The 71,746-nt window shown below is 40.0% G+C and overlaps 1 protein-coding gene across 2 annotated transcripts; it reads right to left on the reverse strand.

Annotated features, from left to right (window-relative positions):
* Positions 1-1,198: 1,198 nt before the first annotated feature.
* On the reverse strand, positions 1,199-44,722 carry UBN2 (ubinuclein 2). 2 transcript variants are annotated; one of them, XM_040062871.2, is made up of 17 exons: positions 44,134-44,722; positions 39,940-40,032; positions 34,579-34,680; positions 25,194-25,331; positions 23,914-24,026; positions 22,413-22,911; positions 18,868-18,938; positions 18,050-18,179; positions 16,597-16,715; positions 15,833-15,946; positions 14,385-14,528; positions 11,013-11,063; positions 9,616-9,658; positions 7,413-8,951; positions 3,209-3,455; positions 2,394-2,483; positions 1,199-1,432 (listed from the first exon to the last, which is right to left on the reverse strand). In XM_040062871.2, exons 1-17 carry the CDS (start codon positions 44,551-44,553, stop codon positions 1,383-1,385), a joined length of 3,963 nt encoding a protein of 1,320 aa, XP_039918805.1. In that variant the 5' UTR covers positions 44,554-44,722; the 3' UTR covers positions 1,199-1,382. The 2 variants fall into 2 exon arrangements, with proteins under 2 accessions (XP_039918805.1, XP_039918806.1); XM_040062872.2 differs by lacking the exon at positions 44,134-44,722 and adding an exon at positions 43,653-43,930.
* Between the last annotated feature and the right edge of the window lie 27,024 nt (positions 44,723-71,746).

Raw genomic sequence — 71,746 nt, forward strand, 5'->3', positions numbered from 1 at the left:
CACCAACAAGAAAAACAACAACCAACCCCCCCCCAAAACCACCCCCCCCAAAAAAAAAACAAGAAAAAAAAAAACAAACCCAACAAAAAACCAAACACACAAAAAAACCCCACCCCCAAACCACACAACCCCCCAAACAAACAAATAAAACACAAGCAAACAAACAAAACCCAAACAAAAAACCAAAACCAAAGCCAGCTCTGCAGTCTTGTGCTACCTTGCAAGAAAGTGTTCAGGTCAAAACTCCCCAAGCCAGCAGGGGCTGCAAATGCTGGAGACAACTCATTCAGCCCCAGAAGAGAAGGCACCTCTGGTCGCTTTTGAACGACTCCTCTTTGGCTAATGCCTGAAGCAGTATTAATCTGACTCTGGTCACAATCAGCTTTCTTTAACTAGCAAATCAATGTAATGCATGGCTTCTGGGAAGAATGAGATAAAAGATGAAGCCTGAGAATGAGAAAAGAACTGGTTGTGGTTTATGAAAGACATGAACAGAGTATCTTTTCAGTAGCAAATAAACACAAGGTAAAAGAAAGTTTAGCAAATGGGAATACTGAAATATTAGCATGATTTTAAAAAATGTGGGAAAGAAATGTTAGTCTGGCCAATAAAATGTGGGGTTCTTTTTATGTAAATGAATTTCCATCCCCTTCCTCCCTTAAATAAGAACTTTTGTACTAAAAAAAAAACAACCCTGAAAATAAATCAAACAAATAGTCTGTCTTGCATATTGATGTACCAGATCTGTTTTTGAAGACAATTCTCTATCAAGACTGCATACATCTGTAGGCTCCCTAAAGCCAAACAGCCTTCTAAAGCTGGCTAAATGCCCATTATTAGAAACTGTTTTTGTCTAAAGGTTTAATTATAATGCAAAGTATCCCAGCACCATCTCTATTCTACATAACCTTTGGTCCACAACTGTATAGTACACTCAGGACCTCCACATAATCTTACAACGGGAACTTTGGGCACTAAGGAAGCGGATGATTCCACCTTACGCAATGAATGGAGAAACCTATTGTAGCTCCTTCCACCATTTCCACTCTTACTGGACTTCACCCAGAAACAAAATGTTGGTGCTGCTGTGGGTTTGACGATCAATTTCTTTTAAGAGCCAATCAGAGCAGATAAACAATATTGTTTCTTTAGGCAATATCAAACTATGACCAGTCTGCATGACCAGGAGGACCAGTCCTCCTTTTCCTTCTCTCTTTGATCAAGTATTGTTTTATTTTTCTTCTTCCTCTCACCACAGTGCTTAGGATCAGAATATGTAAACATTGACAGAAACAGCAGCCCTGTGACAATAAGCACTTTCCCAACTGGGCAGATTCTGTCAGCCAACCAGAACTGCTTCAGCTCCCTTGCTTGTCCAGAAGTCACTGGTTTTTCCGCTGTAACTTAGTGTCCCCTTTACTTTGGCCTCCATCTATAATTGAGACAGAAACAAAAGGGAAGAATAAACGCATGAGTGATCTTTTGTTTTTTGTAACTTACAGTAGGAGAGACAGGAATTTGTCAGGTTCAGCTTTAGCATCAACAAAAAGTACATTGTCTTTACCGAGTGGAAGACTTTGCATATTTTCTGTAGTTCATTTATTAGCAATAGCACTGTTGAAACCTGATACATCAAACTTCATACCAAAACACTGCCTGATTTTTTTGGTACTGAGAACTCTCAAATGAAGGATGTCCACCAAGCTGCTGCCACCCTTCACATTCCTTCTCCTGACCCCCAGAAAACATACTATGGGTGACAAAGAAAGGTGTACACTCTAAACTGCACCACCTAAAGTGTTCCAAAAACTTTCCCGCTCTAAATCCTACAAACAGAAAAATAAAATGTTCTGCTTCAAGTTTCTCTTCTCAATCAAAATATGCAATTCCTATCAAGAATAAAATTCCTAAGGGAAGCAGGTATTCCGTTAAGAAACCATCCCACCATTCACATGGGAATATATTCTTGTAAGAAACACGAAAAGAGCTTTTAGCTGGAAGGTCAGTTTCCCCTTCAAAGGGGAAATGAAAATTTTTAGTAGAAAAAAACTATAAACAATCATGTTAGTGTTCTAAGTACTATTGCTTTTTTCCCCACTAGTTGAATCTGTACACTTCAGTTTCTAGAATTGCTGCAGTAAAGCATTGAAATTTTTGAAATTTTTTTGTTCTTGACATTGAAGACAAGTAGGGGAAAAAAAAAAAATCATTCAGGTTCCAAAAATACTGCTACAATAGAGTAAGTTCTGCCAGCTGCTCCCAGAGTTTGTCCCTGCGTTGTGTCTTCTCTAAACTAAATACTGGTGTACATTATATTTCAGTCTAAGGCAGAAATTTGCTCTTTAAGTTAAACTAACTTAAAAATAAGTAATAAGAAATTATCATGTCTTTACCTGTGTAAGCTTGCTGCAAGTGAGCAGGCAGAGGTGAGTGAGACAGTGTTGCTGCATGCTGAGCACCTGGCTGTAAACCCTTCAGTAAGTCTAAAGGAAAAAAAAGAAGAGCAAAGATAAGAAATAAATCTTGTGGAGACAGGCAGTCTCTGTGAAAGAAGTTTTTGCTTTTATAGTGTAGCAGTAGTAGCAGGCTTATCTCCACAACAAATAATAAATACCTGACAGCATTCTGATGGCTGGAATAAGTCAACAGAGACAATCCTATTCAAACATAGTTAGTCAAAAGTCAGAATAAGGATCATGCCTCACTATGGGGATGCAACTCTTCATATAATTTTGTTTGGCAGAAAGACCTATTATTTTATATGGCTTAAGAACATAAATAGCTTTTTTATGAGCAATCAGAGAAAGTAAATGCCATCTTGGTTGACAGTTCTTCATAAGAGAGCTGTTTTAAGGCTACTTTGAGGAATCACCATATTAAGTCTCTTATTTGAACTGTGACATTTGAAGACTTTTAAGCTATACTCCTTTCTAAAAATAAGGTTTTAGAAGTTAACCCAAAAAAAGTACGTTCAAAACTAGACATATCTAAAGAATATGACAAGGAAGATAAGCTTACCAAAGGTGATTTATAACACTTAGGAAATTATATAAAGAAAATTTTTACCAGTGAAGGACTCCCATTTACTCTCCTGTAGGGATTTTCATGAACCACAGCTGAGTGTCTCGGGACTTTATTGCTTCCCTATTCAATTGCCATTGTAAGGATGCATCTTTCCTTATAGTGTAGTGTCATTAATTCCACTCACTCTGAGTTAGGCTGTGGTGGAAAGCCGCTGAGGTAGATCCCGAGGTGGTTGTCGCTCCAGCTGCATCTGTCCCAAAGCCAAGCAGCTCCAAGGGAAACTGGAAGGGCACAGTCACAGGAACAAGGCCACCCAGCATCCCAAAAGGAGTTAATGGAGCAGATGTCACATTCTGACTGGTTACAGACAGGGGTGATGCCATGAGAGTCAGAGGTGAGGCATTAGCCAGTAACGATGCTCCTGCTGTTGACTGTGGAAAAAAAAAAAAAAAAAAAAAAAAAAAAAAAAAAAAAAAAAAAAAGGCAGTAGTTTAAGATTTTTAAAAATTGGAATTGTATTCTTTAAGGGTATAAAAATCGACTGTTCCCTGTTAAGTGTTGCTCTGTTGAGAAGTGTGTTAAACTATTAATGAATATCAACTTATCCACCTAGGAAGTCTTCCCAGTGTTCATTGGCTAAGCAAGCACAATTATATTGCAGATTCAGACATAAGAGTACAAATAAACATTTATTATGTTTTTCTCATCAGCCTTACAGGTAATTTCCTTGATATCCGTTCTAATTATGCAATGGGTCTATAATCACAATATAATGCAGTATCTTCTATTAGATTAATAATATGAAACTATCCAATGTAGATCTGAAGTTCTTCAGAAGTACAGTATTATACCTCTCCCCTTTCCAAATCTGGGTCTTAACATTATTTTCAAAAAGATCACAGAGAAAAAATGAATTCTTAAAATTAAGATTTATATGTAAGAATCCCCAAACTTACAAAGTCATGTTAGTAAAATGCATACATACATATGTATGTAGAACTGTGTATGTACATGTCAGAGGAAAAGGCAAAGGAAAATAATCTCTCCACTCTGAATGTCAAAATGAAGTTAAATTCACTGCAATTTTAGAATAAAAATGCAAGATTAGCCAGAACATTTTAATTACAACAGCTCCCAAATCGCATTAATTCCTCTAACATTAGATCAGCTCATTCTTGTTTAATAATCTTTTTTTCACTACATATACAGTAATTTCATATGCTAATGTTCAGTTCTCTAATTATCTACTACAAAACAGTTAGTATAGAAAGCACTTTGAATCAGACTCCAACTCATATATTGTAGTTATTTGAATTAAGACTCAGAATGGAACAGGATTTCAAACCTGTGCATTCTCACAAGCCACAACTAAACCCAAAACTTAGAACCATTTTAATGAACACATGAGCTTAAAATGAAAATGACATTTCACGAAGTTCTGTAGTAACAACTGAAAGAAAAAGCAAAGTGATGAAATCTCCTAGCATGGATAAAGTTTTTATTACCAGTTTTTAAGACGTTCTGATGCAGGCAGCTAAAGAAAGGGCAGTTGCTTTCTATGAGAAGACACAGTATTTTAAAACAGCAGCCCTGGGCCCTGTAAAGGGCATTTACCTACATGTGATGTTCCTAGCAAGTATTTATATTGGTCATCTTAAAGGTACCAACTTCTGCAACGTACTCTATCCCACAAGTAGAAAAAAAAGAATGAAAAATATCAACACACTATTATTCTCTTCTGCCTTTAAAGTACTAATTTCACAGTAAGCTTATGTACAAAAAAACCGACAACTTTTCATTGTCTATGCAATCTAGTAAAGGGCAACAAAATAAAAGCCATGCAGTAATGTTTTACAACTGTGAATCTGTAAAATGCCCGAAAACAGAAACTTTACAAAGTGCTCTGCTAAGATCTTGCTTACTCACTCAAAAAGGTGGGAAGAGAAGTACAGTGAAGAAAAGAGCTACAAGAGCATGTCCGAAAGGAACTGCAGTTCAGATATTTCTATTTAACTCGTGTACAATAGTTCTAAAAAGGGTTCATCCTGGTCATACGGATCTGAGTCATTAAGATCCTTAGAAGTCTAAGCCAGATTCTGCTCAAGAGAACTAATGGTAGGTAGAGCTTTTTAAGGAAATCACACATGTACTCTTTGGCTTTGTGTCCTTAAGATGTAACTTTCCGTGAGGCTTCAGCAGATATAAACTTGTATTCTGGTAAATAATTGTGTCAATCAGAAGTGGAAAGGAGGGAAACTTCTTGGAAGCTTCGCAGTTAAGAACACCTTTATTGTCACATGAAATCATCTAGTTTCATCTTTAATGCAAGCAGACCAGAATATTATAATGAGCAATGCAGGTCTCATTCTCATCTTCTAATAGCATCTCAAATAGGAATTAAAGCCCTAAAGATTTAAAGGAAAGGAGATTCACTTTCAGTCTTATGTAAAGAGGAGTAGCTAAGTTCTTAGTACATTGTACCTAACAGCTAGTCTGGAACTGATGTCAGTTCAGCAGCCAGCTATTAACCCTTATAGCTAAATAAAAACCACTGTGATCACAAATCTCTTAGTGTACTTGAACTGGGAGGCAATTTCATTCTAATCTTTCCTTGAATTAAGCTTCACAGTGCACAGCAGCAACAGCCTTATTCCATGGTAGTATCTTCTTTGCTTTCATACTGTTCCTCTGAAACATTTTTAGGTTATCAAAATAATTTCTGAAGTGTCAGAAAAACCCACATGGAAGGTCTCAAAATTATTTTAGTGGTACTATATGCTGCTCAGTACCTCTAGCTGATTTACCCCTTTCTATATACCAACATACCTTATTTTGCCGTATTATAGTACAGACTCATGTTACTTGATTATTCAGCACCCCCCCACCCCCCCCCCCCCCACCTCAGTGCTCTTCAGTAGGACTGCGGCCAAAATGCATTTTATTACTCAGGTGATCAGTGTTTCTAACAAAAAAATTACTTGCCTTCAACTACAGGAGGGTTTGCCAGAATTCATCTCATCATCCAACACAACACTGCTTACTTCCCTTCTCCATCACCTTTAAGCACTACCACACGCATTTCACATTTGTTTCTACATCGCAGCCATCATATCCACTGGATTCTGCTGACTGCACCAGGAAGAAACAATTCTCTTCCCAGTTCATTCCCAGCAGCCTTTTTTGTCTCCTCCAGGCACCTTCCAGAGTACTCAAACTGCACTGTACTTGGTTCAGCTCTTCTCCAGACCCTGTGTGGTACCTCAGTGGCCTGTACACAGCATACAGGCTGTGGATTTTTTTCCATTCAAAGCATCCAGAGTAAGTGAATGCTGTGTCAGAGCCTGCCCAACTTTTACTGCTGACTGTTTCAGTACAGTAGGATGAAAGAACATAGAAGTGTCCTGTAAAAATCATCTTCCTCCTGTTATTCAGCTGCCTTAAGAAGAATTTGATGGCAAACGAAAAGATTATAAAATATTGCCGCAAGTCAAGTTTACATCGCTCCCGTGCAACAGCAATGCACACTGTTCAGAATAATACAAAGTTTTTCATTTGCTGTACACCAAGAATATAATTTACAACTTTTCTTTAGTATTGATGACTTCACCATAGAGAGCACTAGAGAGAGGAAAACATCAAATCATCTCAGTAATTATAGCATTGCCAGTAAGAAGAACACAGCTTGGGAAAGCAGGTTGTCTTCTGGGTAAATAATAGGTTTATGTTTCAGAACAACAGTATTTTCAAAATATTTGTTTTGTTTGATTTGTCTTATCTCTAGTGATAGTATAAGCTTTCAGTTTCTAGGGTATTTATATATTAATGGGATGCCCTCATTCAATTTGACTAGATCTTATGAAATAAAATACATAGTCACAAATACAAAAGAAAAGCCTTTGCAAGTGTTAATTACAATGACAAGTCTTGAATTACACTAAACCACAAGCAACTGAACTTTATTTCTGAGGTTAATCACAAAACCTGACAACAAATGTATGAAGACACCTTTACATGACCACCATTACAAGTAGGTAAATATGAGAGAACACACAAATCAAATAATGCAAATAAATACCACATCCCTTGAAAATATGGTCACACAAAGCTTACCTTTTCTAGTGCTGTTGAAAGAAAAAAGTGAATTCTTTTCCACTGTATAGACCAACAAACAGTTTACAGTGAGCACTTGCTCCACACATTTCACAACAGCAGGAAATATATATTCTTGAGTGTGAAATTGTTTAATCAGTATCAGCATTATGCTTTAAAAAGGTAAAAAATTAATTAATGACATTTACAGATCAAGATAAAATATTCTAAGAACATTTACAAAATAAATGCGATAAACATTAATGTTAGGCTCAAATGTAAACTCATTAGATGCGTACCTGCACGCTGGTTGCTACAACTGGAGACCCTGAGGCAGAAGATGGTCTGTGTGGAGTTGACAATTGTTTGGTAGCACCCTGTGTTCCACTTCCTGCTCCCCCAGAGAGACTAGTCCTAGTAGCTCCACTTGAGTTAAGGTTACTGCCTCTGCTGGCAGGTACATTCATTCCAACTCCACCCATATTATTTTTACCAACAGTTCCAGAAGGAGAAGAGTTGGGCAATTTTGAAGAAGCCTGCGGGTTTTTTGCAGGCTGAAGGCCTGAGGTGCGATTAGAAGACAGCAAATTCACTGTAGGAGACTGCCTGCTGATATTTACGCCACTGGTCTGTTTATGAAGAGGGTTGTTGCTGGAGTGACTACTCTGGGAAACTAGTGCACTTGAACTGGAAGAACTGGGTGTTGTTGCAGGCCTGGGGGATGAGACGGACTTGGATGAAAATTTAGATGATGCATTGGGCTTGGATGTCACAGAGGACTTAGATGAAGTGGGCTTGGGAGAGGCAGCAGGTTTGGGAGAGGCAGTCATGGAGAAGGGAGGCTTGAAACCCTGGGAAGAAACTTGTGACACCATAGCCTTGGCTAAATAATTACTAGAGGTAGAGGTGCTGGATGTTGTCCGAGAAACCAGTGGGTGAGATACTTGAGAGCCACTTCCGGATGAGGGATTAGACAAAGGCAGGCGATATACTACAGACTTGTCTTGAGCCTTGATGACTGGTGATGAGCAAGAGAGTTTGGGATTGCTACTCAATTTCACCACAGGATTGGTCTGTGATTTACTAATAGTTGCTTGTAAGGGAGATACATATTTCTGTTGTACAGCTGAATGCTGGTGCACCTTTGGCACTTGTGATGTTGAGGAAGTACCACCTTGAGCCTCAGCAGATGATACCAAGATATTAGCATCCTTGGGTCTTTGAGAGGAGGTGGAAATAGCTGCTTGAGTTTTAGAGGAAGAAACATGAGTCTGAGAAGAGGAGGAAGCAGTTTGGATCTGACTCGACCTCTGTAGTCCTTGTTGAAGTAGTTTAGCTGGCAAAGGCTCTAAAGAAACCTTGGGATTTTGAATTGAAGATCCAGCAATAAGGCCTGAAGAGATACCAGTGTGAACTAAGTCCTGGGGTTTCTTTGGTACTGGCCCTGTGTGGCCAGCAATAAGACTTGATGAATGGGATGTTTGAGTGGGCTCTACTTTCTTGGAAGTTGCCAGAGGCAACTTACTCATAATGCTTGCTAGTTTCTCTTCCCTCAGCCCAGGGCGAGGTCTGGATGTTGGTGTGTCTATGGTGGACCCAAGAGGCGATCGCTTGGCACCATTATTGATAACTGCCAGAGCATCAGAAACAGAGTCCAGTGAGGGTGGGTGGAAAGAGAGGTCTTCATCCAGTGAGTCATCCAAGCAGATCGTCTCTGGAGCTGCTGTGCAGCTAGAGCTGGCTGGGGTGCACACGGCTGCACTGGAACTCAGTACAGTAGCACAACCTGAATTGACTGAAGACATACAGGTTTTCTGTTCTTTTTTTGGACTGGAGTCCTGAAAATGAAGGGATACGAAACATCAGTTTAATAGTCTTTCTGAAATTGATTTAAGGTCATCTTTAGTGTAATATTTTTGTTCAGTAAATTCTGACAAACCAAAGATCTACTGTTGAAATTTTCATATTAAGATACTTATGATATATCTAGGTGATGGAGCCCTGTGTGCTAATTCAGTATTTGGATTAAAAATCTAGTGTTGTTGCTCCACATAACTAGAAGTGTCCTATACAGTGAAGAACAATCAATACTGTGAAGAATCAAGTAGCTAATCTGATCACTTAGTAAAACTGCTACTGAATTAAGACGACACCTGGTCATGTCAAATGAGGACCTCTGTACTGTGGTATCCTTCCAACCACGATGTTTTCCAGTGTTGCCAAATTCAACACAAACTGAAAACACACAAAGCACACATTCAAAAACGTGAAATATCACTGGAACTAGCACCTCTTCATAGTTAATTTTCAAAAAACTAAGACAGCTTAAAGTGGCAAAGCTATACAGAAGTGTCTCTGAAGTAATGCATTAACAAGTCAATATGCACTGCCTGACAGAAACCTTCTACAAAATTTTTTCAGGATCAGAGGCAGAAACAGGTTGCACCAAACGGTCACATCGGACCATTAAGTGGGTATTCAGATATCTTAACAGGCTTTTACCTTCACTTTGGGTTTAGGGGCCAGAATCACCTTCTTCTTTGTCCTAAAACAGAAGGGATAAATTTTACATCAGAAGACCAAAAAAAAGGCAAGTAATTTTCATTTTAAGTGTTACCCTGATTATATCCCAATAAACTAGAATGATGACTACAGGAGTCCAGCTTTAATAAAAAAAATCCTTGAAATGAAAAATTGTTTAAAATATCGGGGAGAAAAAATAGCACACTATCAATTCATTTTCTGGTCATGTATCTCTATGTAAATTAATCACAAAATCAACTGAATTGATGATACAACCTGACATATAGATCAGGATATAACCACTGGTTTTATTTTTCTGATTTAGAGAAACTTCAAAATATAAATTAATTTCAGCCTCTTAATGGTATGAGTTTGTCTACTTAGCAGAGCTTTGTCTACACTATGAAGTCTCCTAAAAGAGTAATATAATTTCACTTTTTACATTGACATTTTTGTCCCTGAGGAGGAAGAGGCTTCCTATTCTTACTTCTTCCAAACCAGATAAAAAGAGTTGTCTCTTCCCCACACAAAAGTGTTTTGTTGCTTATCAACTGTTAAAACAGTTGTTATCTCATTTGTTTGTGCAACAAGTCATTCAGCAAACTGTCAGAATTTCTTCTGCAATGTACACGAACTGCAGTTATGCAAGTAAGGACAGCATTAAGGATTATTAGTTATCACCTTCAGCTTAGAGGTTCAGCATTTCACACTTTATTTCTTTAACGGCAGTCAATAGATTTACATCTTACAGGCAATTTTTGATCCTTTCATAAGCAGCTAGAAATACACCTGGTTAAAAAAAGACTTGACTGGAGGTGGACCATGACTCAGTTTTGATGTTATGTAGAAAAGTATCCTATGTTAATCATATTTATCACAAAAGTTACAACTGGGGTGTTATTTAAAGTTCTAACAATTTATTTGAATTCTGACTGAATGTGGACAGCTCCTGAGAGGCACAGAGTGTTGTCTGAAAATGAAGAAGATAAAATCCCACTAAGATACACAGAATTCTGTGATTAGAGATATTTTTGAGGAAAAGAAAAAAGCAGTCTGCGTTCCTTTTAATATGCTGAATGTCAAAATTTAGGCAGTGTGTAATGCTTTGAGTAAAAGGTATTAATTCAAGAATTAATAACCCCCGGAGTTATCTAGCCACTTCACAAGAGAGCTAAAATATAATGCCACAAGAACCTTACAGTTATATGCCTAAATTAAAGCATTAAAAAAATATTATAAACATCACTGTAAATATCTTCAAACAAATCCCAAAGTACCTCCCTTTCCTTCCCTCTGTCTAAAACAGGTAGCAGGAAGATGAGAAAAGATGCTACGCACAATGTAAAGATCTTAGCAGTTGTCACTATTATACTCACGGAGCAGAAGTGAGGTGATTGTGAACACTTCGACTTTCTTTAAAAAGCATTCTAGAAGAGTGGTGAGAAAAGAAACATAAAATGATTCTACAGTGGCAAATAGCATATGACCAAATACCCAAATATCCTTTGGTTTTCAGAATCAGCCTTTGATAATCTGTCCCCAAGGGATCTAATGATTACTTTGCATTGCTGTCATGGTATAAGTCTTGGCATCCATAAACAGAAGAATCTAAAAAAATTTTAATAATTCTTGTTTATGCGCAAAAATACCTCAGTAAAAAGCCAAGCAAAAATCAACATAAGAGAATATTACTTCCCTTCAACTAGACAGAAGAAATGCACTTTGAATGCTCTCTCCTCACAGACTAATAAAATATTTCAAATATAATATAAAATCTATTGTAAACTCTTCACACTACATGTCTAACACACTGATCATAGGCTTGGGTTTGTGATTATTCATCTCTTGTGGGGTTTTTTTAAAAGCACAGAAGATAAAAGTCAGAACACAGTAGCCAAGCTTGCTTCCAGTTTTCTTCAGTACTTTTAATACTGAAAAAACTTTTACTAAGGTTTTTGGAAGTTTAGTAAAAGAAAAACTTCAGGCTATTGTGTATCATTTCTCTGGCATCAGTTACACTGTACTTACATATTACTACAGAGCCAAGGAATGGCAAGAGCCAGTATGACAAATCTCAACACTTCATGTGCTTTTTTCAATGTTTTCAGCTCCTGAGTTGACAAGTGGAAAGTGAAAATGATTGCTGACCTGTATCTATCCTATTTGAATAGCTTACTATTCAAATGCAGCTATGATGGACAATGAAAGCTTGGTCCCCTTGTTTCCAGATAGGCGAACTAGGACACAACATTTTCTTACAAACAAGGCCATCACATTGACACTGACCACATAATAAACAGCTGTCCAAACAAGAGTTTTTCACCACTGATAATACAACTTGCAGAGCTGTAATAATTACAAAAAATCTGAGCATCCAAAAATCTCATGTCATCTGGTAAGAAAACACTGGCATTCTCTCAGTTCAGTGCCTTACTTCTCAGATTCTATTTCCAGCTCAGTTTTCACGTTTTCTTCACCATGCTAAACCTCCAAATCTGTATTGCATTGTTCCATCAGAGACTACTGAATGCCTATGAAGAACATCATGAAGCAAAACCAACATTCCTCATTACTTGTTTAATATGCCACCTCCTGATCGATACAGCTTCTCCAGAATATTTCCCTCCCCACCTCCTTCTTGGTGCTTTATCTATTCCTTAATATTTTCAAATTAGAAATTAAAATTCAAAATTAATCACAGGCCCCAGTAATTTGTAGCATCATCCTTCATGGTTAAAGACAAAATTTTAAGTACTATAAAAGGGCAGAAATCACAGACATGGTACAAAGGAAGGACAGTGCAGTATATGAGGCCCCTTCCAACCTTAACAAACAATCCTCTGATTCTGTAACTTCCAGTTATGATCAGTACCTTATCTCTTGCTTGCTTATGAAACTATAAGAAATATAAAGGAACAGTTACAGTTCCTTACAGTACATTACAGTTAACTGAAAGTGCAAGAAATTTTTCTTCTAAGATGAACCCACAAAGTTCTGGTACTGTAGAACAATTCTGAGTAGTAAGAATTCCTTTAAAAATACATGGTCAGCAGATCAGTTTTAGCATTAAATACCTAACTTTTTTTTCCAAGTTTATATAGCTCCTTTTCACTTGAGGCCATATGTAAAAATGAAAAATTATAAGCCTTCAGCATAATCCCTAACCCAACATCCCAACAAAATGAGCATTCAGAAACTGAATTATGTGCTGTATTAGGAATTACCACTGCCAGACTCCAGGAAACACTTTCTTTTCCTCTTTTCATGCCTGACTGTTTGCCTACAAATTACAATATGACTTCCTTAACAGAAAGCAGGAAAGTGCCTCCCAGTAGATACAGGACAACTTGTAAATCATTATCGTACTAAAACCACCCAGTTGGTAAATGCAGTCTTGATGGTCGAAGTTATGATCTGTCACCTGCTGGGGTTTGTTTGTTCTGTTGGTGGCTTTGGGGAGCATTTTGTTTTTTTGTTTAGTTTTCATCTTTTGTTGTTGAAGCCAATTGTATGGAGAGTTTAAAAGCTCATGGAAATTTTCAGCAGACTTATCAAATGGAAAGTAGAAAAACACGTTTTATGGCTGTCCATTACAAAGTTTTAACATGCTTCACTTCTACGTATTCTTGAATCACCTCACGCTATCTTTTGACTATTTCTCCACTATCATCAGTAATCTTCCTATGTCCCATTCTTAAACTAAACTGGGATTTTCAGTCTCATCTAATACAACAAAATCTTCATTACAGGTAACATCTCACTCGTTAGCATACTTACACAAAAAACTGTATCATTGAACAAAAGTAAGTCATCTGTATGCCAGGAAGTGTAAAACTTCATTTGCTCCTTCTGTTACTATTTAACCAGCTATTTCTACGCTGACTGTTCATATCTCAGTACAGTTGTTTTTACAGCTTGATACAGATTTGACTAAACTAAAGTCAAGTTATTCTTGAACAAGCTGATCAGTTGTATCATTCAGCTTTTACAATCCGGTTGAGGTTTGATGAAAATATCTTTTGCAGTGAGTGCTACAGAAAGAAAGAACTCAGGCCAAACCATACTTTCTTCTTTCACTCCAGACCATTAGAAATCTCTGCCAAACCTGTATTTCACAACGGTTTACTATTGCTCCCATTTTATTTCTCCCTCTCTTTTGCAGTTGCTTTTTCCTATGTCCATAAGAAGCAAGTATAGAAATTGGTGTATTTTTAACTGCTGTAAAACAGAGCATCCCAACTGCAAACAAGAAATAGAGAGCAAAAACCTTAAGTCTATTGTGAACACTGCTGTCAAAATTCTAGCTTATAATTTTAAAGGCTGTGTGAGCAGTCTGATAATGTAGTGTTCCAACATACAGGCAAAACGGATTTCTAGCTCATTATCGCTTCCTATATCATATAAAGAGCTTTCCAAACTGTTATCCTCCCACCTCATACTTCTCCTCAAATGAAGCATCATACTTCATGCTGCATTAGAAGCATCTGTAAATTCAGTCTCTAGGAGATGATAAAAGCAATCAGCTCTCCAAAGAAAACAGTGGGGTTTTTCACTCTCAGGCTTACAAACAAGACAGAAAATTAACTTTAGAAAAACATTTGTTCTTCTAAAATATTCCAGCTTCACAAATACACTCCTAAGTTCCAACCAATATCAATAGTACATGGTTGAGTCAAATATTAGAATAAATACAAACCAAAGAAATCGTTAACACCAAAATGAACAGATATATAAAGCAGGTATCTTACCTTGCCTGCATCCAGCCTTTAGGCCAAAGTGGTTTCACTTCTGTTTCCATAAAGGTTTTGAGGTAATCTTCAGCAGACTGACTTCTATTTGGCTCTAGCTCATAACATCCTAGCTTGATCTTGACAAGATTACACAACAGAGACCTGCAAAAAGAAACAAAATAAATATATTGAAAGATATAGTCCTTTCAAAAGCTCAGCAGAAAAAAGCTAAGAAATTGAAGCTGCTGTCCACTGATAGTTGTAGGAAGTGCTCAGTCCCACCTGTGTTTTTTGGAAGTTTGTACTGCACAAGTATTGCCACTACAAACTGGTACGGTCTACCATTGTCACTTCTCTGTTTCCAACAGACTCTACTGCTCTTATTTTCATCCTACTATCATTCTGAAATTTGTTTTATATTTTCTGTCTGGTTTTCTCATAGCTGGAACACCTCCTCTTTGCTCACTGTGACCTCTCATTTGTCTGAAAAGAAGTGAAATCCATTCAACACTGAGTACTTCAACAGAGCATTCCTTCTTACACGGATTTTGTCTTTTGTTCTTAAAAATATAAAAGTGCACACAATTAAGTAACATCAACGTTTCAAAGCCTCTTGAATGAAAAAAGCAACAGAGTTAAGTATCTCTCCCCTCCAGGTCAGTCCAAGCTACACTGCTTGTACATATTTAATTAAGCTTTCTTCCCTGTTGTCTTCACATACTAAAAAGACTCATTGAGAAAAGTCCACCAGCCCCTTTTAGTTATATAAATAAATAAATAAATAAACAAACACACTTGTATTAAAATTATCTTAGCTTTTGCATGATAAATTACTAATTTAGAAAGATCTGCTTGCTTCAAAGTCTAGATTATTTAAATAATAGTCAACTCAGTTTTCGGAAAAATCAGTTCTAGGAAACTAAACTCTAGTAACTGATCATTTCAGATAAGAATCCGTGCTACTCTTGAGAAATAACAAAGAATTTGTGCTCAGAGAGAACAGAAGGGGTTAAGATTAATGTATTATTCTAGATGTTCTTGGATTGGGATGCTTGCTAAATCAGTATCACAAATCTTGATGACTTGTCCTGTGGCAGAAATCTCTAGTTCTCATTTGTATTTTGTAAAACATTCCTAGAAAGGTGAGAAGCAGTTATAACACTGCTTACACACCTGTTCTTTGCCTAAAGAAGCTCAAAGTCCTGGAGTCAAAAAATTCTCATATATTTGCAGAATAGCAAGCAGTGAAACTTGAAAGGGTTGTACATAGGATGTTTTTCCTTTTGAGTTAAAGAAGGAGGTGATTCACCATTACAGAATTCCAGTTTGCCTATTTAACAGCAACAGTCTTCAAAACTTCTCTAAGGTGTGATTCTGGGAAAAATTATTTATTCAATCATATCCTCTTGGACATCCCATTATAAAGTCAGTGAAAATTCTTGGTGGAAAAGGTAGCTTTGTCTTACCTCACTGTGTCATCCCAGTGAAACTTCTTTCTGGGTCCAACAACCCTCTTTCCAGGTTTCTCATCATCATCTTCTTCTGATCCATTTTTCTCTCGTTCATCTTCTGCTTGCAACCTACAGTTGGAACAATTATTTTCTTTAGAGCTATACTACACAGACAAAATATTTCATTGAAAAAGGAGTGTCATTCTAGGTGTTTGGGGGAAAAATAACCCACTGAAGACCTGTTTTCAGATTTTTCCTATACTACCTTATAGGATTAAACTGTTTATCTCCCTCTCCCCACTGCTTTATGGTTCTCAGACAAGTGAAAATGACACACTGTATATATGCTTTCACTGATCCCCCTATAAGCTTCAAGCAGTGCCTCTACTGGGAAGTGGCAGGATACTTATCAAACTATTAATGCTTCTCCAAGTCTAAAATTAGTTAACTACAACCAAAACAATTACAATGAACAAGGACAAAATATATCAATAACCTCAATACACCATCCTCCTCCATTTATCCACCATTTTAGGAATCAACCAGTAAACCTTCAGATTATTTTTTCTATCAAGCTATATCTCACTCAGTTAATGGAACTTCTCTCTGGTGTCAGACAATAACACTTACACAAAATTAAGTATTTTGTACAAGTCAAAAAAAAAAAGACACCCTGAAACTGGACCTGAATGATTTTCTGAGCTAAGGAAGTAAACAACATGGATACAAACTTCCAGCTGGGTTCTAAATAGGCATGCACAGCCTCCAGAATAACCTACTTGGCATTCTTGGCTTGATTGCGGGCCTGACAGTCCTCTTGATACTTGCATAACTGTTCAGGCATGACATTACTGACAGCCAGTTTCAGCTTCTGCAATGGTTCTCTCAAGCGATCATCCTGTGAAAAGAGGAGCACCAAAATAAACCTATTAGATGTAAAATAAAGAGCATTTCAGATAGCTTCATGAAAATTTCTGGATCACTCTCATGGTAATGTTCCCTGTACTATTTATGGACTGCAACACACGTATTCTATACAGCACTTGAATCCTGTTAGGTGCAACAGTGTTATATAAATGAACATATGTCTCATGTAAGTCTTGAGACCAAAAACAACAGAAGATAGTCACAAATAAATGTGTCACAAATATCCCAAAACATTATGGTGTGATCTCTTTAAGTAATGCTTCTAAATTAAAATAGGGAAGGGAAAAAAACTTTAGGGGAAAAAAGTGAGATAAATTGACCAATCAATATCTCAACATTTGCAAATAAACATCCTATTAATCAGGTCTCCAAAAACTGTGGTATAAAAATATCCTAGGTAATGAAAAAAATGAATATGTATTATATTATCCAAGTATTAGATTGTTATTATAGAAAATTTATGCATCTGAAAGGTAAGGACTACATATTTAGAATTGTCTCCAAATATTAGGAACTTCAAACGTAATATACACTTTGCTATGTATTTTAAATTCACTTTCTGCATCTTCTGACTTTACATTATTAATTTTAATTGCTTATTGAAAAAGACTAGAATATTCTTTTATGTTTATCTGCTTAGAAATAGCATTCAAATCTGTTTGCCTTATTAGCAAGTACCAAGATCTCTGCATTCATCTTCAGATCCTCTGCAAGATTTAGTCCTGGATTTTTACTAAAGAATCTGGCCAGGGTATTCCAGATCACAGATAGCTTTTCTATTCAACAGGAAAACAATCTTCAAAAGAAAAGTATCAGAAAATAGAATACAAAGTATTTGTAAGACCTACTCACAAAGGGAAATTTGAACAAATAATACAGGCTGGCTCATCTATTATCCATCTAGCCTTCCTTTTTTCTTGACACAAAAGTGAATCCAAAAGTATGGTTTTTTTAGCCTATCACAACCATTATTACTGTGGCTTTCTAATTCTGCTGCTTTGATATGTACCCTGTGACTACAGTAACACTCAGTAATGACAAGCAGAAACACTCCTTCATAGCCTGTACCCAGCTTTCAAGACAAAAGCACTTCATCCTCAAATAAAGACTCTGAAATACCTAAAAGAATTGTCCCCAATGTAGTGACAATATCAGGTATATAGAAAGAAGCTTTTAAACTTATCAACTGATCCAAAATACTTTTCTTGATTTGAGGCTGTGTGACTACTGTTCTACTCTGCTGCATTTAGTCCTCCTCGCTATCACGTAATTAACTCCCGCTGGAGCTCCTCTCCCTGTCCTTACCTGGACATTGAGGTGTAACTTCTTCAGGCGCTTTATCAGTGTGTCCTTATTGCACGGCACAAAAGCCTCCAGGTGTGAGTACACTCCATTGCGAATGGCAGGATTCACTTCCTGTAACTGCAGCTCAATACTGACAAACAAACAGGAGACAGTCAGAGACACGCTCCAACGCAGAGATGACATCTGAACAAAAAACTAAGGAAGCTTTGGAAGCATAGCATATTCTAACTAGGCATACTAAAAATAGTAGCTTGGGATATTTTCAGATAAGCTTTTTTTATAACAGAAGAAGTCCTAATCAATGGCAAGAAACCATTCATGTATGTACTTGTCCAGCAATGTCAAATACGCATTCAAATTTAGTTTATACCCACCACTGTGAATCAAAACTGATACAATTTGACTGTTACAGTCTTCTAGAGATTACTTTTGCTTCTCAGAATATGAACACAGAACTTCCTATATTAAAGCCTTAATTGAAGATTACAGAGAAAAAATCTGGCATTTGCCCTCATGAAAGCTGAAGGTGTTTTGAGTTACAAAAGTGTGAGACAAGAGCAAATAATGGTAACTTTGAATTTCACACATGAAGTCAAGGACCAGGGCACTACAGAACATTTTACACTGGATAAAGACAGACAGGCATGACAGGAATTGTATGCATATATAAATCTCTTTAGCTAGTAACTAGCTTAGACTGATCTACCTTCATTGACTTTTAAGGGCTTTGTTGGAACAACCTCAATAATACTTCCTCTTCTGTACTTTTCCTTTCACCCCCTTTCCAAAAAGGGAAGGTTCTACAGATAAGCACTTACTCCAGAAGAATATTATTCATGTCTTGTGTGAAAAACTTCTTCCTGCCTTCTTCATCAAACATCTTGGCAGCCTGAAAAGAAAAAAAAAAAAAGAAAGGAAAAAAAAAAAGTCATCCAAGTTCATAGAGTATTTTGAATCAACAATTTTTTGTATCTTTACTTTTACAGCCATATCATATTCTTGTTTCCCAAATAACATTACTTGGAAAAGAATAAAGAAAACCAAGCTATTCTCAGCTGTTTGGAAAAAACTGAGGGTTGTTATACTCAAATATACACACCTTGCTCTAGGGCAGACAATCATTCTGTTTAGGATCTGCCTGGATCACAGGTGTTAACACATTCATCTTTTGAATAACCATTAAGAAAAAGTTAGATGCTTTATCACCTTACCACCCCCAAGATTCTACTATCTCTGTTTTAAAAAGAGAAGCACTGTTTGACAGATCAAGAAGGCAAGAGCATTAACTAACACATTTCTATTCCATCTTTTCCTACCTGTTATGTGCCTCATCTAGTTACATATTCCCAACTTTATTAGAGCTCTCTGAAACCCTCACTGCAATTTCTACAATGGGATTATGTATGCTAGAGGAATACCTCATTCCTCTTTTCTGCTGCTGTCCAGCATTCTTGCCATCTTTAGACTGCATCTCTATTATTTTTGTGTTGTCTCTTCCTGAGTCTGCTTGGGGAGATAGCAGCCTTATTTATATACATATTTCCTTTTATCAGAAGTTTTTACTGATCTCACAGGAAATCCCATGCAGAATCCCCTTCTTTGTTCCAATCACTTAGATTTTTTTTTTTAACAAAGAATGACAGCTTATAGGACAAAGCCAATTCCCTGTACCATTCTACAAAAATCACTAAGAACTTCTCTAGTGTACATCTACCCTGCAGAATTTTAGAAGTCGAGAAAAAAGAATCCCACTTTGAGAGGCCTACTGTCATCTTACATGTTGGCATTGGGACCAGACAGCAATATCTAGAGAAGCTAGAAAATTATATGCATGCAGAAAAGCAGGAAAACGTGGTATCATTATAGTGACTGACAAACATTAGAGGCAGCCAACATGCTATGAGGCTGAATATTCAAGTAATTAAGAATCTTTAATTATGTCTTAAAAAATATATGAAATAACTTGCAACAACATCGCTAAAAACTTCAAATAAGTGCAAGTGTTAATGTGATTAAATTAATTTATTACTATTAAATACTTACTTTTCTTGCTCTTTGTAACTGACCCATTTAAATTTGAAAGAAAAATATTTTCTAAAAATTGCAAACCCTACAATGCACAGGAAAACAGTGTGACACTCTGTCAAAGCTGTAAGGTAGCCCATTGTCTGAATGCTTTATCGCTTCAGTCATGAACACTGATATTGGAGTTCAAGTTTCTGCAAGGACTGCATTCCACTCATTGTTTTCTACCATAAATTCAGCTGCTGAGGAGATGGTGCTATCTGTTTAGAAATACTGAAGCATTTGTCCTGCTAAAAAAATTAGAAAGGTAGATGCTTACAAGTGATAGGGTACCATAAAGGCAAGTCAGAAGGTCTTCAACCCAGTGCCTTTATGTCTAATTAACACAAGGATTAGAACCATCATCTGGTTTATACAAAGCAAAAGGAAAAAGCTTTGACTTTTTTGGTTCTAGGTATACCTTGAAAGGCAATTCCAGCATTATACTATTATGCTGGAAAACACTGCTGGCTTTTAAAAAGACCAACACTGGCAAATTCAAAAACTTAATCACTATTACTAACTATGGTTGAGTTTTATTTTGAGAGTGATTATCTTGACAGTGACCTTCAAAATAGAAAAAAACCCCTTATTTACTCTCCTGCTTGTGTACAATATTGCCTTCTGTCATGATAGTTCAGAATAACCTACTCAGGGAACTAAAACACATGAGTCTACCAAAGGAAGTCAGGAAGATTTTACTGCCTTTAGTCAGTGGCTTTCTAATCTTATTATTTTTTAAATCTTGACCTATTATACTCCATCCATGGAGCACAGGATTCTTTGTACAGCTTTATAAAACTTTCCTTTGTGCTAAAGAGCTCTAAAGCTACAAGGGTCTGGTAAATATTTGACAAGATTAATTTATTTTCAGTGCTTCTTAGAAGATGACTCATTGAAATTTACAGGAGGTATGGAAGTTGCAATGTTTAAAAGTCAGCATACAGTCTAGTTGTTCCACAAGTATAACCTTAAACTTGCTCTGCTCAGCCAAGAAACCTTCAGAAGACACTATCAAAAATGGAAGACAGGAGAGTTCCCAGCTGGTCTAGTGGAAGGTGTCCCTGTCCACAGCAGCTGGATTGGAGTGGATGATGTTAAAGGGCCCTTCCAACCCAAACAATTTTATGATTCTATGAGGAGTTATGTTTTCCAAGAGCCACTGAATCAAAGATGCCTCCCAACCATTTTGGGATTGTTATACAGAGAAGCAACATGAAATAACTTGGGGTAGGTCACTAACACTTCCTGACTTTTGGCCCAATCCAATTCTGCACTTTTGCTAGAAGCTTATTGTTGATTCACAGCAAAATTAACCTGCATACTGAAAGACAGACAGAAGCTCTTTCACTTTAGTAAATATTAATCCCTTGGCTGTATTTAGCTTGGTATGTTTAAAAATAAATAAGAAAACAAGACATTTCTATACGGGTAAGAGCAAAGCAAGCTCTGCAATTGTTTAATTTTTTTTGTTGTTCTTGTTCAGAAAAGGTAGTAACTTGAACTGCTTTTTTAAAACTTACTGAGTAAAGAAAAAGCTGCACTTTAGTCTAAATAAGGAAAAACTGCACTCTATTCTAAGTAAGGAAAAGCTTTAATATCATAATCTGAACAAGCAATGAATTTTTTTTCAACTTAGGATAACATCCACAACTGAAACAAGAAGTATGTAATACCTTAGTAGCTCTGATCCCTTTCAGTAACTTACTGGGATATTCATAACTTGTTAATTTAACATCTTTCATCTCATTTTTAAGAAGTTCAGATTCCATTCTAACCTTCCAGAAGAAAAAGTACAGTTTTGTGGTTGGTTGGTTTGTTTTTTGTAGTTGGGTGGTGGTTTCTGGTTTTGGTGGCTTTTTTTTTTTTTTTTTTAACTGGCAAGTTAAAGCCAAAAAAACAATACATGGATTTGTAAGCTGCAGTCATATTTCAGGTCTCCTCCTCCAAACCAAGAAAACATCATTCCATTTCCAACAAATAATAATTCAAGTAACACTGGTATTTCCATTATGGAGAAAACCCCATAAATAAATGAACATTACAAGTTGTTATACACAGAAGATTTAGAAAACCCTGTTTCCACTGTGAAACAAACACTGCTTGAATAATTGACCTGTATCAACTCTGCCTGTTTTCATCTGAGTATAGACACAGCCATTAAGATTGCCATTAGTATCAAGTCTTCTTTTTTGAAGTTTCAGTCAGCAACTCAGGGATGACACTCAAGGTCCTAATTGTTCTTCCTTGCTCTCTCAGATTCTTGAATGCAATTCACTACCAGTGAATTCATACTTACTGTTCGAAGGTCTCCAATACGCTTTTCAAGTAGCACAGGCAAACCTTCTGGGAGGGCAGGCACCTGCTTGGGTGTCATGACCTGAGAGGTGTAGGTTGCCTGAGTGACATTTCCATTCTCTCCTGACAGCTCAGAGACTGGGCTACCATCAGAAGTGCCATCAAGCAACTTGTCAAAGTCAATGTCTCCCAGCATCTCCAGGGCACTTTCAGTTTCTTGCAGGAGCTCAGGTTCATTTGTGCTACCAAAAATGGAGAGGACAGGATCATTGATCCTAAGATTCAAGTCAGAGATATCATTTCCTGCACTGAGAGAGGAGGAAGGAATTTTAGTAGGGGAAGAGGATGCAACAGTCACTGGAGGTTTTGGACTAGGTTCCTTCTTCCTCATGGCTTCCTTCTCCTTTTGAAATTTACGGATCATGGCAGCCAAAGAGAGCGAGTCTTTATACAATTTCTTTTTCTTCTTCTCGGACTTATGTGAATTTAAGGCCACTACTCTGTAGAGGAAATAAATCTTGCATTAGCACATGACTTTTGAGGCCTTAGTAACCTTTAACAACAAAACTCAAAGCTTAGTACAAGTCAAAAAATTATCAGGGGGAAGAAGCAAGTACTTCCTGCTTCCATCTTCAGACCATTTTATCAATTACCATAAACCTTAGGTGGTCATGTGATTACACCTTCTCCAACTGAGCTGTTACATTTTATACACATTAAGACAAAGAGTATTTCATTTTGACTTCTCAATTTAATTATGGTGAAGTTGGCAAAAGTGTTAAAACTCACGGCAGATTTACAATACTAAAGTACTTAAACTTGCCTCTCAAATGAATGATGACAGGTTGCCTGTACAGCATATATGTTAAAAAAATTTTTTAATTGCTAAGAATTTTTAAATGCACGCTCAAAATCCATATTCTACTTAAACTGAATTTTCCACCAATTTGTCACCTTGATAAAAATGAGTGATATTCAGTATTCATTGTGAATATTCACAGTAAGACAGCTTCCATCCACTAAACAATGGCTTTCTAGAAGACAATTAAAAAACCCCACCACCTTAATCCTTCTATGCTAGCCTCAGAACTCAGGAAAGCACAAAGTGAGTAAGAAATACATGGAAGAATAATTAAACTGTATTTACAGCTTTACAAATGAGAAACAAAGAGATAGGAAGAAAATTATTTTTCATTAGAATATGTAATTCCTAGTGCTAGCTTAGATGTTGGGTAGGACAATGATGCTTTATGCTACTCAAAAGACTCAATTTATTTTCTGTGATTTGCTTTTTCTTATTACTCCTTGTTCAAATTTTCAGGGGACAAAAATTTAGCTCATAGGATTGAGTTACATAAAAACCCCCTGACAAATTCTGAAACAAAATCTGTAAGCTATTAATTACAGTTTAAAAGTACAATATTCAAAAGAGGTGTAGTGATCTTCCTGTGGCACACAATCAAATATAATTCAAGGGTCCCTATAAAGAAAAAGAAACATACCCCAACTGCTTAGGAACTTTCATTTTCCGAGGTTTTGTCTCCTTTTCTGTCCCTTCATCTTTTCGCTTGCGTTTCTTCATTCCACGATCTTCACTTTCTTTTAACTTTGCTATCTGGAAAAGAGATCAAATAAAGGACAATGATTCTTCCAACCCTGAAGGACTTCTACAGCAAGAAACATTCCGTTTTCTTTATACTTTTTCAATTCAGAGCCAGGAAAAACACCTCAGTGTGTATAAAGGCAAATGGTACAATGGATTCCTAGCAGCAATTGCAGTTACCAGCAAGTGTTAATAATTTTTAAACAGGTATGAAATTTAGAATTTTCAGTAAGATGAATACTCTAAGGTACATGCAGACTGCTGTCCAGCCAGTATGGCCAATGGATAAGTTGGAAGATGGAATTCCCCTACCTTCTTCTGCTACCACATTTTCAATGCTGACTATGAAGTTGCACAGTATAGAACATTTTTGCTGGTCAATACAGACCACCTGCCTCCCCTCCCTTATCGATCCATGGATTACCTGAGGGGGCAGGGCACGAAAAAGAAAGCCTTCAGACTGTGCAAGCATTAGCCAGCAACAGGCAAAATTCTGGTGTAGTTATCAATACCGTTTTAGTCACAAATCAAAACCGTAGCATCATACAAGCTGCTAGAAAGTTAACTGCATCCCAGCCAAAGTCAATACGAGAACCTTAAAATTAAGAGTTACAGAGCAGGGAAAGGACACTAGGAAGCACTAAGTTCTCAAAAATGGCATGCAACTTGTGAATGTAATATTGCAATTACATCTGCATTGACTAACTCAAAGTTTATATAACAGCATGCTGTTTGGAAAGATTGTAAATATGATTTTAACATAGCTATTCTTATAAACTGAGTTTATTTTAACAGGTATTATGGTTTAAGTGCTATTCTCAATATTAGGAACAATTTCAAATCATACAAATGTTGTGCAAAATCATTAAGACGAATTTAAAGTCTCATCTATAATAAAGTTCTTACAAAATTACAGAATCATCTGTAATTTTCATTTGTCAATGGGTGGACAAAACTTGCCAGGCTGCCTAAACAGATGCTTAGTCTTACAACACTGGACAACCTGAGTTAGTTATTGAATGCTAGTACATGAGCCACAAAAGAGAAAATGCAATAAAACAGTACCATGCATCATTCTCCATCTGGACTCTTCTTCTGAGCCATTCTAAGTCTACCAAATATTTTCAATGTCCACCTAACTTCTATTTCTGTATAAAAGCCTTAATTAAAATCACTCACTTTAGGTGGCCTATGTTTCTTATCTTCTGCAAAGTCTTCATCCTCCGATTCAGATGCCTGGCGGAACTGCAGCGTACCAGTGTTGATATAAAACCCTCCATATTTGGTTGTCAGGGATGCGGGAACCAATTCATCATACTGCACAGGAAAAGGAAGATGAACTTATCAGCATCTTTTAATAAACTAAACATGTAGTTCATTCACTAGTCCCTATACATTAAAAAATATATATACCAATTCACAGCACAGCTTGCTACTAGAAATAGGATAGCAAGAAAATTTACTGTCTGAGGCAGAGAACATTAATATCACAGAGTATCCTTTCAACTTTTAAAACAATGCCCTTTTTTTGGTACAAAAAGGCAGGATTACAGCATTAAAACTACTGCTTTCTGAAGGTAACTCACCACAGTGCCCTGCTCAAAACCTTATTTTTTTAAAAAAAAAAATCTCTGAAATTTTCTTTTGTTAAAAAAGCTGTCCCAAACATGACAGACTTAACCACAGTATCTGTTACACCTTACTTCCAATTTTAAGTGGTTAATACCACATTGCCTTTTAAACAAATATGACAATGCCAGGACTTTTTTCATTTGAAGGCAATAATTCTCACTCTGTTGAGACAATTTTAAAACCACAAAATATATCAAACTCTATCAATAGTTTATTTTGAAAAGTACTTAGTATTTATGAAGAAATTTCCAAGTTAGAATTATAAAGCTGAATCTCCAAAATATTGAAATCCAAAGACATGGAAAAACAGTCAATAATCAGTATAATGGATGACGATATTAATTCTATTATTACATGCAACCAAAACCCTCCATGACATGTAAAATATACTGAAGATAAAATGGTTTAAGAACTGAAAAGTCTAGGCTACCAAAGACTTCTGGACAGGAAGAAAAGTTATTCAGAAAAGTAAAACAGTAAATGTATTCTTCAACAAGGAAGCTGGAAAAAGAGCCAGAACTGGAGGCCTACCCAGGGATTTAATCTGAATAAGTAGTTAGAAACTTCCCTGACTCACCACATTTTATCTTCCTGGAACAGAGAGCTTAACAAGCAGTACAGAAAGACAAAATGGAAAGGAAAAGTGGTGACAGCATTTATCAAGTACCCTAAGGTGATACAAAAGGCTAGCACAAGAAAGTGAGAGAATCTACTAAATGAACAAACTGAAAGTGAAGTGGCTTAATAGTGGATTAATCATTCATCTTAAAAGACCAGGAGGACCATGCAAAGCAGAGGTTCTGTAAGAACTCCAGAGAAAACTCATGCTTTCTCCACAGCTCTCAGAACCAGCTTCATTAGGTGCAAGGAAAATAAAAGTAGAGAAAAGAAATTATTATCCATGGTGCTTAATAGACAGAGCAGACATTTCCCATTTGAGCTGACAGGGTGTGAACTGAATTGGCATGGCTGGGGCAGTAAAGGATCAAAAAAAGAATACAGTAGTTGCTAGGTTAGAAGGAAAAAGCACACAGTCAAAGCTGGGATCATTACCATACAAAGCAAAAGCCAACACAGTAAAGACTGAGATGTGGAGCAGTACAGGAAGGCCTGGGTAACACACAAGTAAGTATTAAAGAGAGTCCACAAATGAGGAATCATGAATCACAGCAAATTATCTGAATGATCAACACGCTGCATAGCACAGATCCACTGGAACAAGGCAACAAGAAAGGGAGAATTCATTCAATATGTGAATATTGATGAGTGAATGTATGCCACAACCGTTAACAGGCAAGTAACATTAGCAAGATGTGGATGTGCAACTAAGCAGTTGAGGATTCAACAGCTTCTGTTGAGGCCTATGAACTTAAACTTTCAAAGACCTTTCTGACATTCAGTTCCTCTTAACCCTTGAGTAAGACTACTTTTCTTTACCAAAATCTGTTTTTACCCTGAGCCTACTGGACAAGGTATAACTTTTAACGCAATGTTGTATTTTAGACACAGGGGCCTGCAGACCACAATGTAGCTAGCACACCCTTTGAGCTAAGCTTACTATTTTCTAGTGCCCTAACTAAACAGAAAATGAGTATGTTTGTATAAGGGATTAGCAAGAGAGATTAAGTTTCATTTTGAAATGCTTCCAGAACTCTCAGTTAGAGGGAACATGGCTCTTGCAAATTCAAAATCTTCTTATGAATTGTTTTCAAGACCTTTGCTTTAAACTAGTTTTTTCTGTGTATGAAATCACACAATTTATCTTATGAACAAAAAAGTTTAAAGCCCTTTACAGTGTTCTGCTCTTCCTTACACATTTCAAGGGCGAGAATCAAAAAATCCCAGACCTACAAAAAGACAGGGCTTGACTGACTCCTGTGAACACAGGTTTGTCCTGTGACTGATTATGGAGTCATTCTGCAGATAACAAAATAAGACTGATAGACTGTCTGACCATCTAAAAGCAGGTTCATATGTAAATTATTTTAAGCTATTGTCTTTGAGCTACATTAGTATGCTTTTAGTGCTATTAATCTAATTAAGTGTTTTGGTATGAAAGATTAGTTTTTTAAAAAATATGTTAACTGCTTTCAGCTTCATCACTACACCAAGAACAGTGCATTTTTACGGATTACACCAATTTTGTTCTGAAATTAAGACCCACAGCAGTATCTTATATTAGTATTGTCTACTCTTGTGTCCAGGTATTTTAACCACAATCCTCAGACACTCCGCTGTGATTCTTCTCATTGACCTCTCTTCCAGACAACAACTTCTAAAAGTACACATCTGAAAAAGTTCTTAAATACCTCTGTACTAAGTCTTTGAACTGAGATTTGGTGCAAACATGTCCAAATGTTTTAACAAATGTACCTTGTTATTATTTGTTGTAAAACAGGTAATACTTAGCTAAAAGATAAGCAGGGATCATTTTTGTACCTTGCTGAGTTTATTTTTGAGGTAGCTCTAACCAGCTTGGGGTGGAGGGAACTGTTTAGTTTTGATCATCAGTAGCCCACTAAATAAAGGCCAAGCTACTGAAATTATGTCAAATACAGTTCCTTCAGTGAAATGGACTAAATATCCACACAGTTCACTACACACTTCAAGATACTTCAAACATACAGAGTTGATTGATCTCTATGCTTCTTCAAGATGCAAAGAACTGAAATGCACTCTTTGGCTTTGCCATCATTTAAGGCAAAGTTCTCAAGCAAAAACAATTATCTTTCCAAAACTACAGTATAGTAGAACCTACAAGGAAATCTCAAACAAGGTTAAGGAGAAACAATGCATTGCTTTGCTAATCCAAGGAACATCAAAAAGCAAGCACAAAAAGCTTTCCTGTGATAAAGAAGGGCTCTCTTCCAAAATGTGCAGGCAAGTTGGTGGTTGTTTTGTTTTTCTTTTAACCCTGGGGAAAAGGACAGCCAGCAGAGCACAACAGAAAAAAGCATAAGAGATTATAAAGGATGTAATACTTGGCCCAGGGTAGTCTCATAGGAGCATCCTAGCTTAGTAGTCAGGATATTGTAATCCATCAGCCTACAAGAGCACCTTGAGAGAAGTACCAATATACATCTATTCTCCTGTTTTGTTCCCATCTTGACCAACACCTTTTATTCCCTTCCACCAGTTAGGCTATTAGTTTAAGTGACCTTCACTGCAAAGAGATTACATTCTTATCACCTTGAAAACATTTCAGCGGAGGTTATAAAATGTATGACCAGTCACATGATCACTTTTATCTGTACAACTCAATTCTTTCAGAGCTTGAGCTCTGACCTGATCCACAATGAAAATCTAGTTCAGTGTTAAATAATTATGTAATGTATTACTTAATCTCTCCAGGTTTAATGTTACAGAACTACTAGAAGGCTCTGCAGAAAAAAAGTTGTACTTTCCTTTTCCCATCATATAACATAAAGAGCAGACTTTCCACATATGATGCTTAAGACAAACGCTCTTATCAAAGACCTGTTATTTTCGCATATTATAAACTTCCCTTCGTATTACATTAGTAATCATACTGTTTGTATATTTTTTGGGAAACACATAAGTTCATTGTACCACTTAAACAAATTTATCTACTCAAAGAATAGCTGATCCTAGGCCAATCTACCCCTCTAGTAGCTCAGATTACTTTGAAAAGTGATTTTGTGCTCTTCAAAAAAATTGAATCTAGCAAAATACAGGACGTTGCTACACCCATTATTATTTCCTTCTCCTACAAATTTAAAGAGGGGTAGTACACGGGCCAGATACAAGTCTCAAGATACAAGGTGTTTTCAAGAACCTATGCAGGTGCTGAATTTTCAGTTTATTCTTATTCTTTCCTAAAGAAAGGCATGCCTTTTCGCAGAAGGAGCACAAAAACATTACTATTCCTTTAACAAACATCAGATGTGTTCTGCAAATTCAACTACCTTTGGTCCTAGAGCCATTTTGGTTCTTGTATCTGCTTAGTTCTTGCATTTGTATCTATTTGTTTGATACTCTATATCCCGACGTATTTTGGAGTGAGGAAGACAAAGAGCACAAAATCTCTGGATTGAAACTTGCCCTTGTCCTATGCATTTGAGTGAGTATATGTTAAGGGCCAGCCGGCAGGCAACCCCTGAAGACACATGGGAAGTATGCATGAAACATTATTAAAGGTGACACTGTGCACTTGGCCAAGGGAGCTCTATTCCCCAAACACACAACTTCCAAGCCTGGGCAAAGTGACAATGAATAAGGAAGACAGTAATAATATAAACACAACAATTCAGAGCAAATGAAACAGTTGGCAAATGAACCTCTTAAAAACAGAAGCTTTAATGCACTCTCGTGTTGTTGTGCATTATTTGGGTTTATATTGTATTTCATTTTTATATTGGGTTTTGTAATGGCTTCTTCTGTACCACCCTGTTCCCTCGGAAAATGTATCATGAGGTTTGTCCCTGCTCCTTTTCCCAACCCATTCTCCCACACTGAAATGTAATCCTGACTCTGTTCCACTCCCACCTTATCCCTGATTGGGTAGTGGCTTGTCCCTGCCTCTAGCCCCTTCCCCCCGGGTAAAAACCCTGGGACCACGTGGAAATATCTCTCTAGCCTTGGGACCGGGACAGGAACTGGACTGGGCTCCTGACCCTGCAGGGGCAGGACCACAGACTGAATAAAGCTGTAATTTCCCTCCGGACCGAGGGCAGACTCTTTCCTTTTGCCATTGATGGACACCTGCTCTCTCTAAAGGAAAAGGTTCCAGCAGCCTCTGGGATCTTTTGGGACCCTGAAGGGAAAATTCCTACCGGCGTGGATTCTCTCTCAGGCTAGCCGAGGCCAAAATGGAGCCGGGGCTCTGGGAGAGAGAGAGAGACATCAGCCTCAGGTATTCAGTGTGGATGAGGTTTGCGACTGAGGTCTACAAAGGCAGCCTTTTCCAGATGAAAAATGCCAGTGTTCCATTTCTCTCAACACACCACAAAAGTATGTTTAATAACGGATCCTATGGAGTGTTTTTCTGTAAATGTCTCTAACATCTGCAGGTTGATGGCTTGGTTGTTAGGTTTTTTAAGAGTGAGTGATCTTTTTAAAACAACACCACTCCTTTCCACAGTTAGCATAAAACAAACTCCTTAGAGTAAGGAAGAAGGAGAGAACACTATCAAGTTGGCCTGAAACTACATCTGGCCAAGAACCTCACAAAAATGGTAAAAGTTTCCATTAACACACTGAGCTGCCATCCCCTGACCTGCTATTCTTGCTGGGAAAATGTTTCTCAGATATTCAAGAGTCTCGTCCAAGATACCTTACTGATAACCCATCAGCTTCAGGTTTTAGGGGCAAGCCAGGGTAGGAGAAAAGAGGACATTAAATCTACCATACCTTTTTAAGTCTGGAGATAACAAGATGAAGACAAATTTATCCTGGAAACATGTGTAAACTGTGTATCAAGACACAGAATTTTCGCAGACCAAGCCCTTAAGTTAGGGAAAGTATTCCAGGGAACCCAGATAGAAAAAGAGCAATGCTTTTAACAATGTGTCCAGAGTTACTAAAACCAACACAATCTTTGAAAAGTTTTTTTTTTTTTTTAAAGATGATCTGAGCTCCTGAGGCAAGATGTAGCTAAATAAAGTTCTTCCCTTTAGCTGAAGTACCTGTTTTGAAGAAACTTTCAATGTATGAGAAACCATCAATATGCTGGTTTTCTCTAGTGACCAGCACAGGAATTTTTTACATCAGTCTTTAGAAGGCTACTATGGAACTATGAATATAACAGACTAGATCAAATATTTACACAGGAGGCTGGGTGTCTGAAGAACTAAACTGCCTGCTTCCCACTGCTCTTGGTGCTCACATTTAGCTTCAATTCCTGCTAGTACGGCTACCTGGTATCACTGCTTCAAAAGACACTGGTTACAGATTTTTAGGTCAACAGTTCTTTTCCTACATTCATCTACTTGGAATGGGGGAAGTCTTTGGTTTGGATATCCAAGCCTTGTTACCTTCAAGTAAGAGAAAACGGCATATATTTTCATTAACACCATGTATTACTTTAAATTCCCCCTTCTGTATTGAATAGCAGAAAGCTCAGAAAGCACTGTGTTCGCTTGCGGTCTCTACCTATATAAAGCTTACATTGCCAGGAAGGTATTCAACCAACAAGACAATCAGAGGTCATCACAAGAGCAAGTAATCAGCCTGATCTGGCTGGACATGCATGTGTGTGCAGGAAAAATAGAGTGGGTGAAAAATTCTACAGGAATTCCACTACACAAAGAATATAGTTCTGGGCAGCTTACACTACAGCAAAACCTATTTTCAACATCAAAGCAGTGGGAACACTGAGGAGGGACAGCTTTCTTTGCAGGTTACAGACATTTTGTATAGGTCCATTAAGATAAGCAAAGACTAGGACTTGCCATTAGGGTAACCCCTATAGAGCAGGTAGAAATAATAGTAAGCTGATTTTGATTTACATTTTTTTACTGGAATTATCACAATTCACTGACTACAGTCAAAATGCTCAACCCAAGAATAGCTGCTCATATAGATTTCCTGCTTGCCTGCATATTGCATTTACCTCAAAATATGTTTTTAAAAGGAAAGTATCTAAAGCTATGGAATAAATCTGTTTCAGTGCCAAAGAGCTCAGTATTTTTTCACAACTGTGACAAAAAAAAAGGACTAAAATTCTGAAGAAGCTTTCATTTTATTTTTTTTTCCTGGGATAGAGACAAGCTAATCCTGGAGCAATTAAGGAGGCACTCCTTCACTTTTCAAGTGTTTTTGCCCAGGATATTACAGTGTTTTATGTGTAAGAAAGTGTATCTTGTAAGAAGTCCAAAGCCTGGCTCTGACACATCTCAGGGTACATGGCAATTTCATAGCTGGCCACAGGAAGATGAGCAAGCCAGACATGTAGATTTTCTTGCTGAACACTTCTCTTGTATCCAAAACAGAATAATGGAATTAGAGGTTTGGTTGAACTTCAACTCCCACATTACAGGAGCTCTGCAACAGCAACATGGACTACAGTTGGCACACTATATTTTTTCTTCTTTTCTATAAAAAATAGGGATAAAAGCAAAACAAAGATGGTCTCTCACTAGTCCGTATTTGTAAGGCAGACACAAGGCATAATGATTTGTTGGCAAGAGCAATCTTTAGAGAATACACCATTTCTGCCCAATAGCTTCCACAGCTAGCACATGATGCAAGCATCTGATCCTCTAACAATTGCCTTTTGTACATTTTGCAAGGACTCTGGCAAGAGACAGAAGTAAATGCTCCTGCAAATCTACCCGATCTGCTGCTGGTAGCATCACCAGTGCTGGAAGGAGGCACATTATGCTAAGCATTAATACACAAGACTCGCACTTCGTGACAGAAACCCGTGCTTTGAGTACTGCCAGTGTTCCAAATCTCCTATCAGTTCTGTGACAGGACACAGTAAATCCAGGAAAACCTAGCTAGAACTTGGGGTTGGTATCAAAGTTTTAAAAGCAAAGATGATGAACTTAAGCAACAGCAAGAAACCAGTTAAACCTATGGTGGCTCAAGTGGTGTCTCAGCAGAAATGAAGCAGGTCTGTTCCTACCAAGCTGGAGACCAGAATCTGACCTTTGGAAAATACATATGAAGGCTCAGACCCCAATATTGTTCCAGCAGCACAATCAGAATTTATGGGATAATGATAGAACAGTTTAATATTGGCAGGTTCAAGTTTCTAAACAAAACAAAAAAAAAGACTGATATATGTTACAATAAGCACCTTACAACAAACTGCCTCTTCACACGACTTCACACCTACTTCAAAAACTACCAGTGCACACAGATAAGCTCAGCCTGCTATGCACTGTGGTTGACTGCTCAATTTCTGCTGAAAAAGGTATTAGCTCTGCAGACACTTCCTGTACACCTCACACAGGCCATAGGATCACTCATTCCAACATCTACATCCGAGCAACTTCACACCTCAGTTTACAGCTCTTTATGGTAAAGTTTTAGAATTGAAATGAAGGCTTGATGTAACATATGCTAAGCAATGCACTTATGTGCTTTTCTTACTCTTTCCTTTCAACTCCTTTTCATAATCTTTCCTCTCCCATTCAGAATTCTAGCCCCCTCCCCCTCACACCAATCACTGTTGCTTTGTTCAGTATCACTCAGCACTGGAGGAAACTGAAGGCTGGCAAATGACAGTCCTTATTTTTTCTTTTTTTTTTAGTTGACTAAACTTTACACATACTTCTTTCTGACATTTAATAAAGAAGAATTAAAGGAAGTTTCTGAGCTTTTAGATAATCCACTCTTTCTTCCAAGCTTATCATTTTCATAATTTCATATATCACCTCTAACATATCTTCAAACACCCTCTTATAAACCTTCTGATATCCTTGATACTGCCTGCACCAGACTAATACCTTTTTCTTTTACCTTGGGATGTGTTTTCATTTCTGAAAAATATTCAAAATAAGCAGTAATATCCGGCTGTTTAACCTGCTTTGTCTCAAATTTTTCAGACATATTCAATGTTTAGAATAACCATCCTATTTTTACTGGTTTTTAAGAGGAGAATAGCTTCCTGATCTGATGCAGGAAATCTAATGTCAGTAACCCACTAATAATCCAGAGAGCTAGTACAAGAAACTAAACAGAGCCAGTGTCATTTCAGTCAACAGTAAATGAAGAGCACAAACAAAAATATTTTAATTTCTAAAGCTGGAAAATTATTTGATCTAGGAATGGCTTTCTTAATTCTTTGGTACATAACATCTTGAAAAAGACTTCAAATACATTCATTGGTCTCCCAAAGTAGTATGCCCTTTGCATTCTCATCAGTTATAGACAGGTACAAAGTATTTTCCCTTACCTTTCTTCTGTCTTGAAAAGGTAAAGCACTGTCTCATGATTTCTTGCTGCTGTGATGAGGCTTACTTACCGCTTCAGAATTATCAATGAAAGGATCCGTCTCATCGTAGCCATAACCTATATCGATTAGATCCTGCAGGCGATCTTTTCGATGTCTGTGGGGCTTTCCACCCTGAAGACAAAGCAAGTGTTACATCACTTAAGAAACATGGAAACAACGTACTAAAGCCTACAAAGCATAAGGCATTAGAGGAATAATCATTCAAGGAATTAGCACTTTTGCTTTCTTGAATGCTTCCTTGAAGATGGTGTAGATGACCAATGAGAACTTCCACACATGGATGCATTCTGGCTAACACGCCTCACCAGAAGCATCCCTGAAAGGCAGTCACTAGCTACTTTTTTCTACAAGAACAAGATCTTCCTCACATTGCCTATTTAGAGACATTTCCCCGTCCCATGGTTTTAAAGTATAATGATTGAACTGCTAATGATAGAAGGGCTGGGACAATTTAGAAAGTGTTAAGTTTTTCATTATGTTACAGAGTCATTACAAGGGAAAATAATGATAGCCTAGAATTGATTAAAGTATTTCCCTACACAAGATGGATTAATTCTCTATATCACATAAAAAGTTAAAACATAAAATGTTACTTGAGTATTAAAGCCAGAAGCTGCATTGCAAACTATGGATGGGCTCACTTACCTCCAGGAGAGAGTAAAATTAATTTTAATTTGCAAGTATTCTTTTCATGTGGAAATTTCATTGTTAGGTCATGTAAACACTCGCAGCCAGCTCAAATATTCAGGAAATTGAAACTTAAAGTTACAGAAAAATTTACAGAAAAATCTTAAAATCTAAGGCCTAGTTCTCTAGCTCACATATATTGTCAAAATTACCAATAAAGTCTTAAAAGATAAAATTCTCAAAAAAGCATTGCCCTCATTAAAATGCTAACTTCCATGAATTCAAGACTTGCTCCTGAAACTTCTCTGCCTGCACCCTACAGCTCTGAGCATTAGTCTTTCTAGCAAGTCAGTCTTTCTAGCTGAGACAACCAAATATCACAGACCACTTGTTACTATGAGAATGCAGACACTGTTCAAAGGTGGTTTCACCCTTGCTCTTTTATGAGAGGGGTATGTGTCTCAACACCTCCATTTAAACAAAATTTTGAGAACATGCAAGTTTGTAACAGAGTAAAGCATGTGCTGTTGCAAGCAAACAGGAATCTCTCACATATACATAAATAAACAAAGGCAATAGTCATAGCAGAAAAACCTCAAAAGTGAGTTCTGCTTTTAATTCACATTCCCAAGCTAAGTATTCCTATCAGTCCTATCATCTCCTACAATCACTCATCTGGAAAAACAGCTGAATGACTGCACATTTCCAAAACGTGGTATAAAAAAAAAAAAAGTTTGCATGAGATGGATGAGAAAAGAAAAAATAAGTTAGAAAAAGGCAGCACTTAAGAATTCCGATTAAACTCCAGAGCAAAAGCTTATATAATTCATGATTCTGGCTTAAGTGCCTGGAGGCACTTCAGAGAAGTTTTACTACTGCAGCTTTCCTCCAACAAGAAGTCCCAGAACATTAGTCACAATACGAGAGCAAATTAAGGCGTCTAGTTCCTGAAGCTGCAAATACCACTCATGCAAGTATTCAAAAAAGCCAAAGATGACTTTAAGATATTAACTGTGTAATGGTGTCATGTAACTTTGTGTTTTAACAACCTTTGCCCAACAGGACTAGAAAGTAGGTGGTAAATACAATGCCAATACCTGAAGAATCTTGAAGAGCAGAACCTATAAACCAGGTCCTTATGGTGTATAATTTAATAAAAGCTATTAACAGCAGAACCAGCAGGCACAAGAATATACAGAGGAGGAAGAAATGTTGGTAGAAAAAAGTATTACAAATGCTTAAAAAACGGTCCAAACATCTTTAAAGACAAGAAACTATCATGAGATAAGGAAGGTCCACTTAAACTGATGTCTGATCTACAGCTAGGAAAGAAAAGGCAAGAATAGGTATCTCATTTTGGCAAGAGTGATCAGCAAAATTATTATGGAACGTGCATTCATTCACCTTTAAAAGCAGCAGAGCAGGTAAAGAGTTGGGGAATGACAGGGGTCTAAGATAAGAATTTACTGAGGAAAGTAAAGGAAAAAGAAAACAACTGAAGAACCACTGAAAAACCTTACAGTTGCTCTGAATTTAGTATGATAAATAGGCACCTGAATTCAGCATCAATAAAACAAAGTAATCCACACAAAAGTAAGTACAACCTAAGAAAAACAAACAAACAAACAAACAACAACAACAAAAAACCCACACCACAACAAAAAAAAACCAGCACGCTCTAATTTTGTTATGCTGCTCAGGAACCACTGGAGTTGTTACACACAGTTCAGACGTGTGCTTAATCAAGAATGGTCAAAAAAATATGAGTTGGGACTTAAAAAAAAAAAAAAAAAAGGAACAGAGAACCAAACCAGAAGTCATCATTATACACTGACAAATCAAGGCATCATACCGTTAATATCCTTCCATTTAAAAAAAGAAATTAGAACAAAAAAGAGAATGGTAAGCCAACAAGGATGTTTAAAGGTAAAAAACATCACTTCCATACAACAACAATGTTAAGACACTACAGCTGGAGAACAAAAGGGCTGGATTTAGATGATAACATCAAAATCACATGCAATGTGCAGAAGAACTGGAAGTATCTCTCGGTTTCTTAGAATACAGAAACTATTCTTACAACACAGCACTACATGAACTCATCAGGTTTAAACACAATGTGTTTTTACATGACAGTCATCACAATACTTCAGTGCTGTGGAACACAGAAATCCAGTAATGATCTGGTAGATTTCTGGCCAAAAGCTATAAAAATATTAAACATGTAATCTTTAGCTTTGAGAGAAATTAAGATGCAACACAGACTTCCAGGCAGGCACAGTGAAGTAATATCAATGAACACTTGCTCTACTATACTTCCAAGTATGAGATTCCATTAGTGTCAGAGACTATGCTGCCATCCATTAGATAGACTCCGCTTTGATCCAAGAAAAATTCTTACATATGTACAAAGTTGTCCAAGGTTCAGTATCGTGTTCACAACAGTGATTTCATCTTGAGAATAACAGCAATCACAACAATGAAAATGGGAACCCTTCAGAGCAGTTTTTTATGCTGATGTTTAGTATGTGCAGCAATTGCAGGAGTTCTGAATAATCAAGCAAAGAAATGGTACGTCATGTATTTTGTTTTACAAAAATGCACTTATTCCTAGGCTTTTCTTAGTACCTGCAAAATTTATCAGAGAGTGCACTGATTTGGTTATGAGTACAGGAATGTATCTGAAAAGAAGTAAAAAGTCTTCAAGCAGACTGTTCTTCATGCATCAGATTTTCCAGAAGCACTGCCACATGTTATGATTAAAAACAATGTTCGACTCCATTTTAAATAGATATCTTAGATAAGTAATACCTAATTAAAGGAGGATATAGTGCTTCCTGCAAATCTGAAAAAAAGCCCAAAAAACCCTTTATTTTTTTTCCTCATTCAACCACTGATAACATTTACAGTAAAACACTGTTACGAAGTGTTACAATGTAACTCCAGCTAGGAAGAGTATCCTGCAGCTGGTCACTCACTCGAGGAGAATGGCTATCTACTACATGGGATCCCTGCTCCAACTGAAGCTATGCAGTGAATGTCTCACAAGAAAAAGAAGATGGCTAGATACTGTCAGAACATGAACAAATTGTACTGGGTCAGTGTGCAGAGATGTGACTCCTCTGAGAATGGATGGCAAGCAGAGACTGATGGTTTTTATCCTGGAGGAGAAAGGACAGGGAGTTTCTAGCACAAGAATCTTAATCCCTCATCACCCTTAATGCTTAGTGGCTCTAACCTAGTAAATGATTCTTTATATAGAAGACACAACCTTTCATGGTGTTGGAAGGGACAAAAGGCAAGTCAGAGAATGAAAGGGAAGGAATCAGAAGTGCAAGTACTAATGAAGATGCAAGGGAACCACAAATTTAAGCTATTGAAAATTGTAATTTTTTGCTGCTTTCTAAGTTAAAAAAAATCTATTTGCCCCTTTCTGTGAGTACTGAACATTGAACTCTGGTTTTCTTCAGTCTAATAACATGCTTTGTCCATAAATGCAAACGTTCAGCTTTGATAGATGCATAAACATATATGTAAAATTAGATGGCTTCCACTACCACTCCCTCCTACATACATTGCTTTACATACTTACATTGACTTTCATCAACTGTAATTAAGCAACTTGTTTCAGACATTATAAAATCCTTAACCTTAATAGAGGAAATGAGTTTGCTAAAGAAGTATGATTGAAACATTTTTCTCTCACATTAAAAAAAAAATTATCATTCAAATTAAAAGCAAACAGCATTTTGACAGTCTTCCCAATTCATATTGGATTCTCTCAATCTCTGCAAAAGATGAGAATGAGTCTTTTCAGTTTTAAGAGCTGATTTCACTCTTTCACAGCCAACATGCCTTGAAATAGTAATTACTTCTAGAGAATGTAAAAACTGGGCACTTAAAAAAAAAATCTGCCTTTGCCAGAAAGAAAAAGAATCCAAGTAAGTCAGACAAAAAAGATTTTAATATGCATATTAATAGCAAAAGATACAAATGATTGCTCTTGTTTCCCTTCTTTATTATTGAGGTGTTCTATCCAGAATATCAACATGCCTCAGCACGATGATGAGCTCTGACTGCCAGCTCAGACTTAATCACCCAACCCTACCCATATGAATTCTTAAAGACCTGTTTGGGTGTGGTTTTTGTCAACATTTTCCGATTTCTACCTCCATTAACTAGTGAAAGGCTTTTAATGTTGCTAGCTACTAGTGCTGTTCAAGTCACTCACACTACTCTTCCAGGAGCCAGTAGAGTATCTCTAGGCAGCTGGCAGCTACAAGACATTAATCGAGTAATGATTTACTATTTAACAACTTCCTATGGAAACATTCCAAACTAGTCAGGAATTCATCAAGATTCATCAGTATTTAGCCCAAAGAGAAGAGCTGCTCAATAGAGCACAACAGCATTACACAAAAACTCTTTCCTCCAGCACAGTGTAGAGCATGAATATTGATCTGCATCTATTACCAAGTTGTATTTATATAGGAAGCTTTTCCAAGAATAGCTTCACAAGCTAAAACATCTATAGCAAAACCTATTTAGCAGACATGTCTGATAAGCTTGTGGCAGCTTCAAGTTACTTAAATGAAATACAGTGAGGCAGTCATCCTTGAAATATACAGAAGTCATTTGACACTAAATCAGCAACCTTATTCAGGAAAAAAAAAAAAAACAACCCAAAATTATCTGTTATCACTATTAAATATTAGTATTTTTTAACAAAGTGCAGTAACTCACGTATTTTGCCTCAAACTTCTTGGCAAGCATTTCTACTTCATGTCGCTCATGTTGTTCATCGTTAAATGGATCCTCTAAATGAACTGATTTCTTCTGAAAAATGCAAAAGTTACACATTCATTCCATAAGAAACACCAAGTGCATCTCAAAACCTATTAAATGTCAAAAACCAATACTTGATGACTAAGCAGTCATAATTTATACTTAATCTCTAAAAATTACTTTGATAATTGAATTATCATACAGCAACTTTTCTTCTGATGACAACAAAATCAGAAGAATTAACAGAAATACTCAGATTTGTACTTTCTCAAGCATTCCACTACAACCTCAATTAAAAATGTAAGCATAAGAGAGAATTATGGCCATTTGAGGTTAAAAAAACCTCTCTCTAACCACAATTCCTTTTCACCTCTGCTTCCACTGGTTCCTTTAACAGGTGTTATGATCCTTCTAGATACATCTGACAGGATGTACATGGTGTGCTAACCAGGAAGCAAACAGCCGGAAGACTAAAAACCTCAGTAAATTATAACCATAATGAACATAAGTCTTTTATCTAAAGAAAAAAATTACAGTGTAAGAGTTCATTTCAGTAATCATAACTGCGTTAGCCACAAAAGAGATTTAATATTCCAGCTATACATACAAGGGGGGAGTAGCCTCTTACTTTTTTGGTGTTTTCTAAAAAAGAGGTTTTCACTAAGACAAAGTCAATGAACACGATATACATAGGGCTTCTGGTTTTTTTAATAAGTGATGGCAGAAAAACAGGACTTCCCTCCTTCAAACTGGAGTTCACATAAATGCAGTAATTGACAGAAGGGGGAAGGCACTAGGATGCTAAAATACGGTGGAACAGAATTCTATTTTGCAGAACTTTATGCATGGCAACTAATTTTACTGCACGTGGACTACTCACCAATGAATAAATGAAGATTTATGAAGAACATAAAAACCTAAGTTCAGAAAAGCAAGATCCTTCTTCCATAGTATGAAAAGCCAGTATACTGACCAAATGTTTACCAAACCAGCTCATTATCATCAAGACTAATGTAATGAGAAAGGTAAGCTAAGCAAAACTGCAAACACTACATAATTATAATACATTTTCAAGACCAAGTATTTCAAGAAAAAAATAATACAAGTGATAGTTACTCCTAAAATGTAAATTAAAGCCACTTACTTATTTCCTGCAGGCATAATTAAACATAAAATACTGCTCAATTCATGAAACACCATTTTCTCTACTTTTGGCTGGGAAAAGGTATTCCTCATCTTCTACTAGGCATATGTGGCTTTTTGCTAACTGTGAAAGGAGACAAGGTTGAGCCTAAAGATCAAGTAAAACTTAGTACATAAGTGTTAACTTGCCTCTCTCCATCAAACATTCAAAGCTGCAGCTGACTATCAATTTGATTAATTACGCACTACTGAAAACTCAAATTTAAGCAAATTTTAGTTTTGACTATTTTGATGGATGGCTCTCAAACTAAGACATTACTACTTCAGCACCTTTAGAGCCTGTTCGACAGAATCCAACTTGAGCTTCTGGCTCATCCACTTTGACCTGGATTTTATGCACCAAGCCTCAGTTACCCCAAAAGAAATGGGAGCACACTTTCACTTCCGCCAGCTTTTAAGAGGCAAATAAACCCTTCAACCATACAAACTTACTACTCACGTTTAAAACATTATATAATTCCTCCCAAAAGATGAACTCTACAAACAACCCTATCAAAGGATGTCCTCTTTATCAAGGCAAAAAAGGACAAGGACAGCACAAGTTTTTAAAATAAACATTCCCACTAGCTTCTGATTCAGCATAGGAACCTAAATTTGGAATTTAAAAAAAAAGACAGAAGTAGCACTGCCAAATCAGCCTTGGGATTCTCTACCACTTCATTATTATGTAACTATTATTATCATTGCCTATTAAACCACATTTAAAATTATGCCTGTGCATCAGTCCTTGCCTTCCTTTGGAGAACTTTTCTTGGTTGCTACAGTTCTAAGAACACTACAAGACAGAAAGACAAGCTCCTGACGTTGTAATGTTAAATTTTAATGGGAAATGTTATAAAAAAGTTGAGCAACTTCTTATAAGGGAGGAGTCAACAATAGCTTCCAGAAAGCCAAATCAATCTTCACCCTACAAAACATCTGCACAGTAAAAATAAAGTACCTGAACTGTTAATTTTAAATTGAAACATTACTGAAACAAAAAAAATTTGAAATCTAAAACTCCACATAAAACCACATTAACTGCCAATTAGTTACTACCTACTTTGAAAAAGCAAATTTCATGATTTTAAATCTTCCCTAATACCAGAGTAGCTTTTCTAGGTTCTAGCATATAACAAGCAAGAAATTAAACTGGCAGGCCACGTATAGATCGGGTTTTAAACATGAGTAAAAGTCCAGAATCACTTTAAAAGGATCATAATTGATGACACTGTTTTACATAGTAAATCAGCTGATTGCTCCACAACCCAGTAACAGAAGAACCATTATGATCCATTCATTTTAACTTGGACTCTACAGAGCTGAAAAATATACAAAGTCTCTTATAAAGCATTACCATCACTGCCTCTACCTTAAAAAGAGTTTCTGATCCCAGTCGTACCAAAATCCCCTAAATCAATGCTCTTCCTCCCCCGTAAGACAAGAAATTTGCATCAGAACTACATCAGAAAGGGCCCGTTTACCCTGAACATGCGATTAAGATACTGGCAACCTTCAGAATAAAAGGCAGTTATGGAACTGGGAGCTGCCAAAGGGAAAAGTCAGCCTTCAAGTACTGAACCACTTCTAAACACTAACACAATTTTCACCTTCACAGAACTGTTCAGAAAGATTGCACTTCAGAGAGCAGCATGATTATGCTACACTAATTCTGAAGAGTCATAACTGGCACTGTTTGCCCACAACAGCTGTAGAACAGGATGAACAGAAGGAATCTTTTAACTTGCATGACAAGATCTAAGGGTTTAAAATCAGTCACTGATTTTTCTGTCTTCCACATTTGAACAATCCAGTGCATCTATCCCTCTTACAGAAGAAGTGAGCAGCCCACTAAACACAGTTACAGCACCATAATCACCTAGAAACACTCTGGCTTATAAGAAAAGTTTCAACCATATTCAAGTTTCCGCTGGATGTAAAAATCCCATGGCAGCATCAGTACTGGTATTTGACACTTGCTTTATCACCAGATCTACCATAACTGTCTTCATAATAGTTACTTTCATGCCCTCTGCCTTTTCCAGTAAGAGATAAGCTTTCTCTAAAACTGTGTACTGCATTAAAGAGAAGCAAAAATTATTCCGATCAAGTACAACTTCACTGGTATCCTCAACTAAGAATGAGCAGCCCAAGTGTAACCAGCTTAAGGACGTGCATCCCTCCTTCCTACTTGGAACAGTGGGCCCTGTTGATTGGCTAATGCTGCTTGCTTCCTAAAGAGCTTTGTCCTTAAAAGACAAAGTAGCTCAAATATCAAACACTTTCTGCTTGGGAGGAACAAGCCAAGGAATAACACTTTGGTTTTGTTTTCTTGAATTAAGTTCTCAACACTTACAGGTGAGATTACCGGTTCAACATTAACTCTCATTTATCGCTGCCCCCTCCAAGACTACAAGAACTCCTCTCCAAGCCTGCTAATGATCACTGCATTGCTTCTCGAGACTCATCCAGAGCCGGGCTTTATTTACCTGCACACAGCCTAGGGACAACCCGGATTACAGACCGGCGCCGTCAGAGTTTCGTCCAGCTGCCGGTAGAGAGCTCCCAGAAAGGGAAGATGCAACATCTCGCCGGGCACGGAAGGGGAGCGGCAGGGAGGTAAGCCGGGATAAATGGGACACAAGACACCGGCGCTCCTCCGCCTCAGGCCGCACCAAAGGCCAGGAGCCCTTGGCCAGCTCAGGACCAAGTGGGAAGCCTCCCGTTCCCCCCACGGGGGCAGGCGCAGCCTCAGCACCAGGAGGAGCCCGCACCGACGGCGAGGCTGCCGGACTCCCCCCAGGACACCGCCCCTCCCGCCGTACCCGGACCACCCCCGAGCAGCAAGGGGTAACCGATAACACTACCGGCAAGGCCGGGGCCGCCGGCAGCCGAGAGGAGGAGGAAGAAGCGCGACGGGGCCCATGCCGGCGGGAAGGGAGGGAGGAAGGGGAAGGGGAGGTCCCGTACCCGCGAGTCCCCGCACAGCAGCAGCTCCGGGTAGCTGAACTCCACGCAGCCCTCCTCGGTGGGGTCCTTCAGCACCACCTCCAGGCGGACCGTCTGGCGGAGCGGGAGCGCCTCCCGCGGCAGCGGCAGCTCCTGCCGCCCGCTCTGGCGCGGTGGTGGCGGCAGCGGCGGCGGCTCGGGCCGGGGGGGCTCCCGCTGCGGCGGCTGCTCGGGCCGGCCGGGGTCGCGGGGCGGCTCCGGGCGGGCAGCGCTGTCGCTGGGCGGCTCGTGCGGCGGCGGCTCCAGCGGTGGCGCCTCACAGCCCGCCGGAGGCGGCTCCGGGTCGCGGCCCGCTGGCTCTCGCTCCAGCGCCAGGTTCTCGCCCTCGCGGCGCCGCACGGGTGACAGGCTAATGAACGGCACCCGGCGCGGCTCCGCCATCCTCCACCGCCGCCCCCCCCTCCCCCCCGCCCGCCGGCCCCCGCTTCACACGTTCGGTGACACCGCTCTCCGCGCTCGCTCGCTCCCTCCCACCGGCCCCGGCTCCTCCCTCTCCCTCCTCCCCGCTCCGCCGCCCGGTCGGAGGTACCCCTACGTTCTCCTCACCACCCCCGCCATCTTGGCGCCCCCCCCACATAAATAGACCAGCCCCGCAGCCCGCGCAGGCGCAGCCGGGCCCGCGTCGCTGCTGTTATTGCTCAGCTTCCCCCGGACGTCAGCGCGGCCGCCTCCGCCCACACGCCGCGGGCGCCGGGCCCGCCCCCGGTTGCCGAGGCGATGCGCACGCCGGGCCCGTCGGCGTCTGCCGCCGCGGCGGCGTGCAGCGCTCGTCCTCCCGGCGCAACGCGGGGAGGCTGCGGGGGCCGCGGGGGCCGCGGGCCTGCTGACGGGAAGATCCACTGAGGTCCCTAGAAGTCGGCGGCTGCGGGTCAGTCACCAGAGAAGAGCCACCCAGGCGGAGAGAGCTGCCGTTCCCAGCCTGAAGGGCGCGGACGCACCGTGTCTCGGCGGCATCAGCCCACGCTGAGCGGGACAGAAGAGGGACATCGGGCTTTGACAGAATCGTGCCGTATGGCGGGGCTGATCGCAGCTTGTTCCTACAGAAGAGCAGTCGCTGCCCGGGGTGCCGGTCTGCCCTCGGCAGCAGGGAGCTTGTTCAGCGGCTATGCTTGTTCAGCGGTCTGTAGGGCGCCAGCTCTGGCTGCAGGGAGCAGTTGTGGCTTGTTGGGAAAGAGCTGTTCGAGAGAGAGAGGACAACGCAAGGAAGGCAGGGTTTGAGCAACAGCGAGACTTACCTCATTAGCAGGAGCTGCGTGGAAATACTGCAAGTGTTTCAGTTTCTCACCACCTGCTTTGACAGACCGATGGCTGGTGTTTCCAGATGGAAGTATGCCACCAAGGCAATGTGAAGTTTCAGGAAGCTTATGAACATCATGAGCGTTGTATCCTCTAGCCTCATTGGAGCAGAGAAAAAGACAGTATCGTTTTGGGGGCATTTTTTTAGTCTCAGAAATACTAGGAAGGAGTGGGTCTTCTCTTTTAAAGAATGTACTCATGCAAAGCAAGCAATTTACATCTATTATTTTGCATAATGATAGTAGACTATTTTGTACATTACATTACTCCACTTTTCAAACTACATCCATCACTGTGCTTGATGTTTTCTGTTACTGTATAGGAAGTCTTTTGACTTGACTTTTTAATCTCATCTACGCTCCAGAGAAGATAGTGACACTAGAACAATGTTACTGGAAGTTGTAACACCACTAACAGGCAATGGAGGGCATTCCAGAATACTGCTTGCAGCAGCAGGTTACTGGAATGACTAACCCGATCTGAGAAATGTAAACTTTCCTTTTGAAGCTTGAAACTTTGTTGAGCTTTATAGTCTAAGGGATTTGTTACACCTTAAAGCCTTGCACATTGTGGTGCAACTGGCAAGCTTTGTAGAGGTGGATGTATTCCTCAAATATGTTTTGACTTTCAGCATCATTGTTAAATAATTTGATATTTGCACTTGTTCTCTGTTGAGAATTTCATACAGCTATCAGCTGGTGCACAAAAGAGGACATGTATTTCTGGATTCAAACTGAGTGAGCATCCCTAAACTCCAGACCTGTGGACCCTGCCAGGAAGATTCTGATTCTCATCAAAGTTTCTGTGTCATCTATGCCATTAAATCCTATGATGGTAAAAATGGGCCTTTCCTCAGAAAGAGAGCAATTTATTGCACAACAGAAATCTTATGTGGAAGTCACAGGCTCTTCTGCAGCTTTGCTGAACCTTGTTTTCAATTACCAGATGGAAGACTAGACCTTGAAGTAAGTACAAGAAGTATACAACAGGCAGTTTGTTCACAGATAATACTTGGATATATCCATGGAAAGTGATAAACTGTGTATTTTAAGTATACAGTGTAAAACTCCATTCTGTCTTTCAGTCTTCTAACTAAGATATAGGGGACTATATTCAGAAGTAATCAATGGAGGGCACGTACTCCACAAGAAAATTACTTTTACAAGTATCTGAATCCAGTGCTTCATATTGTCTTGTGGTATAGATACACCTGGAATCACATTTTGGTCAGATTTTTAACATACTTTTTAAGTTGGAAAAAAAAATAAGCTGGAAAGGAACAATCATATTCCAACCTATGGTAGAGTTACAGACAAAACCAGAAGTAGTTCTTGGAAATAGTTTCAGGTGGCCATTTGTCCTGAGATTGCACACCTCTATATTAGAAGCAGTCTTTCACATCTAAGGTTACTATGAAATAGTAATACACGTGCCCCCTCTTCCTTTCTCCTAGGAGTTTAATTAAACAAATAAACCCTCACATTTCTATATTATCTAACCTCTAAGCATCTTGGCGTTGCACATCATATTTTTGTAAGGCTTAGTACTTGTTTATGCAACTAGACAAACAGTAGTTCTGGATCTTTGCATTTAAAGTGAAGTCACCAAAGACAGTTTGCTCTGGATCTGAGTATCTGAATTAAATCAGAAAGAAACTTGGCAGCAGATCCAAGCATAGCAGTTACTGGAATATGTTAAAGAATTTGGGTTTGAATACACCAGAAGAGTTCCAGGCTTGTGCCGTTTCAAACACTTCATCAGGAGTTAGATTTGTAATTTATCAATGCTTTTTATTCTGTTTTGCTATCTGTTTTGTTCTTTGTCATTAAGCTCCATCTCAGGTATTGTCTGTACGTAGTACAATGTGCTGCCCTTACCAGTGTAACACAAAACTTAAAAAGTGATTAGAGATATTCTGCCAGTTACTTTGCTTTCTCTCAGGATATGGCCATGCTAAAATAGTCCAATATCAAATACAGATTCTTTCCCTTTGTATGTTATCTGGAGGACACAGAGAGGCACATTAAGAGTTTTTTAAAAAATTAGCAACTGTACAAAGAGTGTAATTTTGAGGTGATATTGAAACTGCTTTTTATTTCACTAGTGAAAGCCAGTTTGAGTAGTTCAGACAAAGTGGATGCAACTACAGATGCTACAGCCACATCAGTGAGTGGCAGTTTGTTGACCTGACTTCATTTCAAACACAGAAAACAACAGAGACAGACCAGAAAACTGCAGAGGCCTCAGCTTTGGTGCAGGTGGGATCCTCCTGCTCTGCTTTGGATTGGCTTCTCAAAGTCTGTAGCACTCTCATGCTTTTGGTTGGGGTAGAGTTTGTGTTGGTTGGGGTAGAGCCAGAGGTGTACCCTGTTTCATTACAGACCAGAGGTCACTGCTCTCCTAGACCTCATGGAAGCCACTGTGTGGCTTCCTCTGGGCTGGACACCCCACAGCAGCAGACCCAGGGTCCCACCAGAAAGCAGAGCAGTCCTTTTCATCAGTTTTATCTGTCTCCAGGGAGCTTGTTTTCAGTTTCAAAGGCTATTACTTAACTTCCATGAGCTATGAGCCTCTTGTCCTCGGATGGGAATGCAGGAGAAAACATGTTCTGCTTAATAATAATATATATTATTTTATCTATATTGTATAGTATTACATAATAAGTTTAGGTGGCATGGAATGGCAATTTTCTCTCCTTTCCTTAAAGCTGAGCACTGGGATCTACATTAGAGATAGCAGCTGTAGTGGCAGCCAGCTCATACCAGTGGCAGTCACATCTCCACTGCTCTAAAGTCTCCAAGATGCTTCTATCAGGTGTAGGCTTGGTTGGTTTTTGTTTTGTGTGCGGGTTTTGGTTTGGGTTTATTTTGCAAGAATATCCTCATTTACTATCAGCTGCTTCCTCATTATATCCTTGGTTTCTTATGGTCCATGCATCGTGTTGATCCTTGTAGTCCTTTTACTGGAACTGCTGCCACAGCAGCTGCAGCTTCCATTTCTGTGTCAGGAGATGATACAGCTGCAGGTAGGTTGGTGTTTATGTAGCTTTTATGAGAACTGCTGCTGCATCACAAGAATCCACTGCAACAACAACAACATGGCTAGGATTGCTGGTTTTCTGTTTAATGAGGGTTTCTGAACTCGAGTTTGCTTTTTTTTTTTTTTTTTTAACCTCTCTTCTTACAGCTTTACTAACTTGCAAGAAATAAACTGTTGTATTTCTTCACGAGACTAGACGACCACCAATGGCAAAAAGAAAGAGCCTGCTCTTTGTCCAGGAGGAAAAATATTGCTTTATTCTCCAGTCCTGCCCTGCTTGGCTGGAGATCTTCCCAATAGCTTGCCAGTGCCAGAGGGAGCTCAGCCCTGCCCGTACCTTGGCTTTTTCCCCAGGGCGCAGGGCCCAGAGGCAGGGACAAGCGGATAAAGTGGGCGGGGAACAGAGTTGGGTTACAGCTGAGCAAGGACAAACCACGTGATTACAAATCCGATAAAACACAATATTAATACATTACAACAATAAACCACCTGCTTTCTTTCCAAAATGACACACCAATGCCTTTCATACCATTTAGAAAACTGATTTATCTGCAGGACTCCTCCCCCTCATATTTCTACTATTGTTGTTCTTTTAAGTGAAAATACTGTTTCCTAAAGAGTATACCTCTAGCTTTCTTTCCTCAGGCACACATATTTAAGAGCTGTTATCAGCAGCTCTGCCACAGCCTTAAGAAGTCTGAAGTACACTTTTCAGTGAAGTAAACTATTTGGAAGGACTGTAGGCAGGTAGAGAAATGCCAGATTCACTCTAGGAAGGCTGTGTGCATCAGCTTCTGGTAATCAGGATCTCCTTTGACAGGGCAGTAATACCCATTTGTCACAATTCCAAGGCAGAGGAACTGTGATAATGAACTTTATCCCATGTGTTTGTATTTGCTCCTTGTGAATTGCTCAAGCCTCACAGGAGAATTTGAGCCCAAGAGACATTTAACTCCTCTCTAGAGCTTTAAGAAATGCTTTGAACAAATCTGACCAAAAGTGCAAGGTTTCAATGGCAATAAGAAGTTTTAAAAACAGCAACAATTTCTATGCAAAAATAGTTACTGCTTCTGTAACTGGAAGCACTTTTTACCCCTAGAAGTGGATTTAGGTGCTCACTTGCTGAGAGGAGGAATAGTCTTCCAACACCATGCTTTGTGCCAGAACAACATAAATGGCATGACTGTGCATCTCAGAGGTAGCTGATGAAAACAAAATGTTGACTTTTATCTCACGTAAGCTAGAAATCAGAGCAAGTCTTCATGTCAAAGAGGTAAAGGGATTTACAGGAAGGGATGTGTCATGGTAGTGTGAGTTCCATAACCAAAGATGGGGGTGTTAGGGTATCTATCATCGGTGCTGTTCAGAAGAATTTTCTCAATGAGAAATTTAAAGCTTACAAAAGTTCTGAATGACTGGTGATTTTTATGCCCTTCAGAACGTTGTGACATTCTTTAAGCTAATACATAGGATAAGACTGTTGACTTGGAAGAACCTCAGAGAAAATTCAAAGTCTCAAGACCTCCATTTAGATGGGATTGCAAGTTAGGGAAAAAAAGCAGAGAGAGAAAAAGGAAAGAAGAATTGCATCCTTGCTAAGTAAGAGCAAGCTGCTTGGAGAAGCTGCTATGGGAACATCTCTTGAGCCTGGAGAGAAGATGAAATATTAACACATTAAATATCAGCTCTTAAGTAGGTGCATTTACCAAACAGAACAGGGGTCACTTGTCCCTTTGGATAAGAGTAGCAAAATCAATAGTAACTAACAAGATAACACATTTCTAGTTACATCTTGTTTTGTGCTTAATTTTTAATAATTGTTTCTGCTTCTGGTGTCAAGATTTCTTGCTGGAGTAGGCATGCAATTTTGTCTTTAAGCTTTCCTAATGTTAAGGATGAACTCAGTAGGGTTTGACAAATAAGCAGTAAATTTCTACAGTAGTAAGGATTCCAAGTGGTGTGTGGACTCTGTCTTAAATGACATAAATTTGGGGATGTCAGCCCCTGAGTTGTCTTCTCTGCTAAGCAGTGAATGCCTAGGAAATTCCTCTTTGCAGGTTTACACTTTACTTTTGTAAGAAGGAAGGAAAAACAGAGGGAAAAAAAATTACTTACATTCCAAGTGATCACAAGAAAATGAAAACCACTGAATTACCAAAATAACAAGCAATAAGACAAGATAAGGTTGACTCCAAATTGCACTAAAGGGGGTTTTGTTACAGGTATAACTATGATTCATGTAATAAATAAATAAACAAACAAACAAATAAATAAATAAATAAAAGATTGTACTGTTGGAAGATGAATTCTGAGAAACTGCCAGATAAGGCTAGAGAGGAAACAACTGGACAGGATATAGTAAACAATAGGTGGAAAATTGAGCAAACACATAAACTGCTTACGCAAGCAAAATTGCATGGGAATCTAAAAATCAACAAAAATTAATAAAGAAGAACCTTGCCTTCCCCAAATGACCACGGGAGAGAGCCACTAAGGAAGAGCCCATGCGTATGCAGCATGTGCAGACAAAGCCAATAATGGGAAATGGGGAAGAAGGGGGCTACTGAGAACTGCTGAGAAATGCTTAGGCATGTGTATGAATATATCAAATAAAAACTTCAGAGAACTAACCTTCAGTGTACGTGTTGGTGGAGCGCAGACTCCCCATGTACCCAGCGCTGTCTTGCCTGCTTTTTGCCGAACACAAAATTAATAAATTGCTTAACTTGAAAATGGAATAAAGGAATATGTCTCCTCATTTATAACAATGTGGTGACCATGACATGATGCTCTGCTTCCCTAAGGGGAAAAGGCTGATTCCAGGGGAGCGCCCCACTAACGTGGCTCTGGGAGCAGTCTGAACCCACTGGGAAACCAGAGAATAAAAATGACAAAAGTCAGGCAAGGAATTTGAGCTCTCTGGTTAAGCTGCAGCCAAAAGTCACCTGTAATTCTAGTGCACAAAGATCCGTACAAGAAAAAGGACTGTAAGTATTGTCTGGTTGGATGGGCTATGACCGGTGTATGAGTGTGACACGACATGGTTGTGAAGTGATTGCGGAGTCCCTCTAATCTCGGTTCCGTCTCCCAGCGAGGGGAACAGCAAGTGAAGGGACAAAGCAGAAGGTGGGATTCCTGGGAGGAATTGGGGGCTGGAAGCATTAGAGAGGCACTGGTCAGTAAGAAATGGGTCAAAGCGCAGGGAAGGGCCAAAACTCAACTACCAAAAGACCCGGGGAGGGTCAGAGTACAGAAAGGAAAGGGAGCAAATTGCCATAAATTCCCCAGGACAGTCCCTTGGAGTTAATGTTGAGACACTGGGATGAGTGGGAGTCCTGTTGAGAAAAAAATAAGGAGAAAATGATTCAATATTGCATAATGGAATGGACCAAAGAAATTATTAGGAAAGACAACTTATATTGGCCCATGTTTAGGTGTTTTGAAGATTAGGTATGTCAAGATTTAAACATTTATGTTAATAGTAAGGAACCATTTAATCAGGAAGAGAGAATGTAGAAAGAGGGAGATAGAACAAAAATTGTTTGAAGAAGATCAATAGGTGTGTGAGGGGCTCTACCTCTTGGGCAAAAAAGTAGTAAAAGAGCCCTTGATCAAGTTAAAACTAGTCCCTCAAGAGGAAGAGTTTGAGTTCAGAGAGGTCAACTGTACTGGGGTTTAAAATTCGTAAGATACAATCAGGAGATTGAGTATTAATTAAAAGCTGGAAAGAAGACACTTTAACCCCAAAATGGGAAGGTCCATATTTAACTCTCTTAACAACAGAAACATCAGTAAGAACAGCAAAGAAAGAGTGGACTCATGCGTCAAAAGTCAAAGAAGTAGAACCACCAGTAGAACCACCAACGTGGCAGTGGAAAATCACCTTACAGCCTAGGGATCTATGAATAACCTTAGAAAAGAAGGGCATGTGACTGTTGAGGAGACATCGTAAAAAGAACTGCCTAGGACTAAGAGAAGTAGAATATACCACCCTGAATTGTGACTGTAACTCCTGGGGCTGTTTTAGGTGCATAGAATGTAAAAAGTTGTGTTATGCCCACTTATCGGGAGCCAGGATTCCGAGAGGCCTTTATTTAAGTTGTGAAAGTTAGATCCAGAAAGAAACAGATCTAGCACTGAAAATATTAGTGACAATAGGTCGAGTACTCCAGGATAGTAAATAGTGGGAGCTATGGGTGAACAGAACTAAAAACAACTTGCAGGCAAAAGCAGATCTTAAAGAGTGGAGTGCGACCTTGACAACTGGGTGCCGGAAACATACCAGGTAATGGCAAGGGATTGGGAGAGAGTCAAGAGTCGGTGGGTGAGGATAAACAAAAAGCAACAGTAGGGGGCAAGACCTGTCACCGAGACACACAAAGCAGTCACACGCAGACAAGAGATTTTCACAAGGCAGAGGTCCTTCCGATTCCAGCTCACAGAGAGAGCCGAGAGAAGGAAGAGGAGCCCCTTTGTTTATTTTTACTTTTTATACATTTGTGGGTCTAGCAGAAGATTGGCTTTTTGGGGTTTCCACCCCTCAGCCTCAGTGGCCAGACCAATTGTCAGTTACAATTGTTTTCAGGTTAGAAATATGCAAACAAAGGACAGAGAATGAAAAACAAAGGATTTGTTTATATTACATCTGTGAGAAAGGTAGAAAATTGCTCTAATATTGTACAGTAACTAAAAGATTTGACTCCATTTATGAAAATCAAAAGGCTAATAAAGAAACTCAGAAAAACCAGGGTAACAAAGACCAGATTAACCCCTGCCCTTGCCGTGAAGAAGATACAGACCCCAGCTGTTGGTGGCAACCCAATAGGCTGGTGGAACGGAAGAGTATGTAATACTGGACCCCTACCCATAATTATTGCCTTAAGCCTAAACTCAGCCTGGGCAGGGCCATGCACCTAGTGGTACCAAACCGTCCAATATGGATGAGGAGTTACATACACCATGGTAGCACACACTCATGTGAATGCAAAATGCTCTGACCAGAAGTTGCAAAGTCATACTGACAATGGACAGTAATTTTAGATGGGCCGAAACAAGGGAATAGGAGGATCAATAAACGGCTATGTATGTCCCAAGAGAGAGGAATATATATGTTTCACCAAATCAAGTATGTGGGGATATACTGATGGTGGGGGAGTGCAGGATCAGTATAAAGAAAATTTAGTTCAAAAGGCAATAAAAACTGTAAAGAAAACAACATGATCTGAAAAACCAGGTTCTGACTTGTATGAGAACTTGAAGAAGAAGATGCCCAAGTTAAATTTGCCTACTTTAGGTCATAAATTATTTCTAGACTTAATGCAGTGAATAGCGGCAGGATTAAATGTTTCTGGTTGCTGGATTTGTAGAAGTTCCCATATGACAGAACAGTGGCCATGGAGAGGTGAAGAGATAGAAGTTGAGCAAATTCTAAAATAGAATCAAAGTGAAATTACCAAACCAGAGGACTTTCTTGAAGGATGGGTACTAACAGATTCAGCAGTAGGGAATGAATGTCTGTCCCGAAGAGGAAGGGATACATTCAAAACAAAAGAAATACAAACTCCCCGTAAGAGGGTATATACCACAAACTCTACCGCCAATTGGTAGTGGCTGAAGACACCCAATGGATATTGAAGTCCAACTAATAACCACACTGTACAGCAAAGGAATTTGGGTTATTTTGGTGCAATAGGAGCATGGCAAATCCTTTCCAGAGAGCAGAAAATCTAAAAAAAATTGGGAAAACCTCCCAAGCATCACAATAGATTGGGACGCTCCAGAAGGTATGTTTTGGATTTGTGGGAAATGGGCCTATAGTAAGTTACCTAAGGACTGGAGAGGCACTTGCACAATTGAGATAATACAACCAGGGCTCTTTTTACCAAAAACATGAGATAGGACATTGGGAAAACCAATACAACAGATACACCAAAAATGGAAATGAGATCTAGCAAGAGGGACTCAAACTTAGAGAGAGGAAGAATGGGCACCAGAAAGAATTACTGAATACTACGAGCCTGCTACCTGGCTCAGGATGGAAGCTGAGGATACCAAACCCCTATATATATGTTAAATTGTATTATTAGATTACAAGCGGTTGTAGAAATAATCACTAATAAAACAGCAAGAGCCCTAGAACTACTAGCAAAGAAATTATCTCAAACCAGGGCAGTAGTGTATCAGAACAGGCTGGCCTTAAATTATTTATTAGCTGAAGAGGGAGGAGTATGTGGAAAATTCAATACATCAAAATGTTGTTTGGAAATTGATGACATTGAGGAGATTGTTTCCAAAATTGCTGAAGACATTAAGTGAATTGCACACGTGCCTGTCCAGACCTGGAATTCAATCCACCAAGATGACTAGTGGAATCAGCTATTGGGAGGAATATGGTAGGAAAAGGTAGGGTTTATGATAACGTGTTCACTGTTAGGATTATTATTTCTACCCTGTCTCATCCCATGCTTTATTAGATTCATATATTCTGTCATTCAAGGCATGCAAATATCGGCCATGCCTGTAGATCCAGATTTAGCCCTTCAAGGAAAGACACAAACTGATGATTTTAACCAAGGAAAATAAGAAGAAAACTCCAATCCAGAAGGTGTTAGAACAATTTGAGAAAGAAACACAAAACCGTAAGATAAAGAAGAAGGTGGGGAATTGTAAGATGTATGATTCCTGAAAAAAAAAAAAAAAAAAAGAAGAAAATTGATAAGATTGTACCATGTTGTACCATGGTGTTGGGGATTAGATTTGTTCCTTTTTGTTTTAAAGAATTTTTCCCCATAAGTTACTAGGAAACAAAGTGCTGATACTTAGAGGGTACTTGACTAACAAAAAGATGTGTTCGGGAGGGAGATGATCACACGAAGTTTGGGGGAGAGAAAAAGGATAGGGCTGGGGGGGAGCTGGGTTTCTTTTTTCTGCTCTCGGCATCGGAGAGGAACGGTCGGGCTGCTGCTTGCTGCGTGAAGAGTCCACTGTTAATGGAGGGTTCGGTCCTGGGAATTCTACCACCATCCATCATCCTCTTGTGTGCCCGGGAACTCGGAGCCCCTTCGCCTGCCCTGCTGGAGCTGGGCCAGCCCTGCCCAGCCGTCACGGCTTCTTCAGCACTGCTCACTTTGCCGGGACACCCCCTTTTTGCCTGCTGGGACACTTCCCCTTTGCCTGCTGGGGACAACCCGCCGTTTCCCGCCATCAGCCCTGGAGTGTCCCACTGTTCCAGCTTGGTGCTCTTGGGGAGGGGCCCAAGAGATCAGACTGCCCCGGGCTTGTGAAACAGAGTCCCTCGAGGTTCTTAGTTCTGTTTATTATTATTATTGCTGTAGTTGTTGTTGTTTGTTTGTCCTGTTATATTTACTAGTAAAGAACTGTTATTCCTTTCCTCATACCTCTGCCTGAAAAAACTCCTTTAATTTTCTAAATTATAATAACTTGAGGGGAGGAGATTGGAATTCCCCATTCCTAGAGAGGCCCCGCCCCTCCCTAGCAGATACCTGTCTTTCAAACCAAGACAGATGGGAAGATGAATTCTGAGAAACTGCCAGATAAGGCTAGAGAGGAAACAACTGGACTGGATATAGTAAAAAATAGGTGGAAAATTGAGCAAACGTGTAAACTGCTTATGCAAGCAAAACTGCATGGGAATCTAAAAATCAACAAAAATTAATAAAGAAGAACCCTGCCTTCCCCCAACAACCACCGGAGAGAGCTAAAAGACCACTAAGGAAGAGCCCATGAGTATGCAGCATGTGCAGACAAAGACAATAACGGGAAATGGGGAAGAAGGGGGAGGTCTACTGAGAACTGCTGAGAAATACTTATGCATATGTATGAACGATTATGCATATGCAAAATGCTTATACATATGCATATGGAATAAAAACTTAAGAGAACTAACATTCAGTGTACATGTTGGTGGAGTGCAGACTCCCCACGTACCCAGTGCTGTCTCGCATGTTTTTTGCCGAACACAAAATTAACAAATCGCTTAATTTGAAAATGGAATAAAGGAGTACGTGCCCTCATTTATAACAGTTTCAATTGGATATTCGGAAAAATTTCTTCATCAAAAGGGTCGTCCAGTAATAAAACAGGCCACTCAGGGAAGTGGTTGACTCACACTCCCTGGGGGGATTTAAGGGCTGTGTAGATATGGCATTTCAGGATGTGGTTTAGTGGTGGCTAGGGTACTGCTGAGTAAATGGTTGGATTTAGTGAACTTAAAGTTGTCTTTTTCACCTTCAATAATCCAATAGTTCTTCAAAATAACTTTTTTTTTTTTTTTTTTTTTTTTTTTTTTAAATCCCGGAATTTTTATATATATATATATATATATATATATATATATATATATATATTAGATAGAAAGAATAACAAGAAAATTACATCAGAAATAAACACAGAAGGGATTTTATAGAGGAGTATCCAGTAATATATGTGGGTGCACATGTGCGTGCATACACACACCCCCCCCCCCCACACACCCACACCCACACTATTTTCCTTTAAAAAACGGGTATATAGAAAGGAAGCAGACTTGAATGAATTGGCAAAGGAACTTAAACTCAGGAGTATCTGCCTGTTACATGTTGACTTTGAGAGTCACTAAAACCTACCTAAGCAGAGTTTAAAACTGAAGAGGAGGTGTCTTTGACAATAACACACTTCCTTAAAGGTAACTCTTTTTTATGATTCACACCTGCTCATTTGAAAGTGTAAAAACACCTAGATGTTTACAGAGATTGAGAGGGATTGTGTGCTCTGGGGAGTTGTCCCTCACCTTTTCCCCCATTAGCACCACTTCTTTAAAGGTACTTGTGGCATGGGATGCTTATTGCGATGAAAAGCCTGTTCCATCAGGCCAGCACCCCTGGAGGCAACCAAAGATTACCCGGCTGTCTGAAACTTTGGAGTCAGGTTATTGTCTTATCTTTGTATTGTTGTCTGCCGGTTTTATTCTCCTTATAGTAATGAAAGCCACACAAGAATATGAGTCATGATTTCCTGTAGTTCTGCCACCCAACTATAACAAGCAAGGAGGACTAGCCAGGTAGGGACTTCTCAGTTTGAAATGCAATTTCTACACTAAAAGCAGCAGTAATGCTGTTTAATGAAGTAAAAGGGTCTGGAAGTAATTCTCAGAAGTACAAAAGGTAATGTGCCACAGATTTTCCCTTGCTCAGGGTTTCTCTTGTGGGTGCTGACCTAGGACAAGACAAACACTTTCAGTGTCCTTGAGAGCAGACTCAGGCAGACTGCTGACTAGGGGACCCTTGGCATCTTGCCACAGTGATATTTTATAGTTTTTGGTAAAATATAAATATTGTGATAATTATAGGAAATTCATTTTTATTAAATACTATAAAATATTTAAAATTATTATAGTTACTGTGATATATGTCCTAAAGTTAATTCATGTTAAATGTTATAATATGTAATTCATTCTCTGTAAAATGTAAGTTCATTTCTAATCGTGTATACCATGGGTTAACTGGGACTAAGACAGCATGAAGGGGGACACGAGGAATTCCTTTGCTAGAGACTGCAAGGGAGGGACATGAGAAAACTATGGCAAGAATTACATGAAAAGGGACATGAGAAAACTTCTGCCGGGAATCCTTAGAGGAGAACAAAACGACGGAAGAGGGAGATGGAGAACCCGGAGAACCAAATGATTACATCAGATCGATATCTTACCTGTCCCCACCCGACACTAACATATCTACACTGTATCCGGACACAGCAATCAAGACATTGTTCTCCTGAGAAGATCCTTTCAACCCCACCAGAATCCGACCATGAATATCTAATGAGGCTGCCTCGGAAGGGGGAGTCTTGGAGTCCCGATTTTTCCTCAGCGAACCAGTGTATAAAAATGGACCGCCTCAGACCAAAAATGTGAACTTGGGGGGTGACATACTGTGCTGGCTTGAAGGCAAAACCAGCGAGAGACTCCAAGTCAGAAAAAAACAATTTAATAGGAGAGGAAAAAAAGTAAAATAAAATAAAACACATGCAATGGTACAAAAGATCACTGACAGAGTCAGAATACAACCTGAAACCGTGATGGTAGCAGTCCAGATGAAGTGGTCTTGTTGAAGCAGTGATCCCGCAGAAAGGTCTGGTAGCTCTTTTCCTCTGGGAATCCAGTGGGTAAGGCTGCCTGTGCTGTCCCAAATCCCAGATTATATCCAGGTGGGAATGCTTGGCTCCTCCCCCTGGGTGGAGCATCTCACAATGGACTGATATCATTTTATCAGTTTTGTAATGGGTCCTTGATTGCCTATTAAACAGAGATAACTCCTGGGGAGAGTTACCTATGAGTCATGCAGGACGGCATTGATGGGCCATTAACAGAAGATGGTCTGGAGGGAGGGGGCACGGGAAACAGTGGTGCACAACTTAGTTTCAACATTTCATGTAGATGGTGATAGAATACATACTTTGGGCACATTTTACATTGTAACCTAGGACATAATCCACCCCTTATTCTATGACCATCTACATCATACCTAAATTAATACATTCTTACAGCTAGATAGATAAATATACACATATACAGAATGAAACCCTACACCCAGTTCTCACTTAAAATTAGGTCTCCCTGTGGTACACAACGGGTTTCCCCATCTTTCTGCATTACCCACCAAGTGGAACCAGGTCCTTGAGCAAAAACAATCCCACAGATGGGTCTGCCTTTGCTTGATGTGGGATTAATCCAAACAGTTTTTCCTAAGATGCCTTTCATTTGTACCACAGGGACTTTATCTCCATCCACTTTGTGCAAGGGTTCAGACTGGGCAGGACCAGCTCGATTGATTGACCCTCGAGTGTTGACCATCCAGGTGGCCTTTGCTAAGTTCAGTTCCCAGTTTTTGAATGTCCCCCCACCAAGCGCCTTCAGGGTAGTCTTAAGTAACCCATTGCACCGTTCAACTTTCCTGGCAGCTGGTGCATGATAAGGGATGTGATATATCCATTCAATGCCATGTTCTCTAGCTCAGGTGTTTATAAGGCCGTTCTTGAAATGGGTCCCATTGTCTGACTCGATTCTCTCAGGAGTGCCATGTCTCCACAAGACCTGCTTTTCAAGGCCTAAGATAGTATTCCGAGCAGTAGCATGAGGCACAGGGTAGGTCTCTAACCATCCAGTGGTGGCTTCCACCATAGTTAGCACATAGTGCTTGCCTTGGCGGGTTTGGGGAAGGGTGATGTAGTCAATCTGCCAGGCCTCCCCATACCTGTACTTCAACCATCGTCCACCGTACCACAGAGGCTTTACCCGCTTGGCCTGTTTGATTGCAGCACAGGTCTCACAGTTGTGGATGACCTGTGAGATGTTGTCCACAGTAAGGTCCACCCCTCGGTCACGGGCCCATCAGTATGTTGCATCTCCCCCAGATGACCAGACGCATCATGGGCCCAACGGGCTAAGAATACTTCTCCCTTGTGTTGCCAGTCTAGATCCACCTGTGATACTTTCACTTTGGTGGCTTTGTCCACCTGCTCGTTGTTGTGATGCTCTTCATTAGCCTGACTCTTGGACACATGTGCGTCCACGTGTCGAACCTTCACGGTTAGCTTCTCTACTCGGGTGGCCATGTCCTGCCAAATCTCAGCAGCCCAGATGGGTTTCCCTCTGCGCTGCCAATTGGAGTTTTTCCAGCGGTTCAGCCATCCCCACAGAGCATTAGCTACCATCCACGAGTCGGTGTAGAGATAGAGTCTTGGCCACTTCTCTCGTTCGGCAATATCTAAAGCTAGCTGGATGGCTTTAAGTTTGGCAACCTGACTTGATCCACCTTGTCCTTCAGTAGCTTGTGCAACTCGTCGTGTGGGGCTCCATACTGCAGCCTTCCATTTCCAGTTAGCGCCTACAATTCGGCAGGAACCATCAGTGAAAAGGGCATATTGTCTTTCAGTCTCCGGTAGCTCGTTATACAGTGGGGCTTCCTCGGCACGTGTCACTTGTTCTTCTTCTTCTTCAGAAGATAATCCAAAAGTCTCACCTTCAGGCCAGTTAGTTATAATTTCCAGAATCCCAGGGCTATTCGGGTTTCCAATACGGGCGCGCTGTGTGATGAGGGCAATCCATTTGCTCCATGTGGTGTTGGTGGCATGATGCGTGGAAGGAACCTTTACCTTGAACATCCATCCCAGCACTGGTAGTCGGGGTGCCAAAAGCAGCTGCGTTTCAGTGCCAATTACTCCTGAGGCAGCTTGAAGTCCTTCATAGGCGGCTAAGATTTCCTTCTCTGTGGGAGTGTAGTTGGCTTCAGATCCTCTGTAGCTTCGGCTCCAGAATCCCAGTGGTCGGCCCCGAGTCTCCCCAGGCACCTTCTGCCAAAGACTCCAAAACAGGCCATTGTTCCTGGCTGCAGAGTAGAGCACGTTCTTTACATCTGGTCCCGTCCTCACTGGGCCAAGGGCTACTGCATGAGCGATCTCCTGCTTGATCTGGGCAAAGGCTTGTTGCTGTTCAGGGCCCCAGTGGAAATCGTTCTTCCTGCGGGTGACCAGGTAGAGAGGGCTCACAATCCGGCTGTACTCAGGAATGTGCATCCTCCAGAAACCTATGGCGCCTAGGAAGGCTTGTATCTTCTTCTTGCTGGTCGGTGGGGACATTGCAGTGATCTTATTGATGACCTCAGTGGGAATCTGCCGCCGTCCATCTTGCCACTTTACTCCCAGGAACTGGATTTCTTGGGCCGGTCCCTTCACTTTACTTCGCTTAATGGCAAAACCAGCTTTCAGCAGAATCTGGATGATCTTTTCTCCTTTCTTGAAGACTTCCCCTGCTGTGTTCCCCCATACGATGATGTTATCAATATACTGTAGATGTTCTGGAGCCTCACCCTTTTCCAGTGCAGTCTGAATCAGTCCATGGCAGATGGTGGGGCTGTGTTTCCACCCCTGGGGCAGTCGGTTCCAGGTGTACTGTACACCCTTCCAGGTGAAGGCAATCTGGGCCCTGCACTCTGCTGCCAAAGGAATGGAGAAGAAGTCATTGGTAATATTAATGGTCGCATACCACTTTGTTGCCTTGGTCTCCAGCTCGTACTGAAGCTCCAACATGTCTGGCACAGCAGCGGTTAGTGGCGGGGTGACTTCATTCAGAGCACGGTAATCCACAGTCAGTCTCCATTCTCCATTGGACTTACACACTGGCCATATAGGGCTATTGAAAGGTGAACGAGCCTTGCTGACCACCCCTTGGCTCTCTAGTTTATGAATCATCTCATGGATAGGAATCACAGAGTCTCTGTTGGTGCGGTATTGCCGTCGGCGTACTGTTGTTGTGGCGATTGGTACCTGTTGTTCTTCAACTCTTAGTAGTCCCACAGCACAGGAGTCATCTGAGAGACCAGGCAAGGTACTCAGTTGTCTGATGTCTTCTGTCTCTACAGCAGCTATCCCCAAAGCCCAGCGATGTCCTTTTGGGTCTTTGAAACATCCATTTCTGAGACAGTCTATGCCAAGGATGCATGGGGCCTCTGGGCCAGTCATGATGGGGTGTTTTTGCCCCCCATTCCCGGTTAAACTCACTTCGGCCTCCAATACAGTCAGCTGCTGGGACCCTTCTGTCACTCCAGAAATAGAAATGGATTCTGTTCCTACATACCTTGATGGCATCAGGGTACATTGGGCACCAGTGTCAACCAAAGCCGTATATTTTTGTGGGTCAGATGTGCCAGGCCATCGGATCCACACAGTCCAATAGATCCGATTGTCCCTTTCCTCCACCTGGCTAGAGGCAGGGCCCCCCTATTCCTGGTCATGGTACACGTTGCTTTCTTCCTGTAAATATGTTCCTGAGGTCCCTTCAAGAGGATCAGTCATATCATTCTTCTTATACTGTCTGGGGTTCTGTGCCTTTGAGACTGGAGCAGTGTTGGCTCTAGATGAGCTCTTCGTGGTAGGTGTCTCTCTCTTCAGTTCACGTACCCGGGCTGCTAAGGAGGAGGTGGGTTTTCCATCCCAATTCCTCATGTCTTCTCCATGCTCCCGAAGAAAAGACCAGAGGTTACCCCGTGGAGTGTATCCTCTCTCCCTGGCTGGTGGGTACCTGCTCCTAATGGCAGAGACTCTTGTTGGTTCTGGCGAGATGTGGTAAATTTCTTCCTTAAGTTCCTTTTTCAGTTTCTGATGGCCCTCTTCAATCAAGCTCCGGACTTGCTCAGCCAGCCTTGTTTCCATGGATGAGACATGGGTACGAAATGGGGCAGTGACAGTGTCCTCGTAAATTCTTAGTTTATTGACCAAGACGCCCACCTTGTCCTCACCTTCCCTCCATTGCAGCGTTGCCAGGTAATGGGAGTACATCTCTGGTCCAAGCCGTGCAAATCTCAACCACATCTGCGATGTGCACTGGACATCAGCTGGGCTTTTAGGAAATCTCTCGTCTTCTGAGAAAATGATCTCCAGCACAGCCAATTCCCTCAGGCATTGGATACCTTGTTCCATTGTGCTCCATTTTCCTTGGTGCACCTGGAGGTCTTCTTTACAAAGGTATCTGTCCCTCACACTTGTTAGCAGTCGCCGCCAGAGGCTGAGAGTTTGTTGGGTTCTCCCAGTCCCCTGGTCAATGACCACATCCCGAGACAGCGATCCCAGTTGCCTGGCCTCACTTCCATCCAGAATGGTCATTGGCTGCAGCGTCCCAGATGCGGAGCAGCCAGGTCAGGATGGACTCATTTGTCTGGCGGGTGAATTCCCTCCGCAGGTCATGCAGTTCACCCAGGGATAGAGAGCGGGTGATGATCTCTGGCTCTGGCTCTTCTGCTGGGTGTGAAGGTCCTGCCACATCCTCATCAGTCATTATGCGGACTGATTTGCTCTTTGATTTCTTCTTCTGAACAGGGGCAACTGCCACTGGTTTAGGTTGTTCTGCTTCGGTGACAGTTTGTGTGGAGATGCTGATGGCACCTTTGGTTTCTTTCTCCTCTGTGACAGCTTGTGTAGACACTGACACTGTTGCTTTGTTTTTGGTTCCTTTCTCCTCTGTGATGGTCTGAGTAGATACAGAAACTGTTGCTTTGTTTTTGGTTCTTTTCTCTTCTGTGACAGTCTGCATAGATGCGGTTCCTGTTTCCTCTACGACAGTTTGTGTAGACACGGATGCCGTTGTTTTGCATTTGTTTCTTTTTCCCTCCTCCTCAAGGAGACGCTGCACCACCCCATGTAGTGTTTGATTTCTAAACATGGTGCAGGCCGTGCAGAGAAGGCAAAGCAGAACAACAATATTATGCTGTCCTTGGCACCTAGAGAGAACTCAATACTTTCGAAAACTGCTGTGCCATACCTAAAAGAATGGAAAAAATCATTCTTTACCCCTCCCCACAGGGGCTGGGTGCGATTGTTGAGAGCCCAGATGTAGCATTCTGGACCAGGACAAGAACACAAAATAGAGTATATATTCCAAATGATGCTCATTGCCTCAGAGGTTATCATACAATAAACATAATAGACCAATACAGCAATTCTGGTACCATACCCTCGTCTACACATGAGCATTAAGACCGGCAAATACTGCCCCGTGTGTGGGAAAATGTAGAGAGCTAGGTATAAGATATATGAAAGCATGTTGAGCATCATAGCGGACAGCTGTTTCTTTTTTCCTCACTACAAAATTGTAATTCTGACTTTTCTCAGTACCTCCTGCCCCACGTTGGACGCCAAAATATATGTGCTGGCTTGAAGGCAAAACCAGCGAGAGACTCCAAGTCAGAAAAAACAATTTAATAGGAGAGGAAAAAAAGTAAAATAAAATAAAACACATGCAATGGTACAAAAGATCACTGACAGAGTCAGAATACAACCTGAAACCGTGGTGGTAGCAGTCCAGATGAAGTGATCTTGTTGAAGCAGTGATCCCGCAGAAAGGTCTGGTAGCTCTTGTCCTCTGGGAATCCAGTGGGTAAGGCTGCCTGTGCTGTCCCAAATCCCAGATTATATCCAGGTGGGAATGCTTGGCTCCTCCCCCTGGGCGGAGCATCTCACAATGGACTGATATCATTTTATCAGTTTTGTAATGGGTCCTTGATTGCCTATTAAACAGAGATAACTCCTGGGGAGAGTTACCTATGAGTCATGCAGGACTCATTGATGGGCATTGATGGGCCATTAACAGAAGATAGTCTGGAGGGAGGGGGCACGGGAAACAGTGGTGCACAACTTAGTTTCAACATTTCATGTGGATGGTGATAGAATACATACTTTGGGCACATTTTACATTGTAACCTAGTAACATACTGACAGTGTATTACCGCGTTCACCCAGTGCCGAAACCCCGGGGTTCGACACTGACCTTTTAATTGTGGCTATCGGAGACTGTTATTTTGTCTCAAAATAAATTCTAAAATTTGATCTATTGAATTTGGTCTCTCGTATTTATTACAGTTACTGTTTAAGCAACACCACTCAAGCAATGTTCATTCTCCCAAAAAGGAGAATTTAATGTAACACATCTATGTAGATGGCAAAGCAACCTTCTAAAAGTTATAAAGACATATGACATAGTATTTGCTGTGACCTTGAATTCAGAAAGGTTTTTCTTTTTTGTTCCTCCTTTCACTTTCAGACTGATTTTACCAAAACTCCAATTTCCTAATCAAGCTTTATAATGCCTCTCAGCACTTTGGAAACTGCTTTTACTGATGTAAGTTCCATATCTAGGTAAGTGCACATTATCACAGACAGCTGAGAGTGATTGCATAAACAAATTACCACATTTTTAACATTCATACAAGCTTATGATCAGAATAGTCACACGCATATTTTGCATGTGCTGTTCAGCATTTTCATACTTCCATGATTTTATTTGCAAGCCAAATTGCCTTCAAAAGAGCAAAGCACATATTTATCACCAAGAATTAACTACAAACTGAACTTACCGATTCAACAGAAAGCTGCTTTTGATTTGCCACAGCATTAAAAATAGCATCTGAAAAATTACATATGAAAAACGATTTTTCATACATGAATAACTTAAATGGACAAATGAAATTATTTAAAACTATTCTTTTTTCCACCTCAGGTTGGATTTTGAGAACACATGAAATGTGAAGTTTCTTGAGTATATTAAAACCAGTGTAGAATAGCAGCAATGGAAGTGATAATTTTAGGAAAAGAGTGGACACTACATACCCAAAATGCTTGTGAAAACAAGCTACATTTTCTGTTTAACAGTTCTATTTCAAATGTCATTTTTCTGACCTTAAAAAATTACCCCTCAAATTGGTAAGTAACAGCACAGTCTACTCTTATCTGAACACTTCCTTTCTGTTTCAGGAGGCTGAGTTATTCTTAGTGTCATGCTGATTTCTAGTCTTCCACAGGACTTAGCATTTTACAAATCTGAAAATATCTTGCTTCAAGTGCTTGTGAAGTGGGAGCGAGGCAAGTCATGCTCAGAGGTGGTGCATGGGAGGAAGGAAGAAGTGGAAAACAGCAGTACTTTAGCAGTAGCCTGGTAGTCCTGTAAGGCCCATCACATCAATGGGGAAAGAGAAAGGAAAAAAAAAATCATAAGGGAATGAGAATGTGCAGGATGAAAAGTGGACACAGTGATAAAACCTGCTTGAGAATAACCGGCTAAACTGAGTCGGGAGTCTTGTAAAACTTGCCTCAGAAATTACTTTGTTGTGACTGGAAAATAGTTCTTCTGCTTTTAAATGGTGGGGAAACCACCACAATTTTTTATAGACAGCTTCTCAGTTTGTTCAGTAATGACTAAGTTCAGCACATGTGGCATCATGAATAAGTCAGACAAAAGTAAGACTGAACTGGTAGAATGAAGCCATTAGGATAATCATCAGTATGAGAATGTACCAGGCAGTTTATGACTTGGTATATCAGGTTTTATAATTTAATTTTTGTAACATTTTCTCAGCTTCCACACACAGATTCATGAGATACAATGACATAATGTGATATAAGTTAATTCCCTAGCTCTGTAAAATAAGATACTGAGTTTTGTCTCATAATGGCTCTCCATATAATGGTCTCACCCATTAAGGTAAGGCAAGAAAAAGAGTAGGCATGCATAATGGCCCCATCATGCTTAAGAAGGTCAAAATCATGCAGGAAAATTGTAGCTGTTACAATGAGCAATGCAGCTGCTGGAAGCAGAGCATGGTTCTTTTCCACATGATGTAAACAATGTCAACTTTATTACGCCTGTTCTTAAAATGTTACCTTGTATAATTCTGCACTGTTGTGTGTGTTTTTTCATAGAACTGACCACATGGAAGTTGCTTACAGTGATCAAGGTGGAGACTAAGGCTCATCACTCATCTCCAGTTAAGGACCAGCTTAAAGTGTGGTTTAAGGACTGCAAAAAACTCAGTGGAATTCCTAGGTTCATGGAACAGCATACATAGTATCCCCCTTTTTAGTTTGATTCAGCTGTATCTGAGAATCACTACAAACTATGAGACAGCATACTTCTTATTCAAATAACTGGAGACCACAGTCTTGAAAATCTGTTGTAAAAATATATTAAATACCATTATTTATTTTACTGCATTATTTTAAATTTTTCTAAATAATTACTAAGAATAATACAATGTGGAGCAACTAAGCACAATTCAAGCATGTAAGCATGAATTGAAACACAAATTCTCTTTTTACTTGAAGAATACACTGTGTCTTCTCAAAAGTCACAACTCTTAATAAATATAGACATTACTATTATTTTTAAATCTATAAATAGATGCTAGTGTAATTCATCAATTAAGCAAGACGTATAAGGAATTTAGGAACTGTCCCTTGCCCAGAGATGTGAAATGCTTTCTTTATTTTTCCCAAAAAAAGCTTAAACTCTACAAAGTCAAAGTGTGTGTGTGTGGCTTTTAGTGTGTGGCTAAATGTGATTGAAGGTCCAAACAAAGAGTTGTTTCAAATTATGCAAAAGGACTTGAGCAACTGGACTCTGTCAGTCTGTCTGGGATGCTGAAAGGCTCATCTAAACAAGACTGAATGGGAAGTATCTCCTACAACATGGATCTTTTACAAGTTTAGCTGTATATAACAAAACTGCAGTCCTACAAGTTCAATGCATACACTTCTGATGTCATACACCTAATTTTAAAGAATAGCATAATACCATATCTCTACGGTACAGATTAAATAAGTTGAGAATGACAAATGATGAAAAGCAGCCATCAAGCATCAATAACCATGTCTTGGGGATCCTGGAAGTATGGAGGATCCAACATACCCCTTGATGACCCAGATATAGCTGTAAAACTGCTAATAAATAGCTACAGAGAAAAAAACTAGTAATTAGTGGGGAAAAGTAGTCATGCAGAGTGATTTGCATAAGCTGGAAAACTAAGCCAATTAGAACAAAATGTATTTTTGTAGAACAAAAGGTAGGCTGTCTCTTACAAAGGATAGACTGTATTCTGAAAATACCAGTTTCGGAAAAATCCTAGATGTCATGTCCCAGCCAAGAACCAGTTTAATGCAAGGTTCCCCCATGATAATATGGCAAAAAGCATGAATGCAGTCTTTGAGTACCCATGCAGAATAGCAAGAAGCACTATGGAGAAGCATATTCCAATGTTACATATATACATTCCAATGTTCTATATAGAGATAAATTATGCCCAGTGCTAAACAGCCATGTTTTTTTTAAAAAAAATCTGTTGACAAACCAACTGCCAGTGTTCCAGCCTGCAGAACACCTTCACAAGGGAAGCTGTCTTTCATACAAACAAGAATGGACTTGCTGCACTTTAGCATGCCTATGTCCTAGGTTACAATGTAAGATGTGCCCAAAGTATGTATTCTATCACCATCTACATGAAATGTTGAAACTAGGTGAGGCAGTGTTTCTCTTGCCCCCCGCCTCCAGACTATCTTCTGTTAATGGCCCATCAATGCCCTGCTGCATGACTCATAGGTAACTCCCTCCAGGAGTTATCTCTGTTTAATGGGCAATCCAGGACCCATTGCAAGACTCATAGAATGATATCAGCCCATTGTGAGATGCTCTGCTCAGGGGGAGGAGCCAAGCATTCCCACCTGGATATAATCTGGGATTTGGGACAGCACAGGCAGCCTTACCCACTGGATTCCCAGAGGACAAGAGCTACCAGACCTTTCTGTGGGATCACTGCTTCAACAAGACCACTTCATCTAGACTGCTACCACCACGGTGTCAGGTTGTATTCTGACTCTGTCAGTGATCTTTTGTACTATTGCATGTGTTTCATTTTATTTTACTTTTTTTTTCCTCTCCTATTAAATTGTTTTTCTGACTTGGAGTCCCTTGCTGCTTTTGCCTTCAAGCCAGCACAACCTAACAATTAAAAAAAAACACTCTGAAGAAAACCACCAGAAAACCAAACCAAAGAATGCTGGGCTTTAATGGTTAACAGCAACGATGAACATTGGAAGAACTTAATATTAGAAAACAAGGCTAAATAAGTTGAATTTAGAATTAAGGTACAATTTCTAAAAAAACCCAAATATGATTTAACCATGCAAATAAATTTCAAAATAAAACTATGGATTTTTCATTATTGTCCTGGTTTGAAAAGACAGGTATCTGCTAGGGAGAGGCAGGCCTCTCTAGGAATGGGGAATTCAAATCCTTCTCTCTGTGTTATTATATTTTGGAAGATTAAGAAAAAAAATTTTGCAGTCAGAGCTATGGGGAAAGGAATAACAGTCCTTTACTAGTAACTATAACAGGACAGACAAACAACAACAGCAATTATAACAACAGTAAAACAGAACCAAGAACCCCGAGGGGCCAATGGTGGAAACTCTGGCGCTGATGGCTGGAAGCGGTGGATTGTCCTCTGCAGGCAGGGGGGTGTCCTGGCAGGCAAAGTGGGCAGTGCCAGAGAACCCGCAGCGGCTGGACCCGGGCTGACCCAAAATCCAGCAGGGCAGCGAAGAAACTCCGAATTCCTGGGCGCTCCAACAGATGGTAGAATTCCCAGGACCAGACTCCTCTGTTAACCGTGGACTCCATGCAGCTACCAGTCGCCCGACTGTCCTCCCCAGAAAAAAACCCGAGAGCAGCCAGCCCCCCACCCTTGGCTCCCGGGAGCCTTTCCCCAAAAACTAAGTGATCAACTTCCTTTGTCTGAGTTGAGCACCCTTTAACTATCAGTATTTAGTCTCCTAGCAACTAATGGGGGGGGGAAAAATTCCACAGGAAAACTTAACCCCCAACATTATCCACCCCGAATTTTTTCCCATACCAACATATCATATTGAATTTAAACCTTTAAATAATATACATATATATACATGTGAATATGAATACAGACACAGTCCCAGTGTTCACTGAAAAGCAAGGTCCCCTTGAGGTATGCAGCGGGTCTGTCCATCCTTTTGCATCCCCCACCACGTGCAGCCAGGTCCCTGAGCAAAAAGAACCCCACGAGCGGGATTGTCTTTGCTGGAGGCAGAATTCATCCAAACAGTTTTTCCCAGCATACCTCTCATGTGTACCACTGGAACCTTCTCTCCATCTCTTGTTCTCAGGGGCTCAGATTGGGAGGGGCCTGCTCGGTTGGTGGAACCCCGAGTGTTCACTAACCAGGTGGCCTTTGCTAAATTAATCTCCCAGTTCTTGAATGTCCCTCCACCTAGTGCCTTCAAGGTGGTTTTAAGCAGGCTATTGCATCGTTCAACCTTCCCGGCTGCTGGCGCATGATAAGGAATATGGTACACCCACTCAATGCCGTGTTCTCTAGCCCAGGTGTTTATAAGGCTGTTCTTGAAATGGGTCCCATTGTCAGACTCAATCCTCTCAGGGGTACCATGTCTCTACAGGATTTGCTTTTCAAGGCTCAGGATGGTGTTCTGGGCAGTAGCATGGGGCACAGGGTAGGTCTCCAACCATCCAGTGGTGGCTTCCACCATGGTCAGCACATAGCGCTTGCCTTGGCGGGTTTGGGGAAGGGTGATGTAGTCAATCTGCCAGGCCTCCCCGTACTTATACTTGGACCATCGCCCGCTATACCATAGGGGCTTCACCCGCTTGGCCTGCTTGATCGCAGCACACGTCTCACAGTCATGGATAACCTGAGAAATACTGTCCATGGTTAGATCCACCCCTCGGTCTCGTGCCCACTTATAGGTGGCATCTCTGCCCTGATGACCTGAGTCATCACGGGCCCATCGAGCTAGGAACAACTCTCCCTTGGCTTGCCAATCTAAGTCTATCTTTGACACCTCTATCTTGGCAGCCTGATCTACCTGCTCGTTGTTTTGGTGCTCCTCATTAGCCCGACTCTTGGGGACATGGGCATCTACATGACAGACTTTGACAGGTAGCTTCTCTACCCGACTGGCAATGTCCTTCCACTCATCTGCAGCCCAGATTGGCTTTCCTCTATGCTGCCAGTTGGCCTTTTTCCACCTGTCCAGCCAACCCCACAGAGCATTGGCCACCATCCATGAATCAGCGTAGAGGTAGAGCTTCGGCCACTTCTCTCTTTCAGCAATGTCCAGGGCCAGTTGAACAGCTTTGAGTTCAGCCAGTTGGCTTGACCCACCTTCTCCTTCAGTGGCTTGTGCAGCCTGTCGTGTGGGGCTCCATACGGCTGCTTTCCACTTCCGGTTCATCCCTACGATGTGGCAGGAAACGTCAGTGATGTTGAGGGTTAAGTTTCCTGTAGAATTTTTCCCCCCACCCACAAGTTGCTAAGAGACTAAATACTGATAGTTAGAGAGTGCTTAACCTGGACAAAGGAAGCTGATCACTTAGTTTTGGGGGAAGGAGAAAGCTCCGGGGAGAGCTGAGGGTGGTGGTCTCACGGCTCTCAGTCTTCCGGGGAGCACGGATCGGGCGACTGCTGGCTGCCTGGAGTCCACGGTTAACAGAGGAGTCTGGTCCTGGGAATTCTATCATCTGTTGGAGCGCCCAGGAATTCGGAATTTTCTTTGCTGTCCTGCTGCATTTTGGGTCAGCCCGGGTCCAGCCGCTGCAGGTTCTCTGGCACTGCCCACTTTGCCTGCCAGGACACCCCCCCGCCTGCGGAGGACAGTCCACCACGCCCGGCTTCCAGCCATCAGCGCTGCAGCTTCCACCGTTTGCCCTCGGAGTTCTTGGTTCTGTTTTACTATTATTATAATTGCTGTTGTTTTTTTGTCTGTCCTGTTATATTTACTAGTAAAGGACTGTTATTCCTTTTCCCCATAGCTCTGACTGAAAAGTTTTTTTTTAATCTTCCAAATTATAATAACACTGAGGGAAGGATTCAAA

Source organism: Hirundo rustica, chromosome 4 (assembly GCF_015227805.2).
Source record: "Hirundo rustica isolate bHirRus1 chromosome 4, bHirRus1.pri.v3, whole genome shotgun sequence".
Lineage (NCBI taxonomy): Eukaryota > Metazoa > Chordata > Aves > Passeriformes > Hirundinidae > Hirundo > Hirundo rustica.

What these genes read in the sequence shown, in the direction of transcription:
- UBN2 (XM_040062871.2), bottom strand. Translation starts at nt 44,553, where the DNA reads ATGGCGGAGCCGCGCCGGGTGCCGTTCATTAGCCTGTCACCCGTGCGG. An exon ending in AATCAAGCCAAGAATGCCAA is followed by an intron (nt 15,947 to 16,596) that starts GTAGGTTATTCT and finishes TTCCAACTGTAG; the next exon opens with GTTGCAAGCAGAAGATGAAC. An exon ending in CACTGGGATGACACAGTGAG is followed by an intron (nt 14,529 to 15,832) that starts GTAAGACAAAGC and finishes TTCTTTTTGCAG; the next exon opens with GTCTCTGTTGTGTAATCTTG.